The 72,089-nt window shown below is 37.8% G+C and overlaps 1 long non-coding RNA gene across 1 annotated transcript; it reads right to left on the bottom strand.

Annotated features, from left to right (window-relative positions):
* Positions 1-37,730: 37,730 nt before the first annotated feature.
* On the bottom strand, positions 37,731-47,625 carry LOC145504275 (uncharacterized). Its single transcript, XR_014052151.1, has 2 exons — positions 47,451-47,625; positions 37,731-37,979 (listed from the first exon to the last, which is right to left on the bottom strand). It is a non-coding gene; the product is annotated as an uncharacterized LOC145504275 (long non-coding RNA).
* Positions 47,626-72,089: the final 24,464 nt, after the last annotated feature.

Raw genomic sequence — 72,089 nt, 5'->3', positions numbered from 1 at the left:
TTCTAGGAAACAACAGGCGCCACTGCCTCTCAATCTGAACACACATATGCTGGGGTCTCCCCCCTTCAGGTTACAGAAGCAACAGTAAGCAAGTGTGGAATCAGATTGTAGTTCATGTTAGAAACCGTATGCCGTCACATCTCATTTTATCCTGTTAATTCTATCAATGACTGGATATAATAAGTGTTACACAAATGGATATTTCATTATTATGTTTATGTTTGAGACAGATGTGGATTTGAAGCCTAGCTATGCCACAACTGATGTTATCCAAACAAGTTATACAGCCATGCTAAGCCTTGGTTTCCACTTCTACATGAGTACAAGAATCTACCTCAAAGTAAGATGTGCCTGAGGTCCTTAGCAGCAGGTAAGTAATAAAGATGTCAGCTATTTATGCAGTAAAACATTTCCATTGAAAAGAACACAGAATAGTATCTGTGAAAAGTTCCCTAATATAAGAAAACATAAATACGGAAAACATATCTTGAAGATGTTATTACATCTAAATTTCATAGAAAACTGTGCCATGTTTATAAGACTTGGATCTCTTTTCAAACTCCAAACACTACAACTTCTCAGAGCTTTCAAGCTACTAAATAAAAATTGCTACATCTGTACAAGTCTAACAAGTTTACAGATGAGGACAATACAGATGAAGAGAATAAAGGATATGAGAGTTCTGAAACATTTAGAGAATTCAAGGTGTTGGAATTAATTACAGATTTGATAATCTAACTGGGAAAATTCAAGAATATGCGTGTACTTTTCCAAAGGTATTATTCAGATTAATCCTGATCAAAAGCAATGTTTTAGGAAAAAATAATTTAAAAGTACAAGCTAAAATCAATTTCAGCATTAAAATATTCCATGTAAAAGGGGTAGATCTGGACTTGACAAAGTACTCATACGATACACTGGGAAGTCTCTCTAATTCTCTCATTCCCTCCATCTCTTCTTTCCCTTCTTTTTACCTCGTTTGTTTTTAGAATGGCAGAGATCATATTCATTTTAAAAAACTTTTATTAAGATTTGTTATATTGAGCAAATCTCTTATTCTCTCAGTATCTTAATTACTTTGCTCAGAAAGTGAGAATGATAATAACTTTACCTACTCAAAAGGAAAGGAATTATACTGGTCAAAAGATTTTACAATGAGCTTCATTTTGCTATAAAATTGTATTGCAAAAAGATGCTGAAATGCTGATGACTGATTATTTTATACAAATATTTTATATTATATAAATATTTGTTATTCAGACAATATTTAAATGGCACTATTCAAGTGATATCAGATAATATGGATAGTTACAATGGCAAGAACTAGCAACAATAGATGCGAACAACTACGTAAAGTACTCTGACTACAAACTAATATTAGTTCTTTTACTGTTACATAGGTAACCTGGGCCTATGTAGTGCATCTTGTTCCAACCCTTTATTGACTTATTACACCAGAAAAGTATAGATCTGGAAGAAACCTTTGAGACTTCAATGAATATTCAGTCCAGTACATTTTTTCCCTAATATGTTTTCCTAGATGTATTCATTCGGAGAAGGCAATGGCACCCCACTCCAGTACTCTTGCCTGGAAAATCCCATGGACGGAGGAGCCTGGTTGCAGTCCATTGGGTCGCGAAGAGTCGGACACGACTGAGTGACTTCACTTTCACTTTTCACTTTCATGCATTGGAGAAGGAAATGGCAACCCACTCCAGTGTTCTTGCCTGGAGAATCCCAGGGACGGGGGAGCCTGGTAGGCTTCCATCAATGGGGTCTCACAGAGTCGGACACGACTGAAGCGACTTAGCAGCAGCAGCAGCAGCAGCAGCAGATGTATTCATTATCAGACCATATGGAATTTTAATGTAGATTTATAGTAAGTGAAACTGATGGACCCAAACCAAAACTCTACATATGTTATGAGGGAAAAAAGTTAAATGCTAATTAAATTATTTTCCCACTCACTAGCAATGGCTAGTGAGACAATGAATTTTGTCACTCTATCACATATAATCTTCTCTATCACATGACGTTTTTGTGACTCCCCAGTTTCATTACTTTCAGAGTAACATTTACAAATAGAAACAATTTTTTTTCAGTGCTACTCTCTTGACACCATCATAACTCTACACTTACTGTAAAGTTCTTAGCCTAATTATCTCAATAGAATTGCTATATTTTCTACCTGTCAGTGACCTTATTTAACAACAAAAAATTTAATCTTCTCTTCCTTATCCATGATTCTCTGAATAGTCATAAAATATTAAGAGGAAATAATAATAATAATCATAAGAGCAAAATAAGCAAATCTATTTACTTTTTTAATGGTCACACACTCAATAACAAAGTCAAGACTAGTAGTCTTTCCACAATGTTATTCCTCTTAAAATATATACATATTTCCTTAAATATATATATATATGTATATAGGTGTGTGTATATTTGAATATATATGTATTAATAAACACTCATTGAAAAAAGATCCAAACTATACAGAATCTATAAAAACTTCCATGTCCACTGACAGAGTCTTCTTTACCAAAGGCAGCCACCATTAACAGTTTGGTGTCCTTCAGATATTTACTGCGGCCAGGCACAGCAATAGATTCAAGCATAGCATTACAAACCTTTTTTTTCTCTTTCATTTTTCATCTTTTTTACCTTGGCCATCTTTTCACCTCAGAATACATAAATTTATTCATTTTATTTTAAAAACTCTTCATCCACCAGTCCATTCTTAAAAATGTATGTTCTCTTTTAATATGCCTATAATTTAACCACATTAAATATTTTGTAATATCCCAACCGTAACTAAAAATTCTATAAAATGTGAAAATCAAGGATTTACATTTCAAATAAGTCAGTCCTCTCTAGTGTTTTGTATGATTTAACTCTGTATTGTTAAAAAAAAAAACACTTAAAATATGTATATTGAATTTAAAACACTTGTATCAAATTACTTTAAATTGCTATAATAATTTGTTCTGAAAGACCATGTCATCACCCATCCCATATATTTTTACACAAACATATATACTATAAAGTATATTCTATATGTTAATATTTATATTTATATATATATATGTAACACATTTTCATTATGCCACCATTTTCTAGAAAATATTCTTTGGAGTAAACTCATTTCTATTCTTTTATAATGAGAATATTCATTGGAAGGCCTGATGCTGAAGCTTAAGCTCCAATACTTTGGCCACCTCATGCGAAGAACTGACTCATTGGAAAAGACCCTGATGCTGGGAAAGATTGAAGGCAGGAGGAGAAGGGGACGACAGAGGATGAGATGGTTGGATGACATCACCGATTCAATGGACATGAGTTTGAGCAAGCGCCAGGAGATGGTGAAGGACAGGGCAGTCTGACGAGCTGCAGTCCATGGGGTCACAAAGAGTCAGACATGACTGAGTGACTGAACAACAACAACTCTTTTATAACTTGTTTTTCTGTCATGTAAACAGGATTTGTTTCATACAGATACATACTTAGAGAAATGATGGCATTGGTTTCATAACAATGAAACTAAAGCAATAAACAGCAAGAAAAACAAATGATAATAAAATAGAATTTTTGGGTAAAACAGCAAACAGTAAATAATAAATGTCCTCAAATTAGAAACCATATGACTTGGGCTACTGCTAATTATGATAAACTATTTAAAGAGCACAAATGAGTATTAAAAATATTTTGAAAAAGGTTAAATATAGATTCTTCTTTCAACATTTTTCAAATGTTGCTTCTAAAATCTCTTGGCAGTTAATTGTCTTCCAAATATTACCCTCTTTCTAAGGTAAAAAAGACAAAAGATAATTAGTTCCTCTGGAAGTTTATGTTTGCCTGATTATTCTGAGTAGAAAAATGCACATTTGCAGATCTGCCAAGTTCAACCCATTTTGCTGGAGAATTCCCAGCGCATTGGATTTTTGCCAAAGAACTAAGCTAGGCTGTTGAAAGTTCTTTTATCTATCTGCAAAATTTCACTCTCCCTCTGCTGGCGGACACAGACACCCTTTACAGACACTAGGTTTAGACGAGCAATGAAACACATATTTGTTCCCTGTAAGCTTTTCAACAAAGCACACTTCAGTATCCCCTTCTTATAAGTATTTCACTTTAGAGCAGCTCTCACTAACTGGCATTCACCATCCCCTGTGGAGCTGAATAAAGCTTTTCTATGATAGGCTCTTCCTATAAGATTTGCAACTCTTACCATTATTTGAAGAGTTCAGAAGCACTTCTAAAAGCTGTAAGCATTTTACAATGTTTTCTTTGCACCACTGAACAGCTCCAGCTGATGAAAGCAAAATGAAAAGGGCCAGATGCATGCTGAGAAGGGCATGATCTTTTCTGTGAGATCAGTATTTCCACCTTTAGTCCACTGAAGGATAAGGTCCTGCTTTCCTCATACACTTTGCCCTTAAGCATGTGGACTCAGACACTGTAGATCGCTGCGATTCATATCAGTTTGTGATTTTAAAAAAAAGTTCTCCAACTTGTCCAAGACAAACATGCTTACTCTATTGTTCCTTTGTTTGCAAAATTTTAAACACTAGAGAATATGGTTGATAAAAAAAATAACACAAATTTTACTGTTGTGCCCCTGATTATGTGACCAATATAGTAACTGTAATAAAGAAGTATTAGCATAGCTAGAATAATTTATACAAGTTAAACGAAGGAATTGGGGGGGGAGGCAAATTTTTCTTGGAAAAAAGTAATCAATTAGCTCATTAGAGCTTTGTTCATTATACCAGATATCAATCCTTTCTCCATGGTCTGTGTTGCACATAAACTAACCACAGACTTAGGGACTGATTAGTTCCCAAAAACCTTTGTTGAATGGAGTGAACCCATTCTCACCCCCACCAAAGTCTCTTTTCTTTCAGAAAAATCAGTAGTACTTTGGTTTACTGAGTTTTCATATTCCCTTTCTTTTACAGTGAGAACAGAAAAAGGGATTTTATGCCAATTGTAAATAGATTTAACCAAAACCAAAATAAAATAGGAAATAGGATAAAACAAAAGGATATTCTTCAGTCGTAAGAACTGTATGTAAAATACAATTCCAGTAATACAAAGATTATATATCTATTAAATTTAGCCGGCGGGGGCGGGGGGAGCATCTAGGAAGCTGTCACTTTGATTTGATGTTTAGTAACACTTTAAGGGACTAATATAAACAAATCTAATTCTATCATTACTCCTAATTACATACATTCTCCAAGAAAAAGGTATTCCAGAAGATACAGAGCTTAAGAGTTTGAGTTTTCTAAATTAAAGCAAATTATATCATATTACTGATCAGAACAAAGGATCAATGTTTCAGCACTGTAGCAAAGTCTCAAATATTACATCTGATTTATACAAAAGATAAGAAATTGGAACTACTTAAGTATAAAATATTTGACATCACAGGCAAACAAAAACACACATTATCAATAATCGTATCAACGCACAGAATTCTATCCCCTAACATCTGAGAAGTTTATGAGTCTTTGCTACTTTCTCTCAGTAACCCTACACATTTTAAACAAGTCTTGAAAAGCCTTTTGAAAACTCAAGATTGTAAATTTTATATCTGGCTCACATGATATCATAGTTAACTTTTCAATTGCTATTTCCTTTTGCTACTTGCTTCTGTATAGCCAGAACAAGATTTCACATACTAGGAGATACAGATCTCAGTGTGTGATTAAGGATCAACACCTGAATAGAAGATGTCAGGGCACAACCCAGAGCTGAGCTCTTTTTCCTTCGCCAGGAAATGAATCCTGAAATAAAAAGACAAAGCTCTCACCATCAATAGGCAGACTCTCAAGTCAGGGACACCATGGGGAGTCCTGAGCCACTCAGAGTTCTTCCCATCTGACCTCACTATTGACAGTTGTTGGTGGCATAAAGCCCCAAGTGACCTGAGCCATGAAGAGACAGTCCTCTAATTACCATAGTATTTAGAGGAAGGATTGTCTGGAGGCAATGAGAAAGACAGTAGATTCTAAGGATAAAAATACTCATTGGACTGTCAGAGTCACTTCTTTCTTGGTGAGCTAGTGGAGATACCTAACTTCCTGAGAAGCACTCTATTGTGGAGGACGAGCCGTCTTCTTGCTATGTCTCAACTGTTTAGGACATTGTTTTCACTTCAGTTACTTCTAATCCCAGCTGGCTGTTGAGTCTCACTTCAATAGGCCATTTGGTGGTGAAAGAAAATGATCAATTTTGACTCCACTACACTTGCTGGTCATTTACTGTGTGAGTTGGACAAATTGCTTAACCTCTGGGAGACTCATCAAATACAAAATCAAGTTATAATATTTACCTCATTCAGGTGCTATAACTATCAAAAATAACTGAAGTACACAATTTGAAATTGTATGTGGCACAAATCATATGTTCAATACTGTCGCATATTAGTTTGACTTTATAACTCTGTTAGCAAGTTCTACATACTCTAATTTAGCTTTCTTTTGACCATTCCCTGTATCTACCTTATCCATGCTCTAGCTCCCAAAAGGTTATTATTGTTTTCTTTAAAACACCCATTCTATTTCTATGAATACTGTCAGCCCTAGACAAAGTCACATCCTAACAGAACAACATCTTTGTAACTTATACCACATACTTTCATGGCTGCTCAAGATCAAGGCAGTTAAATCCTCCCTGCCATAGTCCTATGTCCATCTTTTGATGACTACTCCTGAACTTAGTAAAAGGGTCCCCTTGTATGAACTTAAATTAATCTAAGTGCCTGGCTTTTCGAACTCCAGACTTGCACATATGTAGCAATGATTTTTATGGAGTTTCTTTGGCCAAAATCAGTATCTATTATCACTAAAATTACCAATATAAGATTATTATGCACTAACAAAGTAATAAAGTCAAAGTAAACACTAACCTGTCTATTGGAGAGAGAAAAATTATCTTAAAGTCACAGTTAGTTTATCTTAAGAACTTTATATTTTAGTGAAATTCAGTATGGCTGTGGACCACCTAGAATTGTAATTTTCAAACAATTCTCCACTTCAAACAATTGTAACTTTTCAAACAATGGTCAATGGTGATGTCTCAGGGGATTTACACAAAAGTGGATGAAGAAGGAGGGGAAAGAGGTGACCAGAGCAATTGGGTTCAGGTCCCCCATGCCTACTGGAACCAGAATATTTCTCTTTTTATCTTTATTTACACAGATTTTATTTTTCAATGTGGTTTTGCAGCTAAAACAACATTTGACAGCCCCTCAACTAGAGCTCTTTTCAGTTTTATAAAAAGCTCTACATTCTCAAGTAAACACTCAAAAGAACCAAAATGGGAAATAGAAATTTAGAGCTTTCTCATTAAATGGACATATTAACATTCTCACAATTCAAAGTCAACAAACTGAAGTCTTTCATCTTTGGGTCTGTTTAATACTTCCACAGTCTAACTCTACCATGCAGAGGACTCACGCCAGAGTAGGAAGAACATGCCTAAGTAGCTTCAGACAGCAGGCTCTCTCCAGTCATGGCAAACAAGACAAAAGTTTTGGATTGAAAAAAAAATCATCTGGTCAAACAGTGTTCTTAAATTTTGCCATAAAAACACCATCATCAGGAGACACACACCAAAAATGAGTATCTGAGAAAAGAATACTCAATAACTTCTTTTATCCCTTTTCTCCAAGCTGAATATCTCAGATTTCTGATTTTTAGAAAGAAATACTCAACATATAATTCACTTATAAACACACATATGTTCATACAAGTTAAGGGAAAACACCACACTTAGATCAATGTCTTCAAATATGACTCTATTTTAAGTCTTTGGGAGGAGGTCATTATATATTAGATTTAAATAAATCTTCCTACCACCTAAGGCTTGTCATGATCTACAGTGGTCAGCTGAGAATTGTAATCAGATTGGAAACTTTAGTCCACTGATAAAATTTAGGGAATTTGATTATACTACAAATTTCCAGTCATTGATACCAACCCAATACAATTTTCCCTCTCCCTTTCTCCACAAACACTACTTCAAAGTTTTCTTCTTTCCTCAAATCCCTATTAACTACTCTGGCCACACCCTCTTCATAGAGAAAACAGAAACCTTTGTTGACACTCCCCTAAACTTCCGCTACCAAGTCTATCAGCCTATCTGTGTCTGTACATATTCTACTGTCATTGCCTTAGTTATGTGAGGTGGATTCCTCCCATCAGTTATAGGTAACCCTCCTTCCTGCACTGCTACTCCATCCCTTCCTTCCTTCTCACACCTTAAATCTACTCTCCCCCTCTCTTCACTGTTCCCATTAACATTAAAGCATGTTTGAAACTCTATCATCCCACCATCCCATTTCAGCTACTGGATTCTCTTTACTTTTATTTATTCACAGACAAAATTTTCATAAGAACTATCTTCTTGCCAACTTTATCTCCTCACCTCACATTTATTCTTGAAACCGCTCCAATATGGCATATGCCCCCACCATTCCACAAAAATTTCCCTTGCCAAAGTCACTAAGGACGTTAATGTGGAAAAATCCAGTGGGTTTATTGAAGTCTTCATTTTCCTTGATCTGTCTCACCATTCTCTCCTTTTCTTCAAGTATTGGAACTGGTCCTCTGTTCTTCATCATACTATAATCTCTACTAAATTGGTCTCATTTATTCCCACAGTCTTAGTTACCAACTGTGAGACAATGGTTTCCAAAATCTACCAAAGATCTTCGCTCTGAGTTTCTAAGGCTCATCTATCTATCCAACTGCCAGCTTAGCATTTATGCTTGGAAATATCACTTGTATTTCAAGTGAAGCAAATTGTATCATAATATATTAATATAATAAGACAGGGTAATAGCTGCCTTGTCTAAAAATAGCCCAAACTAATTAGGGCTCTCTCATTATCAGTAGTAATAAAGTTGCCTAGTCCTCATTTGACATTCAAAAAATTGCCACAAAGTAGAGAAAATTCTTGCTAATTAAACAATCATCATTGGTAAAGAATAAACTTTTTGATGTAAAGCTATTTCCCTAACTTTTTTTAAACTTAGCTTCAAATTAAGCCTCTTCAGAGCACTTGCCCTGGGTTTTGTAAGGTCCTTCAGCAAAACTAAAAAGTTTTTAAAATTGTAGTTTTATACAGACATTAAGCTGATTTCTCCTCTTTTAGTATTCTCATATATCTTCTATTCACTGGAATGAATTTTTAATTTAGTATAAAGGGACAATACATGCTTCATTGCATCTAAATGTCACAGGTCTTTGCATAATTGCCAACACTGATGGAGTCACACAGCTCATCTAATAGTTCCTAATGCAATTGTTTCCCTTGTAACCAGACATCATGGTTTCTATAATATTTTAAAGATTCCTTCTTGAAAATAAAGAGATTCTTCTAAACAAGGTTCATAACTTCAAAAAGGAATTGGATTTCCCCAAATCATGCATGTGACAGATATTTAAAACTTTTATATTCTATTATTTAAGTGCATTATTTCCTTCTTCCTCTATTTTATTAAAATTTTTTTTCATGTAAACAGAATCTGGAAAATTCTCCACACTGACACAATCTATTTGAATTATCCACAATCAAATTGCCTTACAAACAAACTTAGAGCAATCAATTTTATGAGCAATTCTAATTTTTTGATCACAGAAAACAAACCATAAGCCTTTGGAGAAAAACAGACACTTTTGATGCACAAATCCCAATGTATTCACTTTGTCCATTGTATCTAATTTCTTTCCATCTCCCTCATTCTACCAATGAATATGAGATAAAGTGATCGATTTACTTATCTTTCCAATCCTAAATAATACTAACAATAATTTCCCAGACTCAGAAAGAAAAACCCTATCATACTGTATTTCTCATAATTAAAATGTTTAAATTATTAAAACTATAACATCTTTAAATCTGTTTTGCACTGGCACGCATGCTCAGTTGTGTCCTACTCTTTGCAACCCCATGGCTAGCTTCCTCTGTCCATGGCATTTTCCAGGCAAGAATAGTGGAGTGGGTTGCCATTTCCTACTCCAAGGGATCTTCCTGACTCAGGGATCAAACCTGGGTCTCCTGAGTTGGCAGGCGGATTCTTTACCACTGTGTCACCTGGGAAGCCCTTTAAATCTATTTACGCACACACAAAAAATGTTTACCAAAATAGAACACACATTTCAACCTATGTGTCTTTTTATAGTATGCCTTCTACAGTAATATTAAAAATACCAAAAGTACCTTTTGCAACATGGTTGTCATTTGAAATGTCAGTTCTTCATGTCCCTGTTCAGTTACTTACCTAAAAGAACAAAAAAGAAAACGTAAGTTTGAAATCATTTCAATTTATCTTCAGGAACAGCGTTCACATTTCTAATAAAATAAGTTTTGTAGTAGGCATTGATAAACTTGTTAATAAGAAAATTGTACTCTATTAGAAATATGGAAGAGCAGCCAAAAATATGTAAATCTTTCAAGAGCTCAGAAAAGTAAACAAAACAAATTTTAAAAATTATGAAAATGTTCATCTAATTATAAAGAACTTTAAGCAACATTAGTCGATTTGAGATGGTCAAGATAATTGAGAACAAAATTAAATTCTATGTTCATACTTCCAAATTATTTTTTATTGGTTCACATTTAGTATGACAAACATTATTTAGCCAATATGCTTCAGCTGATGCTTTAGTCATAGTCTATATGAAAGTTTACATAATCTACATTAAAACTTCTAAGTTATTAAAACATTATAAAAACAATAAGACAATTTTAGGAACAACAAAAATCATTCTTATTCCACTATCTGAAGTTAACAGGTTTACTTATTCATGTTCCTTCTCTTTTAAACCTACAAATATGAATAAGTACTCATTTATACAGGTATTCATTTAAACAGGCAGGAATATGTTCTTCTTTAAATTGAGAACATATAATACACTATAATTACAAAATATGGTATTCATTTTTTACCTATCATTTACACTTATAATTATCCTCCATGTTTATATCTACCGTTCATACGTGTCATTTTAACATTTGCAAGTGTGTGAGCTGCAGTGCTGTTTCAATGGTCATTATCTTCTTAATGAAAAATTATTGTCAAATTTCTATAAATTATCATTTAAGTATGCGTGTATACACATTTTTTAATCTCTTTTCACTTTGGTCCTAACTTTGCTGATTTACGTGTCCCTACATCAGGTAGGATACATCCTTCTCTGTTATTGTTTCAAAATATACTTTTATATTCATGCCTATGTCTTTTCCAACTGAAGCGCAGTACCAATTTGTTAAGAGTTTAAGTCCTTAAATTCCAACTAGGCTTATTAGGACTGCATTCAGTCTATAAATAGACTTGATAAGAATTGACATCCTAACAATTATTTGCCATCTGATCCATCCCTTATTCAAATCTCCCTTTTCATCTCCCAAAAGAGTTCCAGTATTCTTTGCATAGTCCAGGCACACCCTTTGCTAAGCTCGTTCTGAAGTACTTAATACTTTTTCTTGCAATTTTCAAAAGGAACTTTTCTCATTACATTTTCTCCTTGATATACATTACTACTATTAACTCATACACTTTTACTTTGTGTTTATTCTCTTTAGAAAGTTTATTGGCTCCTCAAAGTTTTTAATATTCCTCTAATTACATCACAGCTTTTAAAACCATAAGAAAAATTCACAAGCTCTTCCTGAGTATTCCCATTAGAGAAGTTAATATAATTAGACAAAGGTATTCAGAACAATCTGGAGTTCATGACGGTGAGGACGATTAACATGACTTACCAAGATGCATCTCCAAAGCAGGCTTTGATTTTAGTGTGTCCTTCCAGTTATAAACTACGTTGCCTCCCACATAATATTCAAATATTTTATACCTTATAAACTATACTGCCTCCCACATAATATTCAAGCATTTTACACCTTTTCATTAGGAGCCTAAGTACCAACCTAAATAGTTTTACTGATCAGATTTTCAGATAAAACTTACTACACAATTATGTGGTTTGGCTTTTCTTAGAAAGCTATTTTAAGTGTATGTGTGCCTTATGGGAGAAAAGGCCAAAGCATGGGAACTGTGATTTAATAGGTAGAGCCTGGCTTTGAGATCTTATTGGTCTGGTCTCAAGGTCTGACTTGGCCACTTGCTAACAATAGGCCCTTTGCAAATGGCTTAACTCTGCGCCTGAGTTCTCCTCCTGAAATGAGGTTAGTTGGGGGCTTAGACATAGGAGATAGTATGTGTCTGGCATAAATTTTACACTCAAAAACTGGTGGGTATCATCATCCAATAACAGAAGACCATATCTACACCTAATCCCAAGCATTTTATATATGTTTATTCATTTAATTTCACAATAGCCATGTGAAATACCTCTTTCCATGAGGAGTGAGGTCAGAGTCTATAATGAACAAGTTCACGGTAACAGTCAACACTGATCCATAGAATAAATCAACTAACATTGATCCTTAGTCAGTGTTCTCTCTACTCTGACATGTTCTCTGTCCTATCTTTTATTTTCATTACTTTTTCCTACTAATATCTGGGTTTCCATAATATTCTACAGATTTCTTTTTAATTGAAATGACCAAGAATGCACCTTTTCTAATTAATTTTAAAATCCACTGAATAATGTCCATAATGTTGAAACTGTCATTAAAAACCACTTATCATCTATCTGACTCAAAATACCTTTTCCAACATTATCATTAATTCCCTTTACTCATCCTACAAACAGACCAAATTCCTTGCTATTCCTCTTTACATACTTAGAAAAATTTATCTCCTTTTCCTGTCTCCATATTTTATCTCAAGATAATTCATTTTTTTAAAATTTATTACAAAAGAAATAACTGCTTGCCCTGGTTATTTTCTAGGCACCCCTGGGTTCCCATCTGTTCACTTTTCTTCTCTACCTTTCTCTCATTCTATGAGGTTGACCCCACACTGTGTCACACAAGCTCTCCTACCAGCTGACTTCCATTTGTGTTTGCTCAGTACAATGCTCCAGCAACGGATCCCAGAGTGGAATCAGCAAGATATTAGCATATGTACTCTTCATGTTTCCTCCCTGCTTTGACATGCAGGCAAGAGCTGCATTTTTCTAGCAAAAACAGATTCCATCAGAGAGTCCCTCTTCTACATTTGAGTAACACAGTTTCCACACTTTAGTCTTTCGGGTCTAACCTGAGGGTGATGGTGGTTGCCCCCACAATATCTCATCATCCACTGATGGTTCCCTTAACCTGACTCAATTCTTCTTAAACTATCTCTTCATTAAAATCTCTTCAAGATCCTGGCTGAGGAACTTCCATGGCAGTCCAGTGGTTAAGTCCCCTCCACACTTCCACTGCCAGGGGCACAGGTTCAATCTATGGTCAGGGAACTAAGATCCTGGGTGCCACAAGGTGCGATCTTAAAAAATAAAAATAAAAAAGAATCCTGGCTGAATGCTTCCTATTCCTTCTCATTAAAAAAAAAATAGAAGCATAAAAAGTACAAAGAAGAACATTCTGTGCACAAAGCATATGAAAGTAAAGAGAAAAATGTTCTTGGAATAACCAGGCTTAACAGGAGACACACTACTACCAGAATCCCTTTATATACATACATATAGCTACTTTCATAAATATTATATTATATTATTATATAACATTTCTTTTTGCCTCATGGTCCTTAGCCATGCCAATATTAATATCTACAAACTCACTTCATTTGTTTAAATATTTTCTTAGCATTCCAGAAAATATGCATCTACCATATATCTACTTAATCAAAGAAAGACATGCTTTCTATTATTACATAATATCCAAAATCAGTTTAAAATTTTCTTAGTTTTGTATCTTCAAGTTTTTACATTTATAATTCTTACATGAAAGAAACTTAAGGGATGATGTTTACTTGCAGAGTCAGTCTAAAATTCACACAAAAGCATTGACTGAAATTGTTGTCCAAGGAATGTTAAGCTGAACAGGCATCTCCTGTCTCACAGCTAAACTGCAGTGAGAAAAAATGAAATGAGAGATGCCTATGTCCTGTCACTTCCTCTTCCCTTATAACTACCATTTATTAAATACCTACAATATGTCTCTCTATATATCATCTATTTATTCTTTGTAACATGTAAAATTGTTGTTTAGTCGTTCAGTCGTGTCCAACTCTTTGGCGACCCCATGGACTGTAACTTGCCAGGCTTCTCTTCCATGAGATTTCCCAGGCAAGAATACTAGAGTGGGTTGCCATTTCCTTCTCCAGAGGATCTCCCTTATGCAAAGATTGAACCTGCATCTCCTGCATTGGCAGGAGGATTTTTTACCGTTGAACCACCAGGGAAGCCCAACATGTAAGACAGGAATTACTAAATATCTTTCACAGATGAGAGAAGGTTAAATAATACGCCTAAGCTCTGAATGCTTAAGTCAGAAGCTGTCCATCTGCAAAGTCTTTTGTTACATTTTGCTGCCTCCTTTAAAAAATTTATTTATATTTTACTTGATATCAGGAGATTAGGTAACTTTTTCATGCCAAAGTCTTGTTATATCAGGTTTTGCTAAATGCTCATCACATTATATCACAATATATCATATTTTTATCAAATGTGATTTGGCCTATTGTATCATTAAACCATTAAAATATGATGAAAAATATTGTTATGTTCTCATTTCATTATCTCTTACTCTTCAAGGCATATTAAAACTCTAACAGTCTTTAACTGAGAGTTGAGCTATAAACATTCAGGAACATATGAAGGACCCAAGTACTAAGGGGTTAGTGATGTTCCAATGGCATGGAGCCCATAGACTGGTGTCCCTGGACCAATTACAGAATCACTGAACAGAATCACTAAAGGCTTTTTTTAAAATCAGAGAGCCTTGAGTCTCACTCCAGTATAATTTTTTAAGACTTAACAACTTTTTACAACGTTTGCCTACGATCTTTCTGCATATTAAAGCTTGAGAGAATAAGGCAAGAATCATTACCTTACTTCAGTAAGCTGTGACCAGCAGTATGTCAGCATCACCTAGGAACTGAAATGCACAATCTTGGGCCCCACCCTAGGTCTTCTGAATTAGAAATTTGGGAAATGGGCCCAATAATATGTTTTAGCAAGCCTTCCTACTTACAGGCTATTCTAGAACCATTATGGAGCCAAGGCAGTGTCACTCTTCACTTTCCCAGGAGGCTCTTTAAAATTCCCAATAAGAGCCTTCTCTGATACATACAGTATCAAACGCCCACCATTTCTCTTCCCTGCCCTATTTATTTCATCTACCCTAAGTCTAGACTAGGGCTTCCCTTGTGGCTCAGCTGGTAAAGAATCTACCTTCACTGAGGGAGACCTGAGTTCAATCCCTGGGTTGGGAAGATCCCTTGGAGAAGGGAAAGACTATCCACTCCAGTATTCTGGCCTGGAGAATTCCATGGACTGTATAGTCCCTGGGTCACAAAGAGTCAGATATGACTGAGTGACATCATAATTTATAATAATGTAGATTAAGAGATTAAAGTTTCAACAGATGCAGTGTCTGCATTCACACAATCATTTTAGGAGCTGACAAAATCATACAGAGTTATTCAGACACTTAAATCAGAACCATCACTTCAAATTGCTTTAGAGTCATGTACGTAACCATAGCGATCACACAGTTTGCATAATGCTGTTTAGAAAAAGTCTTCCCTAGTCCACTTTGTCTGTGGTGAACAATCCTCTCTGTGCCTTAGCACCAATTTAGAGAGTACAACACTTAAGCATTCATAAGATGTTTCCATGGAAAAGGCCAATCAAATTGAAAGAAGAAAAAACATCGTCTCCAGGTGCCAAAAGAAGAAAACAAGTTCACAGAAACCTTGTCCAATTAAAGTTCAAGACAAATAGCCAATAACATCACAGAATAATAATTGTGGGTTGGGTTGCTTTCCAGCTCTTAATACTCATGAATGTACTCACAAGGACCTGATTCAACATCTCACACAACAGAAAAACCAACTGTGGTACACCACACACTGAGCAAAGTGTTCCATCTGACACTTAGAAGTGGTTGCACTCAACTACTTTTCATTTTCATCCCAATTTCAAGAGACTGCCACCAACACAGAGCTTGAAGTCCTTGCATCTAGCTCCCGTCGGGCTGTTCTGTAGAGTCTTTGAATAGTTTGAGTTCCACTGACAAGAACACGCCTTATTTCCTTTTGAAACCGAAAACCAGTGCCTGGGCCTTTGCATACGTGTTTATTCTTCTCCAAGAAAATCAAAAGCAATTTACGTGCTTTCCCCTTCACTGTAGGCCTGTAACTCTCCTCGCTTAATGAGGCAGTGTCTTGTGCTTAGCTGAGTTTAAAATGCACTTTCTCGGCCTCTTCCAGATATACAGTTTAACTGGATTCTCTTGGCCTCTGACTGTGAGTGAAAAGCTTCCTGCAGTGAAATATATCACGCTCTGATTTCTCTTCTTTCAAGGCAGAGTATTTTGCTTTGAGGTTGGCAAGGAAACAACTCGGAAAACCATTTGCAACAAATAAAATATTAACAAGACAGAATCTCTCAGCATCAGTTTCTCAACATCTCTTTCCTCCCTAAACTTAATAGAAAAACCCATGTAAAGACAAAGACTCACTAATTTCATCTTTTTGACCTCATTTTAATAACTCCTTAAATAGGAAAAATAGCTACAGTTGCTTTCCTTCATGTTCTAATCATTTTTCACAATGTATGTTTCTGTTCATACTTTATAGTTGGCCATTCACAGTTCAGTTCAGTTCAGTTCAGTCACTCAGCCGTGTCTGACTCTTTGCGACCCCACGAATCGCAGCACGCCAGGCCTCCCTGTCCATCACCAACTCCCAGAGTTTACCCAAACCCATGTCCATCGAGTCGGTGATGCCATCCAACCATCTCATCCTCTGTCGTCCCCTTCTCCTCCTGCCCCCAATCCTTCCCAGCACTAGGGTCTTTTCCAATGAGTCAACTCTTCTGGCTACTAAAAAAAACATCTAGACAGGTGGATCAATATTTAGATGACTATGTAAGAACCCCAGGGTTAAAAGTGGTAGGTCAAAAACCTGAAAAAATGACTGCCCATAAAATGATATGCAGTATCAACAGTACACTAGGCATTATTTAAGGGCTATTCAGTCTAGCTAGAGATGATGTGATTAAGCAAAAATTAATAATAACAATAACTTATAGAATTATTTCTAAAATTATTTCGATAATAATAGAGCCTATAAAATTTTCCAAGTACCAAAAACTACATTGACTACTTTACACACATTATCTAAGCTACTATTCAAAACAACTCCATGAAATCATCTTATATTTATACTCTAAGACAAGGAAAGAGAAATATGAGAAATAAAAGGACTTGCCCAAGACTGTACTGTTAATAAGTGATTAGACTGAAAATCAAATCCAGGTCTCTGATTTATAAAGCCTAGGTCTTAGCCACAGTTGCTTATAAATGAAGGCAAGGTAAATTAGTGACATATTTGTGGGCTTCCCTGGTGGCTCAGCAGTGAAGAATTTACCTGCCAATGCAGGAGACCCTGGTTTGATACTGGGTCAGGAAGATCCCCTGGAGAAGGAAATGGCAACCCACTCCAGTATTCTTGCCTGGGAAATCCCATGGACAGAGGAGCTTGGCAGGCTATAGTCCACGGGGTCACAAAGAGTCGAACACAACTTAGTGACTAAACCACCATCACCATTGATGGAGCAGGCATTAAATGGCTTGGTGGTGTGTAATCTTTACTGAGGTGATGAAGCTGAACTTTGAAGTAATTAAGAGGAGAGAACAGAAAAAAGAACTGGAGGGAAGGAGATGGGAGGGAAGAGAAAGACCCAAAGAAAAATGTAACATGTGATGTGTTACTCTTGGCCTAAAGTTCCCTGCTGGCTAAGATGGTAAAGAATCCGCCTGCAATGAAGGAGATCCAGGTTCAATCTCTGGGTCAGGAAGACCCCCTGAAGGAGGAAACGGCAACCCACTCCAGTATTCTTTTTTTTTTTCACTCCAGTATTCTTGCCTGGAGAATTCCATGGACAGAGAAGCCTTCGAGCTACAGTCGATGGGATTGCAAGAGTTGGACACGACTGAGCAACTAACACACAAAGATGCACAGAGGCTTCTCAAGTGGCTCAGTCGTAAAGAATCAGCCTGCCAACGCAGGAGACACAGGTTCAATCCCTGGGTCAGGAAGGTTCCGTGGAGAAGGAAATGGCAACCCACTCCAGTATTCTTGCCTGGAAAATCCCATGGACAGGGGAGCCTGGCAGGCTACAGTCCATGGGATTGCAAAAGAGTCAGACACGACTGAGCAACCAACAACAAGAAAGATATACAGCATATATCCAAGGCAAGTAGAAGAGACTAGTAGAGTTATTACTAGCTGCAGTAGAGCTAACAAAATAAAAAGATAAAACTGAAAACCTAAGTTAAGGTTAGACTTCAGGGTCTTAGGTGTCCAGCTATGCAGTTTGACCTTTATTGATAGAATATGATGCATCATTCTTCAGGTTTTTCAGTGAGGAAATGACATGATCAAAATCGAGTCTTAAGGAGATTCATCTAGTAAGTAGGCAGGCAGCTTGGATGAGGGTTAGAGATAAGGAACTGCAATAAAAATAATGCTCTAAGGAGCTTTCAACTGCAAAACACTTCAAAGCTTAATTACATCTTAGTTCCTAAACGCCAAATCTACATCAATGAAATATTCTGGACTTATTGGTAAACTTGCCTTTCTTCCCTCCAGGTCAAGTCTAGGGCTATCACATACAGAGGTTCTGGTCACCAGAATGCAAGTTCCATGAGGTAGGGATTGCTGTTGCTACTTTCATTGATGAACATCTGGGCTTAACACTGAGTAGGCATTGAGTAAACACTTATTGAACCAATGCATGCCTGAGTCAGAATGCTCAATCATGTAAAGGGCTAATTCTAGGCCTATTGTTATTAAATGTTTAAGTACAACGGAGAAAGATCGAAGCAGAAATACACTTTTTATGCAAACCATCATTTACCTATCTTTGACATAAATCAATATGCCAGCAAATTTGGAAAACTCAGCAGTGGCCACAGGACTAGAAAAGGTCAGTTTTCATTCCAATCCCAAAGAAAGGCAATGCCAAAGAATGCTCAAACTACAGCACAATTGCACTCATCTCACACGCTAGCAAAGTAAGGCTCAAAAATCTCCAAGCCAGGCTTCAACAGTATGTGAACTGTGAACTTCCAGATGTTCAAGCTGGATTTAGAAAAGGCAGAGGAAACAGAGATCAAATTGCCAATATCCGCTGGACCAACGAAAAAGCAAGAGAGGTCCAGAAGAACATCTGCTTCTGCTTTATTGACTATGTCAAAGCCTTTGACTGTGTGGATCACAACAAACTGTGGAAAATTCTGAAAGAGATGGGAATGCCAGACCACCTGACCTGCCTCTGTATGCAGGACAGGAAGCAACAGTTAGAACTGGACTTGGAACAACAGACTGATTCCAAATCAGGAAAGGAGTACGTCAAGGCTGTATGTTGTCACCTTGCTTATTTAACTTACATGCAGAGTACATTCATCATGAGAAATGCTAGACTGGATGAAGCACAAGCTGGAGTCAAGATTGCTAGGAGAAATATCAATAACCTCAGATATGCAGATGACACCACACTTGTGGCAGAAAGTGAAGAAGAACTAAAGAGCCTCTTGATGAAAGTGAAAGAGGAGAATGAAAAAGTTGGCTTAAAACTCAACATTCAGAAAACTAAGATCATGGCATCTGGTCCCATCACTTCATGGCAAATAGATGGGAAAACAATGGAAACAGTGACAGACTTTATTTTGGGGGGGCTCCAAAATCACTGCAGATGGTGATTGCAGCCATGAAATTAAAAGACACTTGCTCCTTGAAAGAAAAGTTATGACCAACCTAGACAGCATAGTAAAAAGCAGAGACATTACTTTGCCAACAAAGGTCCGTCTAGTCAAACCTTTGGTTTGTCCAGTAGTCATACATGGATGTGAGAGTTGGACCATAAAGAAAGCTGAGCGTGGAAGAATTGATGCTTGAACTGTGTTGGAGAAGTGTTGGAGAAGACTCTTGAGAGTCCCTTGGACTGCAAGGAGATCCAACCAGTCCATTATCAGTCCTGAATACTCATTGGAAGGACTGATGCTGAAGCTGCAACTCTAATACTCTGGCTGCCTGATGTGAAGTACTGACTCATCTGAAAAGATCCTGATGCTAGGAAAGATAGAAGGCAGGAGGAGAAGGGGCCGACAGAGGGTGAGATAGTTAGATGGCATCACCGACTCAATGGACAGGAGTTTGAGTAAACTCTGGGAGTTGGTGATGGACAGGGAGGCCTGAAGTGCTGCGGTTCATGGGGTCACAAAGAGTCATACATGACTGAGCAACTGAACTGAACTTAACTGATATAAATCACACTCCTCTCTAAGTGAAGATTAAACAAGACCTCATAAAAATCGAACGTAACATACAAGTCTTGTCTGGGTTCTGATTTGAACACTTCAACCATATAAAAGGCAGATTTGGGGTCATGAGGGAAATACGAATATTAGATATTTGGTATTAAGTTATATTAAAGAGCTGTGATAATGGCATGGCGGGAAAAAAAAGAACTTACCAGGAAGAGGCATACTGAAATATCTACAAGTGAAATGACCTGATGTCTGGGGTTCTTTATTTTTCTTTTTTAATATTTTTGATGTGGGCCATTTTTAAAGTCTTTATTCAATTTGTTACAACATTGTTTCTGTTCTATGTTTTGGCTTTTCGGTCATGAGGCACGTGGGATCCCAGCCCCCTGACCAGGGATCAAACACGCACCTCCAGCATTGGAAGGCGAAGTCTCAACCACTGGACCTCCAGGGAAGCCCCTGGTGTTCTCTTTAAATACTCCAGCAAAATCAAATGCAAAATATGTAGGATGGGAGATAGATGAAACAAAATTAGCAAAATGATGTTGATTTTTAAGCTGACTGGATACATGAGGATTCATTACAGTATTCTCCTTACTTTGATCCATATTTGAAAATGTCCATCAAAGATGTTTTAGAAGCTTATGAAAGGTGGGCAATAAAACAAAAACAAATGCTAATATTTTAGTCAATGCATGAAGATGTCCACTAGATATCCTCCAAATACAGTTAAACTCATTCATTCATTCATTTAACACATGGTTTTTGAGTCTACAGTGTGCTGGGGCTTCATTCAAAGTGAATGAGACACTGTCCCTGCCTCAGAGATCTCATCATCGTGTAGGGAGGCAGGACGAAAAATAGTGATAGCAAATCTACAGTCATCATGACACACAGATAAGAACAAATTACAGTGCAGGCACAAAGGATGTAAGTAAATTTAATATTGAGAAAGCTCACTCTAGCTGCAGGGTTCTTAACAGAAGAAAAGCAGAGAAAATAATGGCAGGAACTGAAGTAGTAGCACTAAACAAGGGGTGGATCCAAGAAATTTTAAGGAAGTAATAGATTTCTCACGTTGCTTATACTTTCTTTTAATAATAATAAAATAGCTACTTATTTATAATAATAATAATAAAATAGGTGCCTACTCTGTACCCAATTCTGTAAAGAAAATCATGTTTCTGAACCTGTCATCTGTGCTAATGGCTAAGAAAATGGTATTGGTAAACGTGGGCCAGAGAAGGAAGAAGGAAATTGTACATGACATGCACAAAGCAGTAGTAATGTGAATACTCATTGACAAAATGAGAAAAAACGTTTATGGAGCAATATATAAATAAATAGCACAAAAATAATTTTGCATGACACTAAAAATATGTAAATATACATTAATCTGTGCAATGGGTTTTATTTAAGAGAACTCCTTTTGCTAAACTCAAATATGTGGTACATATTCAAATGCTACAAGGTATATCTAATCATAAGGTCACATCTGTATTCTATTAAGGAAGTTATTTTCGTAAATTTCACTAACAGTAAAATACGTGACAGGATATTTAACTAACTACACAGCTGAATTCTTCATAATACTTCTTTCACTCAATTTTAAATAAAAATAACAAGCCTATGCCCACAGGAAAAGCTTCACAATTCCATCAACCAGGATAGAATCAGGCTAGAAAGATACAGACAATGGTCCAGTTCAGTTCAGTCGCTCAGTCATGTCCGACTCTTTGTGACCCCATGGACTGCAGCACGCCAGGCTTCCCTGTCCATCACCAACTCCTGGAGCTTACTCAAACTCCTGTCCATTGAGTCGGTGATGACATCCAACCATCTCATCCTCTGTTGTCCCCTTCTCCTGCCTTCAATCTTTCCCAGCATCATGGTCTTTTCAAATGAGTCAGTTCTTCGCATCAGGTGGCCAAAGTATTGGAGTTTCAGCTTTAGCATCAGTCCTTCCAATGAGTATTCAGGACTGATTTCCTTTAGGATGGACTGGTTGGATCTCCTTGCTGTGGGTTGCCATTCCCTTCTTCAGGGGCTCTTCCTAACACAGTGATTGAACCCAGGTCTCCTGCATTGGAGGCAGATTCTTTACCATCTGAGCCAAGGTTGGGGACCCAGTAAACTATGGACTATCGCTAATAATTGGGCTTCCCTGGTGGGTAGATCCCCTGGAAAAAGGAATGGCTACCCAGTCCGCTATTAATAATACAACCAAAAACTATAATTCATAGTCATTTCTTATTAATTGTAACAAATGTACCATAGTACTGTATGATAAGAACAGGTGAAATGGGTGAGAGAGGAATACAGAAATTCTCTGTACTATCTGCTCAGATTTTTTGCAGACATAAAACTACTCTAAAAAACAAAGTCTGTTAATTTTTAAAATGGTTCACTTCTTCCTTGATGAAATAAATCAAAATATATTCTTACCTTTTAAATTTATATTTCATTTTATATATTAATACTATACTAGATATTAAATCTCTGTTCTTTTGAGCTACTTGAGAGGAATATATATCTTTTTTCTCCATTACCCAAAATAGATTTCCCAGTCTTAGAAAGGAAATATGGTGGAAACTATCTCTTATATCAGGCTTCCCAGGTGGCGCTACTGGTAAAGAATGGGCCTGCAAATGCAGGAGACATAAGAGACACAGGTTTGATCCCTGGGTCAGGAAGATCCGCTGGAGGAGGGCATGGCAACCCACTCCAGTATTCTTGACTGGAGAATCCCCCTAGACAGAGGAGTCTGGCGGACTACAGTCTATAGGATCACACAGAGTCGGACGTGACTGAAGTGACTTAGCCTGTATGTACACATCTCTTATATTATTCTTGGAAATAATAAGAATAAAAAACTCTTCCAGAGACAAAAGGCATGACACCTTCTGGAGAGGCATTCTGTTGCTGCCAGCTGAAAGGGAGAGCAGTGGGAATTGCAGTGCAGTGGTGTCAGAAATCCCAAACAGATGTTCAATCCATTGATCAAAGAGATGAGCAGTATGGAAGCTGAGGAACCATCTGTCTTCTCCCACAAGGAGACAGAGCATCATCAGTGCATGGAAACTTTTGGCACAAGAAAGACCTTAAGAGATTCTTTGCTCTCATCCCTTCATTTTCACAGATGAGGGAATTTTAATGGCCAACTAATTTCTGATAAGCAGTTCTCTCCAAACTTTTCTGAAACATGAAAAATAAAGAGCCTGATTCTAAGAGGTTAGAGAAAATCAGCCTCTTTTCTTTATCATGTACGCAAATAATTTTTGCTTGAGACAGAAGATTTTTTTCCATTTGAAATTCTATTATGGAGAAGGGGCAAACAGAAACAGTAGCGAAAACAAAGACACAATAAGAGGCACTGGGCAAAGAAAGAGAGGATTGGAGAAGGCAATGGCACCCCACTCCAGTACTCTTGCCTGGAAAATCCCATGGACGGAGGAGCCTGGTGGGCGGCAGTCCATGGGGTTGCTAAGAGTCGGACACGACTGAGCAACTTCACTTTCACTTTTCACTTTCATGCAATGGAGAAGGAAATAGCAACCCACTCCAGTGTTCTTGTCTAGAGAATCCCAGGGACGGAGGAGCCTGGTGGGCTGCCGTCTAGGGGGTCACACAGAGTCGGACACGACTGAAGTGACTTAGCAGCAGCAGCAGCAGGTTAAATCAACAAACTTGAGCCTCAAGGAAAAAGCCAGGAGTGGGGATTAGCTTCTGTGATGAACTCCAGGAGCCAGAGTCATACAGTGTTTTTGGAGGCAGATACAGTTTTTGTTTTGCTTGAGTGAAACCCTGAATACTCACTGACAAATCCCTAAAGAACTGGCCCCTTCTTCAATGACCAGTAATCAGAGAAACTCAAGGAGAGGAGACTCTAGCTTTGGCTGTAAAAGAAGACTCATCATATCACCATTTGGAAAAGAACCAGTGGGATAGCACACTGGAGAAGGGAAATTGAAAAAAGGAATTCATGACTGAGGAACGATCTTCACCTAGGATACAAAAGGCTGCACTTTCACTGACAAATCTGTATATAGTTCACGTGTGCTCGGTCGGCATCCTCACACTTGGAGTTAAGTGGTTTGCTTTCCCCTAAAGGACACTACAAAGTCAGCGATGACCCAGTCAGACGGAGCTGTCCTTAGAGCAGGAAAGTGGCCATGGCCAACATTTCAAGGTTGAATACAGAGGGAAGCCCCTAATAGGTCTCAGGTTGATGACAACAGAAGTGACAACTGACAAAGCCCAGCATGCATAGTTTTCGTCCAAACCAGCCCCATAGCAGCAATCAAAACTCAGGCTGAAAGCTCTTTAACCCCTTTCTCAGCATCTGAGATACCCTGAGAACTCTACCGCTGTCTTATCCCACCCCAAGAAAAGCACCCAGATACTCATTTATCCTTTCTACAAGATAGAGAGGTCTCAACAAGCTGAGAAGCTTCATGCTGAGTTCCTCAATCTTTTTTCTCCCTGCTCTTTATTTTATTCTGGTGAAAACAGTTTGAACTTTCTTTCCAATGCACATATTTATCTCTCAGAATGTTACTTGCTTAGACAAAGCAAAGGACTTGGCAACACATGGAATGTAGGAGAAATTCCAGCTTGCACTTGAGACTACAACCTTGGTGAATAAATGGCTTTGCTCTAAACAGAACTTTTTCAAACCATAGTCTATATCACCCATGGCAAAAGAAATAATTTTTGAAAGTATATTGTAGTTCCTTCCGCTATGGCTGGGAAACAACATACAAACAGGTAAGCTCTCAAAATAACCAGTTGGCATAAATTAAGTCAGCGCTTTACTCCAAGTCCAGCAATTCTGCTGACCCTTCGAAGCATTCTAAAGTAAGTTCCTTTCTCTCCATTAGAGTGTGGACACAGTGGCTTGGAACTGAAGCAGTGCAGTGACAAGAGACTGAAAACAAATGCTTCCATTGTGCAGCTTGCTGAGACAAAAATGAGAGTTTGACTCACAAATACAACACAGTTAGAGGCAGTGTAGAGGCCACAATGGGCCAACATGGAAACAGAGACAATGTGAACACTTTCACTTTGACACATACTCTCAGAGTCCAACAGTCCCCCTGAAATTACTGCCAACCAAGAAAATGATTTTTAAATCACTTTTACTTATATTTTGATTCTGGAATTCATGAATACTCAGGAAGATAGATTTGACTGGATGATGTTTTGCCTGGTTTGTTGTCTTTGTCAGAACTTTTTAAACATTAGGATCTTGCATTTCTCATTAGTTTGGGGACACATGATTGCGGGAGGGCGCGGTTAGGCAGAATTTCAAAGTAACGGAACTATGCTATGCAGTTGCTTACAAATTAAAAAGTGTTCCTTTGGGTTCTTATCATTTGTCTGAAAACTACAGAAGTGCCAGCATCTACAAGCTCTGGCACTCTATGAGCATAAAATTGTGACCTTGCTTGAGCATTTTAAAAATCTATTTAATTCCCCTGAAGAATGGACAATGATAACTTTCTGTTACTCTGGGGAGAAGCAGATGGCCTTCTTCACCTTAAAGGTCATAAAATTGGTGGGGAGAGTAATGCTGATCTTCACTAATGAAGGAAAATTCCTTTTGCAAATCCTGCTTTGAATGATTATTTTTTCTGTTAAATTGAAAAGAGGCTTACCTCCTCAAGTCTGTGAAAGAGAAGATTCACAGGCTTTACGGTGAGTGTATCAAATTCTCCCTAAGTACTGTATTGATGTCATGCACTGTGGCATTAGACTAATTAGGCATTATGCCTGTTTTCAGTGCCATCTGTATTTTCACTTAGACAAATGGAATATGATAGCAATGAAACTAAGTGGTTCAATGCTTATCACAATAAAAATTTCCATTAGGAAAATATGTTTAAGAGTACTCAGGATAACTGAATTACCCTTAGGTCACTTACCAGAACATTGATGCTTCATTTCTAAGAGGCTCCATCGGAAGTGGCCTCATAAAACTACTGCACAAAATGTGTCTAATGCCAGCATCCTGATGTCACCAGTGGCATGACTGGTACATTAATCCTGCCAAGCATTTAGTGAATTCTTGAAATTTTATCACTTGTTAGTCATGAAAATTGAGGGGGGAAAAATATTATATACCCAACTTGGCCTCCATCCCATGCAGCCTCATCACATCTTTGAGCTTGGCTGTTCTAAAGCATGTTTCATTAATGTGACTCAAAGAAACCACAGCTAAATCATGAGTATAACAGACTCCCCCCTTGTTTCCATCCCTGTGAATTCATACTGGAATGACCAAGGGATGATGGAAAAATTGGGGCAGCTGCTGAATCCAAGAGAACATCATGCTTCCAAGGAGAAATGACAGGGAGCTGTGAGTAACTGCATTTTCCTGTGTTTTCTACATCTAACTCTTAGGCACACCCAAAGAAAATAAGTAGCCCCCCAAATTTTATGTCAGTCAATAACAGTTATCTCCTTGAACAGAAAAGACTAGCAGAAGCTATTAATACAAATGCATGGATTCCTCCTTCCTCACAGAATTTCCCAAAGATAGAGCCAGTGTTGTATTCACTTCTGTATTACTGGGGCCCTACATGCCTGGTATATAGTAGGTGCTCAAGACATGAAAGAATTAGGCTAAAAAATATATGCTTATAAGTAGTCAACTAGGACATCTTGAAATGGGACATCACTGAGCTTAGAGACTAGGAATCAACAGGACATGGTGGAAAATGCACAGTATTGTGTTTGTATCCTGATTTTACCATTTCCTGTCTGTATGGTATTGAATAAATATCTCAACCACTGTAGTGATTTCCTCCAAGACCATTAAAAAGAATATATGCAAAATGTTGAATTTGGTAAATGGTAATTATTATGATACTATCACTTCCTGAGGTTATTTATAGCATGCTAAGATTTAAGATGCATCGTTACTCATATTCATAATAATAATATCTCACACTTGTAGGTATAAGGCACTTTTCTAAGCATCTCGTAACTTTTATCACGTTAACTCAATCAACAACCAAATAAAGTAGTAGTATCTCCATTTTATATCAGAAAAAATTGATGTCCATATTCCTAAGTATATTTACAAAATTAATTAGCATCTCAGAAGGGCCTCTAAAGGAAACAAAAAAAAAACAGCTAAAAACCTTAAACATTTATCCAAAATGCAGTTGAAATGCCTATTTTTTTGGCTCTATTATCTGTTTTAATGAATAATTTGTAAGAAAAAATACAAATAAGACAACTGAAGCTCAAGTAAATGCATGAAGATTGCATCTTTTCTCATCTTAAAGGCCACTGATGTGGCAACATTTGATAGTTGAATATGTGTAGTCAAACTGGTTTTTCAAAGATGTAATTAAGCTCAAAACCACTTAAGCCCCATATCCTATGATCTCAGGGCACTAAGGGATTTTTTTGAGGGAATTTAAAAAGTAAGTATGTTTTAAAGTTTAACCTCAATACACTCTTAGCAAACACATCAGTCACAGCCTCAACTCTGACCACATGAATACGGAGCACTGCTGTTTCCGAAGACCAGCACATCCAAGAACCAGGGCTCATAACTAGGACAACGTCAGCATTCATAGCAAGGCCACATCTTTGTAAAGCACTCTACGGTCACAAAGAGCTTTCAAGTACTTAACTTCAAAATTCTATGAATCAGGTAGTTGTTATGATCCTTAAAAATTATATATAGCATGTTCGATGCATGAGACAAATGCTCAGGGCTGGGGCAATGGGATGATCCAGAGGGATGGGATGGGGAGGGAGGTGGGAGGGGGGTTCAGGATGGGGAACACATGTAAACCCATGGCTGATTCATGTCAATGTATGGCAAAAACTACTACAATATTGTAAAGTAATTAGCCCCCAACTAAAATAAATAAATTTATTAAAAAAAATTATATAGCTGTCATTTGTTTAACTTCTTCTATGAGCAAACATTATATTCATGTATACGCACATGCACGTACACACATACTTCATTCTAATCCTACAACAACCTTATAAAGGAAATATTATTATCCCTAGCTTTCCAGTGAAGCAGCTGAGTCTGCCTGCCCAAGGGACTTGCTCAAGGTTAACAAAGACAATCTGATTTCAAGAGCCAAATTTTCCTACTATGCCACAGCCATTTCTCTTTTCCCAGCATATAATGCCAATAAAATGTTTGTGCAAATGACATTTATCTAAGAGCCTCTTCCATTTCCACCCCTTCATGACACCTGAAATCTAGAAGTTTTACTGGCCCAGAGAACATGTCTAGAACTCCCAAATCCCATCGGAGTTTGCCCCCCAGAAGTTGCACACAACATTCCTCCCACCCAAACTCCCATCTTCCACTGCTACCATGAAAAACTATCTGCTCATCTCCATCCCTTTCAGTTTCTTTAAAATACAAATTATCCTTGTAACACAAATGGATGCTAGCACATTTTATTTCTCTGGAATAGTATATTCATTCATTCATTTAATTAACATTTATTGAGAACTCACTATGTAATACTTTCCAAAAACTAATGTTTAAATTTTAAGAACCAATGAAGCTATATTTATCATCTGACGAGTGTTTGGATGGCACTCAAAGTTCTCTATGTATAAAAATAGATAATGCTCACCAAATGTTTTATTCTGTTTTAGTGCTATACAAGTATTACTTCATTTAAAACAACAGCCTTACAAAATAGGTACTAATAATATTATTCCTGTTTTATATATGAGAAAATTGAGGCATACTGGTGAGATATTGTCACAAAAATTATTTGGCTAATAAATAGCAGAATCATGGTTCTGCTTGACTAAGTTCTATCACGAGAGCTGCTCCTCTTAATGAGCCATACCAGCTTTAGAGGTTTTTGTTTGTTTTTATAATTAAAGTATGTATACATTCTAATTTGCCTGTGATAATTCTGGGATTAGTCTATTTTCCCAGAATAAGTAATAGCACCGCCTTTCACTCTCAAAAGAGTCCTTCTTAGAAGAATAAATTATAGTGTCATCCTGTTTCTAATAAAAGAATAATAGTTAACTTGACATGGCTGGAAGAGAAAACAGCACAAGAATATTCTATAACAGTCATTAAGATACAAAGGGAATATGTAGAGGAAGGAAAAACAAAAAAATGGTGTCAACACATCTTGACTCAAGACCAGGTTCTGCTACTAGTTAGTTATGTGGCATTGGCCAAGTTGTGTAACCTCTCTGAGTCTCAGCTAATATCCTCTGTAAAATAGAGTTTAAAACACCAGCTCCCATGGCTATGGTGGAAAGAACTTAAGATTATGTAGGAAAAGTACCTGGAACATGATAAGGTCTGAAAAAAAAAGTACATATTTAGTTATTCTTTGGAACAGTTTCTCTTATATTCCATGTGATTTTTCTACTGCAAATGAAAATGAATTCTTAGAAGAATTCAACAGGATTTGGATAGGAATCTAACATTAAGAGCCAAGAGAAATTTATGCCATTAATTCCTGCAATAATTTTTATTCTTCAGAGTTACAGTACTGGGAATTATTTATGAAAATGAATCCATTACATAATGCACTCTTTGAAGGCCACACAATATTCTAAAGCCGGAATGTCCACTCATTGTAGGTGGTCTTTCCATGTAGGCTGAAGTAGCAAAACCACACCACACTCTTGGATACATATTTTAATTCTAGAATCTGGGACTTCAAAGATTGAGGAGCCAAATTTCAAGACATCTTGAGGGAACAGGAAAGAAAATCCCAGAGCAGCAAGGTAAAATGCAGTTCTTTCCCCTTCTCCCACTAGGAAAGCACAAAACTATTCTGCAAGGAATACTATGTTTGTACCTCCTTGTACTATGTTTAAAAGAAGAAAAAGAAGTAAGAAAGAATGGAGGGGACCTGAATGTATTAAAAACCACTAAATATGAGTTTAACATTTCCTAAGCCTATTATTTAGGAAAAAATATTTATTTCATCTTTGAAGTAGTCTCTCTTCATAGCATGGCTTAGATAGATAGTCGTGAGGCAAGATGCTAAAGAATTACGTCTTTTCACCTAACAAACTATAAAAGAAGAAATAAATTTAGAACAGCACTAAACTAAGAAAACATCACAGTCCCAGCGACCTCTGGAACCCTGAATCCTTGAAGAATGTGGATTTATCCAGCATTGGCTATCATTATATTGGAGAGTGATTGTGTTTCTTTAAACTCAAGTAATTCATGTCAATTACATAATTCACGTAACTCCCTATGGATTTAGTAATTCCCTAACAGCTGGGATGTGAAATAAAGACCATAAACTTAGTTCTTTCCAAGGATAAATTAAAACATAAACTGACTGCATCATGATATTACTAATAAATAAAGTATCATGCTATACTTTCACTTCTCACATTAATTTTGTAAAGTAGAAATAACTGGTTATTTTTTAAAAGGAAAAAGAGAAAAAAATCATGAACCCAGCAAAAAATTGAAAAAAGAAAGAAATATAAATAAATAACACATCCCCGAAATCCAAAGTGTGATATCTAAAATACAGTTGAGGTAAGTGTTTACACTCTTCTATCCAGTGTAGCACTACAGAATTATGGGCCCCACTGTACTTAGAAGGAGCAGGATAGAGCATGGATAGACTAGGATAGATACATCTATAAATGTGTGCAATAGTCTATATAGTACTCTATAGTACTCTATAGTACTCTATTATAAAGCAACATCATGCATCACTCACTCCAAAAAGAAACATCATGCATCACTCACTCCAAAGAGAAAAGCTAATATATCCCATAAAAGAGAAGACTGACAGTAGCCACAGTGTACAAGTGAATTTATAGCTTATCTTCTTAAATGAGAACTTCAAGAGAAATAGCACTCAAAGAATTCAGGAACTAATTGAAGTCGTTTCTACTTAACAAGCTTAAAAAACTGAGAAATTGTTATTTTAAGGAAACCTTCATAAATTGAGATTTTACAGAGAAACGTGTCATTTATAGGAGAGTTAAGAATTGCAATTCACATTTTTGTAACACCACTCAATATAAGTTAGTAAATAAATTTGTATCAGTCAAAGGGACCAAATAGAATGTGGAGCTTATGCCCTGATTGGTTTTTTTTTTTTTTTGCATTACTACTAACAAGTTTTCCAAAAACCCCACCAGAGTCAATAAGGTTTAGTGCACTGGGGTCAGCATTCTGAATCATCCTCTTCTTTGTTTGGCTATCCTGACATGATACATGTTGGTACCACAACAACGACAGCTGACAACTGCTCTTCCTATTTGAAAAGACTTTGCCATTCAACTTGGACCAAAAACATTTGTCATGTTGTAGGCAGTGGATTAACTATAATCAGACCAGGCCAGTGGTAGTGCCAGTTCTAGGTTGAAAGAATCTGGTGGAACAAAGGCTGGATTTATCTCTTTGAGCATTGTTAGTTTCTTTTTGAGGGGGTGGAAGGGTGAGAGGTTAGAGAACAGACAGGACCCTTTTTCTGTAAAGTTGAAAGAAAATTTCAAAATTAAAATTATTTAGAGTTATTTATTTTGCTAAAATTTTCCCCAAAAGAATGTTTTCATATTGAGAATTCATCTTGGTTACACTGTAAAATACAAACATTTGTTTAATCTCAGAATGCAAAAAAAAAAAAAACACTTCCTCATACATTTTTGTTTAAAAAAAAGTTTTATTAGTTATCCAAAATATCAACTTTTCCTGACTGTGAACCACTCTCTTTAACTTTCTGGAATTAATTTTTTCTATCACCTCTGATGATTAGATTAGTCTATAGGGTCCATTTTAATTTTAAAATATAAGGACATTAAACATTCTATTAACCACTGCCACTGTTTATATAACTAGCAATTCTCCATCCACTGATTTTTTTTTTAATTTGTGAGTTGTTATTAAAGAGAGAATAAAATTACTATTAGTATGATATATATATATAAAGCAAATAAAATCTACAGCTAAAATCTTGTAAAGGAAGTAAAGGAAATGAATACTTAATTTTTATTAAAATGTGATGTCGGTTAATAGGCCTTATATTGCAATTGTCATTTCAGACAAAAATTATTTGAAAACTCTGAAGATTTTTCTTGACACACTAAAATGGTTTAAAATAAATTATCATGAAATGCTAACATTTGTACCATACTTGTGTATGTGTGTTAGTCACTGTTTGACACCCCATGGACAATAGTCCACCAGGCTCCTCTGTCCATGGGATTTTCTAGGCAAGAATACTGTGGTGGATAGCCATTCCTACCCCCAAGGGATCTTCCTGACTCAGAGATCAAACTTGGGTCTCTCCCATTGCAGGCAGATTCTTTACCACCTGAGCCACCAGGAAAGCCCATATATTTATCAAAGTTTGGCCAAATACTAGTAAATATAAGAAATTTAATAAATATTTATCAAGCATTTACTATCTGCCACAAATTGTTGAAAATACTGGTGATAAAAACAAAGTCTCTGTCTTCAAGGAGCTTACATTCTAGAGGAGAAGACAGAAGTAAATAAATTTATATTCAATATTTAGGATAAAAATAATTAGCAATTACCTTTTTGGAAATACAATCCCTGACCTCAACCAAGAAAATAAAACATGCATGTGATGGTTGCTGCTCAGTAAGTAAGTTGTATCCAACTCTGGAACCCCATGGACTGCAGCATGCCAGTCTCCTCTGTCCTCCACTATCTCCCTGAGCTTGCACAAATTCATGTCCATTGAGTCAGTGATGCTATCTAACCATCTCACCCTCTGCCACCCACTTCTCCTTTTGCCTTCAATCTTTCTCAGCACCAGGGTCTCTTCCAATGAGTTGGTTTTTCACATCAAGTAGGCAAAGTATTAGAGCTTCTATAACAATCCTTCCAATGAATATTCAGGGTTAATATCCTTTAGGATTGACTAGTTTGATCTCCCTGTTGTCCAAGGGACTCTCAAGAGTCTTCTCCAGCACTACAATTCAAAAGCATCAATTCTTCAGCACTCAGCTTTCTTTATGGTCCAACTCTCACATCAGTATATGACAAGGTAACCATAATATAATATAATCAGGTAGCATGGAAGAGACATAAAGCAGTGAGAAGTCAAAAGAGAAATTATTTCAAGTTGAAGGAATTTAGGGAAGCCTCTTGAAATTTTCCTATCATTTAAATAGAATCTTGAAGGATGTATTAAATATCAACTTTAAAAATGGGAAAAGGCACTACAGATTTTTTGTGGGTTGGCAATAGCTGGGTTGTTTTAGGTTCTCTTTCTCTTGACTGCATTTTTTTCTTAATCATGGATCTTGTTCGTCTTTTCCACGTAACTAGTAATATTTTTAATGTATGGTGAATACTGTGGATGATATATTGTAGGAAGTCTGGATTATGTCATCTTCATGTAAAGTATGTTGAGCTTTTTTTCTGGAAGGCAGTTAAATTATTCACAGACCCTTTTAGTCCCATAAGGATCCATTTTGTATTCTTTGTCAGGGCAAGTCTATTTTGAACTTAAAATTGAGTAGAGATAAGCCATAGCTCTTATCCCTACTTCACATACTCACTGAAGCATGGTCTTTAGGGAATCTCAACTAAACACAAAGTGTCCAATGTGGTATCTTCATTGTCACTGGACCAGAACTTGAACACATCTCAGCATAGTACAAGCTCTGTATCACATTCACCTCTCTGCCCTGCAGCAGGCGATTTCTGCTGGGCCCCCTAGAGTCTTGCCTTATACAGATGTAGGCTTGTCTTTGGTCAAGGATGCACAGAAGGTCCCCAAGAAGACTTCTATGACACCTCCAGAGTCCTGCCCTACAAAGACCAGCTGCTTCAGCAGTTTCAAGCTCTCATCTCTGCCTTCTCAGCCCAATGAGACTGTGCTCAAAGTGGCTCCACCTCTTTATGTCATGGCAGGAAAGTGTTCCCAGAAAGAAATCAGGACCACCTCATCCTCATCCCTTTAGATATCCAAAATATATTATCTCAGGAAAAAATTAATTCCTTAACTCAATACAGAATAGACATATACCAAAATAAGCAGAACATTTTGTTGTTATTGTTAGTTTTTTTTATAAAGAGCAGACTTGAGCATGACTATGGACAAGAAAGTCAGTCAGTGGAAAAGATTAAGAAAGAGGGGGGAAAAGGATATTTGAGACCAAAGACTCAAAAGCGCTTTAAAATTTAGTGAAAGAATAATAAATATTGTATTTTGACAGGAAACATGCCAATCTAAATAAGTATTTATCCTTTGTGTGCTTCCTATTTTTTGTGTGTGTGGTTTTTTTGTGTGTGTGTGTGTTTTTTTTTTTTGTGCTTCCTATTATGCTGAGGAAAATTCAGTTCAGTTCAGTTCAGTCATTCAGTCATGTCTGACTCTGCGACCTCATGAATCGGAGCATGCCAGGCTTCCCTGTCCAACACCAACTCCCAGAGTTTACCCAAACTCATGTCCACCAAGTCGGTGATGCCATCCAGCCATCTCATCCTCTGTCATCCCCTTCTCCTCCTGCCCCCAATCCTTCCCAGCATCACGGTCTTTTCCAATGAGTCAACTCTTCGCATGAGGTGGCCTAAGTATTGGAGTTTCAGCTTTAGCATCAGTCCTTCCAATGAACACCCAGGACTGATCTGCTTTAGGATGGACTGGTTGGATCTCCTTGCAGTCCAAGGGACTCTCAAGAGTCTTCTCCAACACCACAGTTCAAAAGCATCAATTCTGCGGCACTCAGCTTTCTTCACCGTCCAACTCTCACATCCATACGTGACCACTGGAAAAACCATAGCCTTGACTAGACGGACTTTTGTTGGCAAAGTAATGTCTCTGCTTTTGAATATTCTGTCTAGGTTGGTCATAACCTTCCTTCCAAGGAGTAAGCGTCTTTTAATTTCATGGCTGCAATCACCATCAGCAGTGATTTTGGAGCCCCCAAAAATAAAGTCTGACACTGTTTCCACTGTTTCCCATCTATTTCCCATGAAGTGATGGGACCAGATGCCATGATCTTAGTTTTCTGAACGTTGAGCTTTAAGCCAACTTTTTCAATCTCCTCTCTCACTTTCATCAAGAGGCTTTTTAGTTCCTCTTCACTTTCTGCCATAAGGGTGGTGTCATCTGCATATGTGAGGTTATTGATATTTCTCCCGGCAATCTTGATTCCAGCTCGTGCTTCATCCAGCCCAGCGTTTCTCATGATTTACTCTGCATATAAGTTAAATAAGCAGGGTGACAGTATACAGCCTTGATGTACTCCTTTTCCTATTTGGAACCAGTCTGTTGTTCCATGTCCAGTTCTAACTGTTTCTTCCTGACCTGCATACAGGTTTCTCAAGAGATGGGTCATGTGGTCTGGTATTCCCATCTCTTTTAGAAGTTTCCACAGTTTATTGTGATCCACACAGTCAATTAGAGGGAGTATAATATGTGATCTCTGGTCCAAAAAGTTATAATTGAAAGAATCAAAGCTCACAAATCTGAAATAATAAAGGATTGACTCACACTAATCATAGGAAAGAGAACAAAGATACTTAAGAGAATGTGAAGGCAATGGAGACACCTGAGGGAAGCTGGGAACATTATGAGGAAGAACAGAAGAATTAAGCTAATTCTGGATTAGAAGACACAAAGAGATTATTCCAGGCAAGAAAAAATATGAGCAAAAAAAGTGTAAGCAAATATAAACACAATGTGTTTCTGTGATGCTGCAAGATCCTGATTAGGTCATGAAAAAGCAGTGTTGAGTAATTAGAATGAGGGCTAGATCAGGAGTTGGCAAATGAGCCCAAGGGCTAAATCCAGCCTCCCACATGTTTTTTAACAGACTGAGCACCAAAAATAGTTTTTATATTTTTAAATGGTTGGGAAAAAATATGAAGAAGAAGAATATATCATGACATGTTAACATTATATGAAATTCAAATTTCAGTGCAACCATACTGACTAGATCACATGTTGTCTGGGGCTGCTTTGGGTACGAATAGAATTGGGTAGTAACCGTATAATACACAAAGTCAAAACAATTTATTATCTGGCTCTTCACCAAAAGAGTTGCAACCCACAGTCAAAAAATAATGAAACTCCTAATCTATTCTATTAACCACAGAACAACAGTTTTAACTATTTAAGTCAAAAGAGACCAGTTTGTTTCATTTTTGTGATAAGACTACTAGAGAGAATTTTAAAGACTACATATTTGGGACTTCCCTGGCAGTACAGTGATTACGACTTTGTGCTTCCAATACAAGGGATATGGATTCAATTCCTAGTCAGGGAACAAAGATCCCACATGCTGTGTGACATGGCCAAGAAAATAATAAAAAAATTTTTAAAGGCTACAAATTTATATTCTGTCTATCACTGCTTTGGAAACCTTTTATCAGAATTCCAAGTTTTTCTATAATTACCAAAAGTATTGATGAGTCTAAGTCACATTTTTATAGTTACTCAGGGGAATTTATGAAATGAGACCAAATTTGATTGAACCGTTACAGAATCTTCTCGTTTTTTAAATCCCTATCGAAAATCACTCACAGTTTAAATTCACTCTCTTATCTCCTTATGTAGAACAAATCAGGTTCAAGTATTGATTGATAAATTGAAAAAGTTAGAATGGAGAAGTAGTTTAAAAGATATACATATATATATATGATAAATACTTTAACTTAATTAAAAGTCATTTATTCACCATTGTGTAGGGCCAAGAGCCCTTGTTTAATTTCATGACTGCAATATCAAATTTTGAGTCTTCTTTCTTGCATATACACCACAGCCTCAAAGGATAGTCTACTACTTCAAATTTCAGTTTAAGTGGAGGGAAAGTATCAAGCCAAATGTGAGACAATCTGAATACAGATCCTTCATGATCAAAGAGGAAATTCTCTCTAATCTTTTTGTTTTCTGGCCCACCTTGACTCACCTTTATTATCTTTCCAAAGCATTCCATTTTTCATAAAAATAACTTTCAAATATGTTTCATCTGCTTTTATAACACATATGTTTGCGTAACTACAATAACAAATACAAATAGAAACACAAGTGACTGTGAGTACACATACAACTACCAGGTAAACCAGAAAGTGGTCTCTCACCACATGCATTCAGCACATCATGGCCCCCTTCAACATATTCTCCAGGGGAAAGGAGTATATAAATTAATCCAGCCTGAGGCTCCATGAGCACTTACTGTACTCTGCTACAAGCTAATAAACGTTTGTATTCTTTGTACAAGACACTGTTATTTTCATAGAATTTTTCTAAAAATATTTCATATTCTCAGATTTCCTAAAAAACTTAAAATATTTTCTGTTTATATTAAGCAATGAAATCAACAGAACCTAGGAGTTTTTTGCTTTGTTTTGTTTTTTAATCTTTCAATCATTGATGCTTTAGACCTAGTATTCTTCCTTAATTCTAATTTGGATAATTCCACGTTGCCTATATAAATTTTCCCAAAGTTTCAATTAGATATGGTATCCTTTGATTCTGATCCTAAATCAACATTCTTATTATTTTGAACCATGGTCCAGCTGCCAAATTCCAATTCCCAGATCAGGTTTCCAGTCATTCCAATTAGTAAACATCATTCAGAATCTGAAATGAAAAACACATTTTAAGCTACAAATGAATATTTCAGCAACTAAAAATAAATATTTTCTTCTTTTCTAACTAGGCTGGCAACCTTGACCCTAACATTGCTTGAAATTACTTTTGTACTTTTCCCCTGTATGTGGGACTATAAAAACAATTCAAGGGTAAAAAGCTTAGAGGAAAAGTTGTCTTTATTCACAACAGCTGATATTCAAATTTCATTAAACAAAAATATATATATATATTTGCTAACTTTGTTATACATTTTCCAAGTCTCCTATAAATATTATCATACTTTCATGATTTAAAAAATAAGGAAAAAAAGGGAAAAAGTATACATTAGCTATCTTAAATTGTGCTATAGAATATATTTGATAACATAATAACTTATGATACAGTAGGTAAATAACACTGAAAATGTATATTTTCATTCTTACAAAGAAGAATGAGGTTTCAGTTTATACTAAAATATACTAAAATAGTTAATAAAACCGTAATTGTAAAAAAAATAAAAACTATTTCTGTATGTTAGGCATAGCCATAATTTTTTTCTTTCTTTTTTAGCTTATCTGTACATCTGATTCGGAGCTATTCCCCAAGAAACAAACCACTGGAGCTATTCTCCAGGAAAACACTACATTATGCCATATTCCTCTCAGTCTAGGGCTTCAGGTAAAGGTGAAAGGGACTAAGATCCTTCTTAATTCATCAATCCTAATCTAATCTTAATTTATCAATCTGTTTGAGGAATTTATAGGGAAGTTACCAACCTCTAGTCTAATCAAATAGAGAAAAAGGAAAGAGGACCAGAAGATACAGATAGGGAATGCTCAGATCATATCTGTATGTGATAACTAAATGGAAGCAGCAAGTTTTATTTTCCTACTTCAATCAAAAACTACAAATCTCTCTTCAACCTATAAAGCTAACTTTTCTAATTACAGTCAGGAGCTAGTTTCCTGGAAGAAGATGATGATTTGCTGTTAGCATTTCACACTTTGCATAATGGGGTAAACTTACTATATCTCAGTCAATCTGGCAAACACATCCCTTAAACTCAAGAGCTATCTCATCACAACTGTCAATAGATAGAATTGTTTCCCTACACTATTAGGTTGCAATGCTCACTGACTTTGTAAACAAACAGTATATTAACTACACCAAAATAAAATGGGGTATTCTTTACCAGACCTGCACAAGCACTTTCTAGTAGAACTTTCTATAATGATGGAAATGTTTTAGAATTTCCCCAAAGAAGTATAATTTGTTCAAAATAATTAGAAGAGAGACATGATGTGAAAAGAAGGGGTTTGGAAGAAACTTTTAAGCATAATGGCTATATTCACTATCTTGACTATGGTGATGGTTTCAGATTTATCTTAAATCTATCAAAGTGTATACTTTAAATATGTACAGTTTATTATATTTTAATTATACCTCTATAAAGTCATGTGTGTGTGTATCCCACTGTGCTAGAAACATATAGGATATATCCCTTCTATTAAAAAATTTATGTATCTAACTCTTCCCCTAATTTTCAACACACATACACACAGAATTTTATATTTGCTGCCTCTGAGGAATCTTCACCTGGCTGATCAATTGATACTTCAAACTCAGCATTTCCCAAACTCATTCCTGTCTTAAGGTTTCTCTTTCTTTCAGCAGTTAAAGAGCTGCTTTAGCGTGTACAACTTGGGTTTCAATTCAAGAAGCTGATCTTTGTTGATCCAAGAATTCTAAAATGTCAGAACATAGATGAAAGTCCAGGGGAACCAGCACTAAGTATCTCCTAGCTGGAGACACTGAAGAGGGAAGTGGAACAAGATCACACAGACTGGGTAAGTGCAAGGAATTCGAAACGTAATGGGAAACCGCTGGGGGATTTAGGCAGAGATTTAATTTTCAGAGCTCCCTTTGTAGTTGCTATGTTTGTTTATACAGATAATACACTCCCATGGTTCAAACAGTGCAATACCTATAAAAATGTATACAGCAAAAAGCCTTCTGCAGTAGTTTTTTATTGCTATGTAACAAATTACTCTAAAACTTAACGGCTTAGAATAATAAACCATCATTATTTCACAGTTTCTGTGGGTCAGGGATTGGACAGTGACTTGGCTGGATGGTTCTGTCTCAGGGTCCCTCAGGAAGTTGCATCAAAACACAGGCTAGGACTCCAAGCATCTGAAAGTTTGCTAGGACAGAGGATCTGTATCCAGGAAAGGACACACACATGGCTGCTGTCTGGAGGCCTCAGTTCTTCAACAGATGGACCTCTCTACAGGTGTGGGGCTGTTTGGGGGGGTCCACAACAAGGCAGGTGGCTTCCTCTAGAGCTACTGACCCAACAGAACAAGACAGAAGCCACACATCTTTTATAACTCAGCCTTACAAGTTTTGGCAATGCCCTGTATGTTCCAGGAGCCAGCCCCATTCATTGTGGGAGAGTATAATACAGGATGTAAATGTTGGGAGGTGGGAATCTTTAGAGAGCATTTTAGAAACTGGCCACCACAATCCTATCCATTCTATCTTTTATGCAACTTCCACCTTACTTTTCTTTTTCCAAATTTACCTTTCCAGTCCTATTTCAGATCAAACATCTTTCCTGAATTTCTCATATTGGTCAGAAAATATAATCTCTCCTTCAATGAGTCCTCCCTAGTATTTTATGCCCAGAATGCCATTAAAAATAAGAGTCAGTGAAAAAGGAGAAATCATGGAGATAAGAACCAGTTTGGTTTGGAAAATGCTGAATTTGAAGTATCAATTGATCAACCAGGTGAAGCTATCTCAGAGGCAGCAAATATATATTTCTGTGTGTATATGTGTGTGTGTGTCTATGTGTATCTAACGTTAGGGGAAGAGTTAGACATATAGGTTTTGAAGTTACCAGTTTACATACAGATTTTGAAGACACACACGTAAATAAAAATCTGGAATAACTAGGGTGAAGGTATGGAATAAGTGAGAGGACAGTTGGTATCATGAAAATCCACTGAGTAAAATCCAAGGATGTTCATTTACTCATTCAAGAAATAATTTGCTATCAACCATAATGCATGAAAGGGAGATGGGACTATATAAAGAAGATAAGGTTAATGCAAAAATTTCAAAGTAAGAACTGAAAAACATGCACTGATATTAGCTGGGTGGTAATCTTACATGGCATTAAGAAGGAGATAAAAGATAGTTTGCAGTGGGGCAAGAGATGAACAGGAATTCAGCGAGTAGAAATAAGGAAAAGAGACCAGATTATAGGGTAGATTTCATGATGTGCACCCCACTCAGTTATAGAGGCCCAAGAGCCTAAGCTTGATTTAATCCTCTGCTTTTGCCATCTAGAAATTCTCAATAATTTTGGGCAAGAGGCCTCGTATTTTCACTTTGTACTGGATTCTACAAATTCTGTAGCTGGTCCTGTTTAGGCCATACTTTGAAGAAATTTGACCAAGCAAGGAAAGAGAGATGAGGCAGTAGGGGTGAAGTACAGACATCAGACCATTCTCTATCTAATTACTGTGGCTATTCTGGTTGTTGTTGATATTTTTATTTTAGGATGAGAAAGACTTAGTGGCTTAGGGAAATGAGCCAATGGTGAAAGGAGGTTGAAGGTAAAAAACCAAGAAAAATTGGGCAACAGAGTGAAAGAGAGATGAGAAAGAAAGGAACAATGCAATAGAGCCCAGGTGGACACTTCATACCCGAGACTAGAGGAAAAAAGATGAAAAGGAGGAGAAAGTAATGTAGGTTGATCTGAGACTCATTTATCTAGTGAAGAAAACAGAAGTCATGTACTCCTAGGAAGGCAGAGGAAACTGCTGGGTAAAAAACTTGACAAGAGGGGGATTCCCTGGTGGTCCAGTGGTTAAGACTCTGAGCTCCCAATGGAGGGAGCATGGGTTCGATCCCTGGTTGGGGAACTAAGATCCCACATGCTGTGTGTCCAATAAATAAAATAAAACAATTAAAAAAAAAAAAACTTGACAAGAAAAAGAATGTTTAACACCAGAAGGAAATGGAACAAAATGTTCACCAAAAGTAGGTAAAAGGGCTGAATATTAAACTGAGAGTCTAATATTTTAATATTTTACATGGATGAATCAGAAAACAATTATGCTAAGTAGAAGTCAGGTGAAAAAAAAGGAGTAGATATTGTATAATTCAATTTATATAACATTATAAATGCAAATCAATCCATAGTGACAACCTGTCTGGGGGTAAGGGAGGGGCAGGAAGGGGGGAATCCCACAAAGGGGCATGAGGAAACTCTTGGGGTGATGGATATGACCACCATCTTGATTGTGGTAATGGTTTCATGGTTGCGTACATATGTCAAAACTTACCAAATTCTATATATTAAATATAATGCATATAACTCAATAAAGCTATTTAAAAATTATGGGTTGAATAAACAGTTCTGTGTCATTTTTGGTACAACTAGACTGCACCTCTCATCTCTCTGGTGCAACAAATGATCTCGGCTAATGAGGATGAGGTACATCCGTGATCCCAGACACTTCAGTGTGTGGTATCTGTTGCCTGTGTTCCTTTCTTTCTTTTTTTTTTTGGCTGTTCTATACCACACGGCTTGCAGGATCTCAAGTTCCCCAATAAGGGATTGAACCTGAACCCTGGCAGTGAAAGCCTGGAATCCTAACCACTAGCTAACAGGGAATCCCTCAGTATATCCATTTCTACACCTGTTTGTTTCTTCCATTCCTGCAGGGAAGTGGTACATCTCATCTCAAAGTTAAAGCCTCCACCTATGTCCTCCATCCCCCACACACTTTTTTTCTTGCTTTTGAAATAACTTCTATTCTCCCTGGTTTCCTCTTCATTTGCCTCTGTAGATAGTTTCAACACAAATAAAACTTCCCTAATTTATCTTAGTTTGAGAGTGCCAGCTGTTTTTCTCCTGATTGATAGGCTGCATAATCTCAAAATAACCACCACAATGTAATGCAAAATTACATCAGTTTAAATTGACATGTTTCAAAGCACATAGAAACTCCAAGCAGGATTCTGTATTTTAAAGAAGAGATACTGTGATTATCATTATGGTGAATCCCTTTCATCTGTTTTGTGCTCAGTTTATATATATATTGGCTTTCTATCTACTTAAACAACAAACATCTGAATAGTAGCATTGGCAAAGGACTGACTATACACATCCATGAGTGCGTACTGAGTCACTTCAGTCATGTCCGACTCTTTGTGACCCTATGGATCGTAGCCCACCACGCTTCTCTGTCCATGGGATTCTCCAGGCGAGAATACTGGAGTGGGTTGCCTGGGACGTCCGTGCCCTCCTCCACAGGATCTTACCGATCCAGGGATGGAAACCATGTCCCAATGTCTCCTGTATTGGCAGGCAAGTTCTTTACCACTAGCGCAACCTAGGAAGCCCATACACATTCGTGAAACCACTTTAAACTGTTGGAAAGACACTGAACACTCTACAGAAAAAAAAATTTCCAAATATTCAGGTAGCATTTCACATTTGCTTTACTGATAAATACAGGGGAAAAAAGTAATTAGAGAGTTGAAACAATTTCTCAAAAAGGGTTTCATTCGTCTAAGCATCTCTTGCCTAAAATTTTAAAAACAAACTAGTTATCCTGCCTGTCTCTCAGTTTTTCAATCCACACTTCAAACAATCTTCCAACAAATATTTGTTGAGGTGCTAAGTAGAAGGCACTATTCCATGCCCCATAAATGCAGGAGATACTGTAATTATTCATTCCTGCTAAAAACTCCCCTGACTTCCTATTGATTACAAAGAAAGTCTATACTTACTGGCAAGGCAATCATCATCTTTCATAATCAGAGTCAAATTTGAGTCTAGGGTCATTGGTCACCATTACTTTAAGTCAGTAGTTATCAGCCATTTTAATCTTAAGGCCTGCTCACAATTATGAAAAGCTATGAAGAACCTCAAAGAACTTTAGTTTATGAGTTATATCTATCAATATTTATCATACTCAAAATTAAAAACATGAACTTTAAAAATGTTTTTCAAATCATTTTGCACATGGGCTATTCTCTAAGATATATCATATATTATACCATAAAACAAGTCATTAAATTTAAAAGAATTGAAAGTATATGAAGAATATTCTCCAACCACAAGAGAATGAAATTAGAAACCTATAACAGTGGAAAATATTAAAAATTTTAAAATATGTAGAAAATAAATATTAGTAACCAATGAAGAAGAAATCACAAGGGTTATTAGATAATACTTTGAGATGAATTAACATGAAAACACAACATAACAAAACTTATGGATTGGAATTATAGCAGGGGGAAAATTATAGCTGTAAACATGCATGTTAAAAATATCTCAAGTCAAAAATCTAATGTTTCACTTAAGAAACTAGAAAAAGAAGAACAGAGTAAACCAAAAGCAAACAGAAAGAAGGAAAAAATAAAGATTGGAGCATAAATAAGCAAAAGAGAGAATAGAAAAAATATCAACAAAACCAAAAGCTGGTTCTTTGAAAAGATCAACTGATAAATTTTAATTGGATTCACCAAGAAAAAAAAAAAAGGAGCATTCTCAAATTACTAAAATCAGGAATAAAAAAGGAGGATCAAAAAAAAAAAAAAAGGAGGATCCAAAACAGTATTGAAAAAGAACATGGGTGAGGGGACTGCAAGGAGATCCAATCTGTCAGTCCTAAAGGAAATCAGTCCTGAATATTCATTGGAAAGACTGATGCTGAAGCTAAAACTTCAATACTTTGACCACCTGATGCAAAGAACCGACTCATTGGAAAAGACCCTGATGCTGGGAAAGATTGAAGGCGGGAGGAGAAGGGGACGACAGAGGATGAGATGGTTGGATGGCATCACCAACGCGATGGACATGAGTTTGAGTACGCTCCAGGAGTTGGTGATGGACAGGGAAGCTTTGTGTGCTGCGGTTCATGGGGTCGCAAAGAGTTGGACACGACTGAGTGACTGAACTGAACTGAGGAGAGTGGGAAAGGCGAGCGACTGCTAACAGGTACAGAGTTTTCAGATATAGAGCTTCTTTTGGGGGTGATGAAAATATTATGATGGAATTAAACAGTGTTATTTGCACAACTCTGTGAATATGCTTTAAAAAATACACTGCTTTAAAATGGTGGATTTTATGCTATACATCGGAGAAGGCAATGACACCCCACTCCAGTACTCTTGCCTGGAAAATCCCATGGACGGAGGAGCCTGGTAGGCTGTAGTCCATGGGGTCACTAAGAGTCGGACACGACTGAGTGACTTCACTTTCACTTTTCACTTTCATGCATTGGAGAAGGAAATAGCAATCCACTCCAGTTCTTTCCTGGAGAATCCCAGGGACGGGGGAGCCTGGTGGCTGCCTGCGACTCTGTCGCACAGGGTCGGACACAACTGAAGCATCTTAGCAGCAGCAGCATGATATACATATTATAACTCAATTTTTAAAAAGACAGAATTTATACAAAAAGTAATGCAAAAAAAATGAAGAAAAACAGCAGAAATAAATAACAAAAGCATTCACCAGAAAAATGGTCCCAAAGACAAGATTTAATCAAAAATATTAATGTTTTTAAACTTTTAAAAGTAATTGCATTTATAAAATAAGAGCACAAACTAAAAATACAAGTACTTATGGAAGATAAGGAGATATCAGTACTTTCAAAGGAGATAAAACATGAGCTGGTAGAAATCAAGAAAAAATTAAAAGCCCTCTGGGGTTCCCTAGTGGCCTAGCAGTTAGGATTCCAGACTTTCACTGCCAGGGCCCAGGGTTCAATCCCTGGTCAGTGAACTGAGATCCCACAAGCTGTTGTAAAAGACCTCAAAAAAGGAAATCATTATAAAAGCAGAAAAAAGGGACATTACAGAGAAAACATCAGATTTTTTTTAGAGTATATTAAAGGAAAACTTACAAATCCAGTGTAGCATAAATCTAGAAAATAGCTAGACCTATAGAAATATCAATAATTCTTTATTGTATGGAAAAGTAAATTTGAAGTAATTGCACAAACTTAAGATTTATTTACAATTTATGGCAAGCTTTGATACAAGGAAGTAACTATTCTGACACAGACCAAGACTGATAAACTATCACAAAAGTTTATCAGCAGACAATGTAGAATTGTGAGGGGAAAGAAAAGACCACAGTTTTCCGCTAGATATAATTGACTTCTGTTGTTTGTTTATAGTAGCTTTATTCATTATCACCACAAAATAGAAGCAACCAAGATGTCTTTTAGTAGGTAGATGGATAATAGATATAATTTACTTATGAAAAAGTTAAGAATTTAACATTGGGACCACAGGATAAAGCTTCCATCTCTTTAAAAAATAATAATAAACATGAAGAAAAACACGTAAAAAGTTTACACCAGTGGTAACATCAAAAATTAACTTAATTTCTGGGTGGTTGGATAATAAATGAACTTTACTATCTTCATTTTGCTTGTGTTTAATTAATATTTTATTAATATCAATTTTCTATAATAACTAAATATAAAAAGTATAAAAAAGAACAATGATATATATTGTTTGCTATATAAATATAATTATGTACCTGAAGAGTATTCTGCTTCTTATCATTCTTATTCTGTGGTTTGGGTTTAGTAACTCTGTCTTTTTATTGTCATTATATAATCTCATATAAATGGTTCCCTTAGGTATGTGGACTAAGACTTTAACTAGACCTCTGCCACAATAAAGATTTTGATGTTCTTACCAGCAGCTGGATAAGCAGCACTCATTGCAGCATGCTGCTTAAGGATTTTTCCTCTCTAAGATTTACAGGAGGTAAGAGGACATAAATTATAGTCACAAAGTATGCCCAATAACAAGTAATTAAGAATATTTAGTTCTCCAAAAGGTAATTTTTCCTTGCTTCCTAATTTTACCATACACCAATTTAAAAACAATTATGGGTAGTATTTCTTTAAGAAAAAAAGTAGTGCTGACTTTTTAAAACAGAATGCTTTATAAATGTAGCAAAATAATTCACCAAACAATCAAGCAAAGTCAAAGTGTGTGTGTGTACATATGTGTAGTTAATCCTAATTTCCCACAAAACACTACTCAACAACTGAAATGCACATTGCTATGGAAAAATAACAGAGTAATTAATTTCTTTAAAACTTGGAGCAATGACTTTTTTGGAATGAATACATAAGAAATCTAGTGGACCATCCTCTGCCAATAACAGATGTTTTTAAAACTGCAGGGAAATTTGTGAAACATCCATCTTCAATGTTTCAAGTATATATGTCAGAAAATAAATCTTAGGTAAATGAAAATATCTATATTTTTAAGGTTATGGTATAAAATTAAATTAGATACCTTGTAGTGTTTACTATCATTACACCTTTTATTAATTCTAACTGCAGGAAAACTTCATTCAAGTGACTCATTATGTTCCCCAACTCCACACCACATTATGTTTTGCCCTTATCATTCTGTAAGTAGTTTACTCACCTATTTTTCATGGGTAAACCTAGCAGTACATACAGTGAGATTACTGCCACAAAATACATCCTTTTTATGTAACGTAGTAATGTTATACTTGGGCTTCTCTAATGGCTCAGACAGTAAAGAACCTGCCTGCAATGCAGGAGAAATGGGTTCAATTCCTGGATCAGTAAGATCCCCTGGAGAAGGAAATGGCTACCCACTCCAGTATTCTTGCCCAGAGAATTCCATGGACAGAGGAGCTTGGACAGCTACAGTTTATGAGGTCACAAAGTGTTGGACATGACTGAGCAACTAACACACATGCATGTACAAACACACACAATGTTATACTTATACCCCAGTACCTTTCAAAAAGAGATTTTTAACCATTTTTTAAATTGGGCTTCCCTTATGGCTCAGCTGGTAAAGAATCTGCCTGCAATGTGGGAGACCTGGGTTTGATCCCTGGGCTGGGAAGATTGAAAGATAGTTAATTTACAATGTTGTGTTATTTCAGATGTACAGCAAAGTGATTCAGTTATATACATACATATATATTCTCTCACAGATTCTAAAAAGAGATTAAAAAAAACCTTGAGTTAAAAACAGTACACAAACATTCTCATTGAGACCTTCTATAGTTGTGAGTTTGGTATAAACCAAAATTCATTGTAATTGCAAGTAATAGAGGTTTCAAAATTTTTGAGAAAACGAAAGATGGGAAGGTTAATTTCTTTACTGTAATTTTTAAACTCGCTACATTAAGTTTCAGGATTGTTTACAAAGCTTTTGGGAGATTATGACGCAAAATGCTGAGCCAGAGTTCTCCCCATTACTTTGGCAGCAAGTGAAGTAACCTGTAACTGGGTGGATCAGAGACATCATCACACACAGGTCTTAGCAAATGCCATTTCTAAGGCTAACAAATCCCCAAGTTACTCCTAACAGTCACTCAAATTAAAGGGTCATCAGCATAGAACCTAGTTGCTTTTATATAATTTCAAAATACAGCATGAGCTAATGAATCACTTTTGACCATGTACACAAGAAAAAAGTCTTGGAGGTGCGGGCTCAAAACCCAAATAAAAGATACTGCTTTTTTTTTTGTATTACAGGCAGTAAATAATGCCAATAGTCACAAATAAGAAATCTGATTTCCTCAGAGAATTAACCTATAAAATCATCCCATAGTACAAACTCTTCCTAGCGGCAGAGTAGCAGATGTTCAAGACAGGGAATGTCGTATCTCCTGTTCCTCTGCCCTGATCAGTGCCTGCTACATAATAAGTGGCAGTCTCTGAGATCATTAACACTCGGACATCTCATTTATGATATGAACATACCTGAAGTAAGAATGTGCTATGTGCTATTCAAATTAGAATTCATCAGTAGTGGAAAAACAAAAGGAAAGTCATCAATGCAGATGTTGGCAATGCCCATCTTAAAACAAAAATCTTTAAAAATCCTTATCAATATGTTAATTAACTAGAAAGCAGTTCCCTTTCACAATGTATATGTATATCCTATCACCAAGATATACACATTAAATATTTTACAATTTTGTATGTTGATTATACCTCAATAAAGCCTAAGTTTTAAAAAATCCTTACCATTTAATGAAAATGTTATTGGTCTTTCCCAAAATGTAATAATATCACAATAACGGGACAGCACTGAGAATCAGTGATATATCTGATTAAAGGATATTTTGATCCCACGTGGAACAAAATCTTTCTTGAATGCTAAATGGATGCTAATATTCATTTCTTAACCAGAATCCTTATTTTAGGCCTTCCCTAATCATCTTGAATCTGTTGTCTTCCTTCTACAAATAATTTTTGGCTCCCTTCCATTATACTCAATCTCTGTTTCTTCTTATTGTGACTGCCTCATTTAGATAGTTTTTCTGATTGTCTGTATTCTTACATAAATGTAAGCCTCTTGAGGACCCCTGGCTGTAGTGTCAATTTATCTTTTACTAATTCCTTTAAAATTCCAGACGTCACATTCCAGACATACTGGAATGTGAAGTCAAGTGGGCCTTAGGAAGCATCACTACAAATAAAGCTAGTGGCGGTGATGGAATTCCAGTTGAGCTATTTCAAATCCTAAGAGATGATGCTGTGAAAGTGCTGCACTCAATATGCCAGCAAATTTGGAAAACCCAGCAGTGGCCACAGGACTAGAAAAGGTCAATTTTCATTCCAATCCCAAAGAAAGGCAATGCCAAATAATGATCAAACTACCGCACAATTACACTCATCTCACACGCTAGTAAAATAAGGCTCAAAATTCTCCAAGCCAGGCTTCAGCAATACATGAACCGTCAACTTCCAGATGTTCAAGCTGGTTTTAGAAAAGGCAGAGGAACCAGAGACCAAATTACCAACATCCATCCACTGACATCGAAAAAGCAAGAGAGTTCCAGAAAAACATCTATTTCTGCTTTATTGACTATGTCAAAGCCTTTGACTGTGTGGATCACAATAAACTGAGGAAAATTCTGAAAGAGATGGGAATACCAGACCACCTGACCTGCCTCTTGAGAAACCTGTATGCAGGTCAGGAAGCAACAGTTAGAACTGGACATGGAACAACAGACTGGTTCCAAATAGGAAAAGGAGTACGTCAAGGCCATATATTGTCACCCTGCTTATTTAACTTATATGCAGAGTACATGATGAGAAATCCTGGGCTGGAAGAAGTATCAGCTGGAATCAAGATTGCTGGGAGAAATATCAATAACCTCAGATATGCAGATGACACCACCGTTATGGCAGAAAGTGAAGAAGAACTGAAGAGTCTCTTGATGAAAGTGAAAGAGGAGATTGAAAAAGTTGGCTTAAAGCTCAACATTCAGAAAACTAAGATCATGGCATCCGGTCCCATTACTTCATGGCAGATAGATGGGGAAACAGTGGAAACAGTGGCTGACTTTATTTTTGGGGGCTCCAAAATCACTGCAAATGGTGATTTAACCTCTAAGATGATGCTGAAATCTTGGGCTACTGAATTTATTACATAAAATTACAAATTACTTTGCTAACCTTTTGTTCCAGGAAAAAAATATAATTAGAAGAAATTATAAAATGGCAAAGCATTTAATAGATTCCAAAATCTTTGCTTTATTACTAAAGGTACACATGATAATTTATGTATAAAAACTGTATTTATAGGAAAATTCAAGTTGTGGAATTGCCCGAATCCTCTAAAATAAATGGTTTTCATTTAATTTTTTTATTCATAGGAAAAACATTTATCTCATGCCTTATGAATGTTTTCCAAATCAAATATATAAAATAATTGCAAAGAAAAAAACTAGTTAATCTAACACTATGATTAGGTCATAAGACTTCACATTTGAGTATTTGATTGACTAATTTCATTGCCATCTACTTTGAGGAGAAATAACCCTTCTCAAAGGAATCAGACTCAAACCAGAGTCCATAAACATTTTCCGCACTAGTTTTGTTTCTGAATTTTTTTAAAAATTCCATAAAAACAACTGGGACTCTGGAATACAGCTGCCCTTGTTAGCATTCCAAAAATTAAAGCTCTGATCTGCTTTGGCCAGGAACACTCTAGAAATAATGAAGTCCAGCTTTCACATGGAAGATTAGCATGTTTAAAAACGTAGCTTAGAACTACTCTCATTGGACAAACTATCTCTATTTCTATGAAATCAAAAAGTAATAATTAGATGTTAAAAAATAATGAAATAAATTTACTCCAAGTGGAGGCATCCTCCCTTATATTTGTCAAGCATCATTGTATTAAGCCTCTTTGTTCCTCCTATTTTTTATATTGAGAGCTCAGCAGTTTAATGACAGTGGTAGAGAGGACAATTCTCCCTAACTTTTACTGGGCGCTGAGCAAATGCCAGATATTCTCTTTCCATCCTTTCTTTCATCTTCACAACCGCTCCCAGTGAAACTAGACCCCCTAAAACTCAGCTCCTCTGTCAAATTAATAATTAACCGCTCTACCCAAATCTTTATTTCCTTTCTTGTCCCGCACCTGTTCCCCTTCAAAATTGAGGAGTATCAAAGAAAAGGCGGGATTGAAACTGAGCAGGATCTCACGAGGCCTTTCCAGGTACAAAATCCCTTTTGTGCCCCCCTATTCTTTTTCTAGAAAAAAAAGGGGGAGGGGGGTGGCTTTAGACTCTTAGGCCTTCCCTGAGTTCCAAAGAGCAGGATTAAGCAGTTAATGATTAGGACAACAGTCACAAAACTCCTAACTCCTGAAGGGAGACAGATCTGATGAATATCTTTCAGTTGTTCTGCAGAAACTGAGACCCCCACCCAGGTGGAGGATGGTGACTATATTCTGACGACAAACACCTCAGACTGGCTGGAACCAGAAGGCTGAGATTCCAGATACATCCCCCCATTACCTCACCACCTACCAATCAGAAGAATGTCCACGAGTTGCTCATGCATCCTATGAACCTCTCCTCTAACACTATCTTTAAAAACCCTTTCCTAAAAGCCAGAGTTTGGATCTTTTGACCACAAGCTGCCTGTTCTCCTGGCTTGGTCCTGTGATAAATCTTTCTCTGCTCCCAACTCAGACATAGTTTGTGGGACCTCACTGTGTATCAGGAACACAAGCCTGGGTTTGACAACACTAGGAGTATTATTACCTTCACCATTTTAGATGAGGAAAATGAAGCAGATAAGCTAAATAACTTGCTCCAGTCGCTTAGTAACTTGCCCCAGTCACTCCAGACTTGACTCTGGATTTGAACTCAGCGCCGAGTTCTCACTGCTCTTACAGAAAAAGGAAAATTTTCTTTATGTTCTCCATGTAGCTTTGACTACTACTTCCCTATTCTTTCCTGTTTTTCTCTCAGCATCTTTTTGTTTGCTTGTTTTTAACAAAGAATTATCTCAATGCACATTTATGATAAAATGTTGCCACCATGAAAGAGCTCCATTTTAAAACATCATACTAAGTTAAAAGATTAGAAGCCTCATCATGTCCCTTGGGACACAGACCATGTCAGCTGTATTTTATTTAATCCTCTCATTAACTCTTTACTTACCCCACTTTATACATAAACTCCAGTAATTCAAGTAACTCCCCTCAAAGCAAACAGCTATTTAATAGCTATTTATGAAGTTGAGATTTTGTACAGCTGAATTTTAAACCCACATATTGTTTACTTCAGAGTCCATGCGCTTTAAGAGGCTAAAATATGTATGCTACCATGCCTGCAGTCAAGAGGATATTTAAGACAACCCTCAGTAAACCAGAGTAACCACATGTTTAGTTTGGGTCTCAATCTAAATCCTCATTAGTCAAATATGATCAGCCTTTGGGAGAGTCCTAAATTCCTCAGAAATAGATTTTAAATTTCCAAATTTCAAGGAATTCTAACCTAATTAGCAGTCCATATGCAATTTCAACCTTTCCTTTTCCCAAGAAGACGTAAATCCAAGAGCTTGAGTGTAGCCCAGCTAATTAGGTCTTTGTCAAACAATAGCCCTTTTCTTTAAATCTGTGGCTTCTCACCCAGATGATAAAAAGCTATTTCAGCTCAAGACTTTTACTTAATTGGTTTGCACCCTCCCAGGGACCTCCTGGGCTCCTCTAGCATATCCCCACATCAGAGTGTAGGGAGAGTTCCCTGCCTGCCAGCAAAGCACAGTTCTAAGATTTACGCCTGGCTTTCATGTTCAGCCACTGAATTAAATCGAAAGGCTTTGCTCCTATTGCTGCAACGACCTTCCCTAAGGAAAGCACCGCTTTGGAAACTTGGGCATGTCAAAGGAAGTTTGTTTACCATCAGAAAAGTCCAGCAGAATTAACAGTGAAGCAATTCTTTTGTAGCTTTTGGCAGCCCCTATGGCTAAGGACCCCAGATCACAATAGCCCCAGTCACCCAAACTTGGAAGGCAAAACTCACATTGAAAAACTAGCTGTTGTAAAATTGTTTCACTCAAAAATATTAACTTTTTTAAGATTCTACTGATACTTATTAAACCCACAAAACTAAAGAAGCTCCTAACTTGGCAACTATTGCCTTATGTTGTAACTATATAGTATATGTAAACTACACAATTTTAGACCTAAAGCTACAGTAATTATTTTGTCAAATTGCTTCATTTTTCCAGAAACTTAAGGCCCAGAGGGTTCAAGTGTCTTTTCCATGAGTAGCAGGGTGGGTCCAAAACCCAGATCTTCTCAATTATTTCTTAGTGTTTAAATTAAAACTTAAAAAAAAAAAAAAAGGAAGAAAAAAGCCTCTGTTAAAAACTTGAGTCACAATTAAATGGTAAATCTGACTCCAAGAGACTATGGGAGGAGAGAGTGACTGGGAAAAGAAGCATAGTCAATGGCACTAAATCAAATAAATGTTTTATTCTCCGAGTGCTAGGACACCGTAAGAAAGAAACACTGACACAAATCTTCCTTTCACTACGGCTCTTTTCCCCCATAGAATGGATCAGATTTGCTGGGATGTACCACCCAGTGGATATATGTGCTCAGTCATGTCCAACTCTTTTGTGACCCCACCAGGCTCCTCTGTCCGTGGGAATTCTCCAGGCAAGAACACTGGAGTGGGTAGCCATTCCCCTCTCCAGGGGATCTTCTTGCCCCAAGGATCGAACCCGCAGCTCCAGTGACTCCTGTAACGGCAGGCAGACTCTTCACCACCAGGCCACCTGGAAAGCCCACACCACCCAATGGATGTAGAGAATAGCATTCTGTATCCTGCAGAGAGTGGTCACTCCATGATTTACAGATCAGCCTGTGTATTCACAGCTGTTAGGGAACAAACATCATGGAAACCAGGGCAAATTTAGCACTAAAATTTCATCTGTTTAGGTCTTTTTTTTTCTTTCAAGCAGTCAAGATCATCGGTTCAGGAGAGTGCTAGCTCTTAGGCATCAAGTGGAAGTCAGCCAGGTGAGAGGAAACTCCACAAAGGGCTTGTGGCCAGGCCGGGCAGTCACAGATTGAGGAGCGATGCAACTGCCACCACACTGACCGCGAACACACACACTGGATCCTCAGCAGAGACTTTTTGAACAAGACTTCAGGCAGCAGAACAAAAATCCCTGGCTTCCTGCCATATAAGCTGGCAGTAAATGAGAGCCAATAGAAGGGACAAACTTAGGCCAAGACAGCTCCCTTGAGGGCTGAAACCTTCCTAGATGTGAGGAGGAGGAGCCTGCTGAGGCCAGATAAAACCCAGAGACACCAACATCTGTCTGGACCCAGCTGCCCTTGTTCTTTACCATATCCAGAAAGCATAACAGAAGAGTACCAGGAGTGTAAAAGACATGGTGTTTTAATGTAGATATTGAAACAAATGCTTGTAATTATCTTATATAAAAATATAATGCTTTGAGAAAATGCTTTACGCTAAGAAAACCCCTAAGTTCTCTCTTTAGCTTTGCCCAAGAACTATTTAGCCCAGAGATTATACAGCCCTCGGCCCCGACATATTCGTTTGTCATTTTACTTCAAAGACTTCAGGGTAGGCAGTGGGATAATGCAGTTGTACACTGAAGCGACTTAGCACGCAAGAATGCAAACTGACTTTAATCCACACTCTGAGGGCAGCTAAATCACATTTCCTAGGGGTGATTTTCTGCACTGGACAAACCCTCACCAAGAGTCAAAATTCCCAAGGTTGCTGGGCAAACACTTCAAGCATCTCCATCTGAATGTATGCAAGAGGCATCATAAATGAACACAAAGGCCTTCGATATAATCTATTATTGGTGAACTGAGTGGTGCTCAGGCAACGGGGACGGGCTGGAAATGTGGGATGGACAGTTTACCCTACAGAGCCAAGCACCTGTCTAGCCTAGCAGCATAAAAATTTTGAGGTGGCTCTTATGACTAGAACTTCATGTGTTCCTGCATCTGTCACATAACAGAGAATTCTGTCACCTGTTCCAACTACAAGGTTAGGAACCCTGCTGGCAGACCGTCATATAACATTGCCTCAGACAGAATTCGTATGTTGGTGATTGCAGGAAAGCACGGAAGAGTGGAGAACAGCAGCTGCATTTCTGGTTGTGTGACTGCTTTTGTACTTGCCGGCTGTTGAATGTATGTTCACAGAACACAATTTGGTCTGACACATGCTTTCATTGTATTGCATCACGTGGTGGTAGTGATATTGTAGATGGGAGAAAAGACAACTTTCGCTTGCTTCCTCTGCTCACAGCAACTACTACATGCACAGAAAGAGCCTGAGAACTGTGACTGGCCACACTGCAAAGCAGATGTACCACTGAAACCACCATCGCCCACCTCTGCTTGTATTTGCTAAAAGTTAAACGGGAAATTTCCCACACTTATGTCCCCCTCTAAAACAAAATCCTATAAAAGCTATGAAGGTAACATTTACCTCTATAACTCCCAAGTGTGTTAGCAACATGATAAAACAGTACAGACAAGAATGCCATATACGAGTGACGTGTGATGTTGGTGGTTGTACTTGGATTGACCCCACTAACCGCTGACAAGATGAGCATCGTGGGATTTTAGGATGACTGGAGGCACGGCCTCTGAAGGTTGAGAAAACTCTGAAAACTTACAGTAGATAGCATCCATTAGGCCCTTTGCTTTGTGTTTTGGGTTTAGGCCTTGTCAGCTGATATATCAAATTTTGTTGCTGTTTTTCACCAGGAAAAAAAAAAAGTTATGCAGAGTATTTTGCTGCCAGTGTGGCAATTTACTGAAAATATTTGTGTATGTGTATTAATATACTTTAGAAGTGACTGATTAGCATTTGCAGTACATAATCATGAAGCAATATTCCAGGTCAAAAAAAGAGAAACTTTCAAGGGAGACAATAAGATGGTAGATATTCTCTAAATCATCTTTGCCTTCAAAGATATTACTCACAATCATGGTCCCAAACAAAATCCTTAAGTCAGCTGGTCTTCTTTTCTAATTTTCCCTTTGTTTCAATCAATACAAGGAGTGTGAAGAATAATCCTCCTGAGAAAATAAGGGACCTTGACATCATTCCCATTACCACCCCCAAATTTGCTGTTATGATTAGAAACAACTTTAGAGTCAAGCACATCTGAGTTCAAATTTCCCTTCTTTCATTATAGGTAGCTAACTTCTCTGAACTATGATTCCTCATCTATCAATCAAAATATATTTAATAATACTAACCCACAATGTTGTTATAAGGACTTAGAAAGATAATATATAAAGAGCATCTGAAAGAATGCCTAGCACATAATCTGTGCTCAATATATGACAGTTTTATTATTTTTCTTATTGACCTTATTTTTGTGAGCAATAATATTATCACTCATTAGGAGCTTGTGTCCACAAAAATGCTTCCTCTTAACAAGAGAACTTACAATGAAGGAAGCAGTGATACTTATAAATTATTCATGAAATTTCCATGAAATAATAGTCATCTTCACTGCCTGGAAGTGACAAATAAATTAAAATTCTGATTTTCTTCACCATGTGATAAGAACATAAAGGCGATCAAACTATCCTGTCATATATGCCACTTTTGCATAAAAATTGTCTTGAGCTGAAAGCGATTAAACAACAGCAAATATAGAATGTAGAAAGAGATCTCTGCCCTCACTTTATCTGCCTAAAAGTGGAACATAAGTTTCACTTTTGGAAGGTGTTCTCCCTTCCCTCACCCATACCAGGAAACGGAAAACAACCACTATTATTGAAGACAGAAAGATCTTAACACCAAGATTGATGTGCACAAACAAGCCTTACTAAAATAGCATTTATCTTTCATTGTTGTTGCTCTTTAGTCGCTAAGTTATATCTTACTTTCTTGTGATCGCGTGGACTACAGCCCACCAGGCTCCTCTGTCCATGGAATTTCCCAGGGAAGAACACTGGAGTAGGTTGCCATTTCCTTCTCCAGGGGATCTTCCCAACCCAGGGATTGAACCCAGATCTCCTGTGTCTCCTGTATTGACAGGCAGGTTCTTTACCACTGAGCCACCAGGGAAGCCCAATTATATTCCATTATTTCCCCCTCACTATATATTTACTCTCCCACAAAATACTGCCCATAGAAACCCAAACCCTTTTTCCTTCACTTAATCAATTCTCCATAATTTATTGATCTTTGTGAAAATGGTATATAAGGCTAACTGCTACTTTAAATCTTTGTTTTCTTTCTATAAGGGGCTCTGTGTTCTAAAATTAAAACATTAACACCAAATGAAATGTATATGTTTTTTCCCCTGTTAATCATTTTGTCAGTTCAGTTCAGTTCAGTTCAGTCGCTCAGTCATGTCCGACTCTTTGCGACCCCATGAATTGCAGCACGCCAGGCCTCTCTGTCCATCACCAACTCCCAGATTCTTCTCAAACCCATGTCCATCGAGTCAGTGATGCCATCCAACCATCTCATCCTCTGTCGTCGCCTTCTCCTCCTGCCCCCAATCCTACCCAGCATTAGGGTCTTTTCCAATGAGTCAACCCTTCGCATGAGGTGCCCAAAGTATTGGAGTTTCAGCTTCAACATCAGACCTTCCAATGAACACCCAGGATTGATCTCCTTTAGGATGGATTGATTGGATCTCCTTGCAGTCCAAGGGACTCTCAAGAGTCTTCTCCAACACCACAGTTCAAAAGCATCAATTCTGCGGCGCTCAGCTTTCTTCACCGTTCAACTCTCACATCCATACATGACTATTGGAAAAACCATAGCCTTGACTAGACAGACTTTTGTTGGCAAAGTAATATCTCTGCTTTTAAATATGCTGTCTAGGTTGGTCATAACCTTCCTTCCAAGGAGTAAGCGTCTTTTAATTTCATGGCTGCAATCACCATCAGCAGTGATTTTGGAGCCCAAGAAAATAAAGTCTGACACTGTTTCCACTGTTTCCCCATCTATTTCCCATGAAGTGATGGGACCAGATGCCATGATCTTAGTTTTCTGAACGTTCAGTTTTAAGCCAACTTTTTCACTCTCCTCTTTCACTTTCATCAAGAGGCTCTTTAGTTATTCTTCACTTTCTGCCATAAGGGTGGTGTCATCTGCATATCTGAGGTTATTGATATTTCTCCCGGCAATCTTGATTCCAGCTTGTGTTTCTTCCAGCCCAGCGTTTCTCATGATGTACTCTGCATAGAAGTTAAATAAGCAGGGTGACAATATACAGCCTTGACGTACTCCTTTTCCTATTTGGAACCAGTCTGTTGTTCCATGTCCAGTTCTAACTGTTGCTTCCTGACCTGCATACAGGTTTCTGAAGAGACAGGTCAGATGGTCTGGTATTCCCATCTCTTTCAGAATTTTCCACAGTTTATTGTGATCCACACAGTCAAAGGCTTTGACATAGTCAATAAAGCAGAAATAGATGTTTTTCTGGAACTCTCTTGCTTTTTTGATGATCCAGCGGATATTGGCAATTTGATCTCTGGTTCCTCTGCCTTTTCTAAAACCAGCTTAAAGTTCACGGTTCACATATTGCTGAAGCCTGGCTTGGAGAATTTTTAGCATTACTGTACTTGCATGTGAGATGAGTGCAATGGTTTTGTCAGTTTTAGTCTAATTTGAACATCCCAATAACAGAAGCAAGAGGGTTTTCTTTCTCTACAAATTTATATACAGTTTGAAACTAGGAAGTACGCATCTTAATTTTAGGGGCGACAAGTAAATATTAATAAATAACTTGAAAGAGCACTTAGTGCTATTCCTTTTGAGTTAGATCTTTGCTACAAATCCAAGAACCAACAGAATCAGCATCACTTGGGAGCTTGACAGAAATGCAACCTTTGAGACCCTATCCGAGACCTATGGAATCAGAACCTGCATCTTAGCAACATCCAGGTGATGTGTATGAACACTAAAGTTTGGGAAAACTGGACCCCTAACTATCCTCATTGCTGTTATTGTTTAGTTGCTAAGTTGTGTCCAACTCTTTGTGACCCGATGGACTGGTTACCCACCAGGCTCCTCTGTCCATGGGATTTCCAAGGCAATAATACTGTAGTGGGTTGCCTTTTCCTTCAGGGGATCTTCCCGACTCTGGGATCAAATCTGTGTCTTCTGCATTGGCAGGTGGATTCTTTACTGCTGAGTCACTAGGGAAGTGGTCATATTCCTCTACTTGCATATTTAATGATACTTTAAGCCTAGTCAACTTGGAGTGGTGGGCATTCTGTTATTCTGTTTCTAATCAGTAGGAGGTGGCTAAGTAAGTCACTGGAGCATAGTAACATGTTATTTCTTTTTTTATACGCAGTTCAAGTCTTGTACAATGCGTACACGGCTCAGAATATCCATGGTGCCAAATTATAAACAAATATATTCTTTTCAATGGATTTTTCAAGCTGCCTTGGCCTAACCATGAGCATCTGCCCCCTGTGCTATGGTCTCTGTAGCAGAGAATACAGTTTACGTAATATGGTAATGGTGAGCTCAGAAGGTAGACACTGTTGATTTGACATTTCCTGACTTCTTGAAATACAAAAGCTCAGTAAGTCTAAGGAATACCTTCCTTCATTTCTTAGAAAAGTAATTTCATCCACATGTCTATTGCTCACATCCACATGTCTATTGCTCAGAAAACTAAGATCATGGCATCTGGTCCCATCACTTCATGGGAAATAGATGGGGAAACAGTGGAAACAGTGTCAGACTTTATTTTTTTGGGCTCCAAAATCACTGCTGATGGTGATTGCAGCCATGAAATTAAAAGACACTTACTCCTTGGAAGGAAGGTTATGGCCAACCTAGATAGCATATTTAAAAGCAGAGACATTACTTTGCCAACAAAAGTCTGTCTAGTCAAGGCTATGGTTTTTCCAGTGGTCATGTATGGATGTGAGAGTTGGATGGTGAAGAAAGCTGAGCGTCGAAGAATTGATGCTTTTGAACTGTGGTGTTGGAGAAGACTCTTGAGAGTCCCTTGGGCTGCAAGGAGATCCAATCAATCCATCCTAAAAGAGATCAATCCTGGGTGTTCATTGGAAGGTCTGATGTTGAAGCTGAAACTCCAATACTTTGGGCACCTCATGCGAAGGGTTGACTCATTGGAAAAGACCCTAATGCTGGGTAGGATTGCGGGCGGGAGGAGAAGGGGATGACAGAGGATGAGATGGTTGGATGGCATCACCGACTCGATGGACATGGGTTTGGGTAGACTCCGGGAGTTGGTGATGGACAGAGAGGCCTGGCGTGCTGCAATTCATGGGGTCGCAAAGAGTTGGACACGACTGAGCGACTGAACTGAACTGAACTATTGCTCACAGTCCTCTTAAAATTTTCATCTTTTTTTTTTTTTTTCTGCAGTGATTGACAAAAGACTCATTACCAAGGGCTTCTCTGGTGTCTCAGTGGTAAAGAATCCACCTGCCAAAGCAGGAGACGGGGGTTTGATCCCTGGGTTAGGAATATTCCCTGGAGAAGGAAATGGCAACCCACTCTAGTATTTTTGCCTGGGAAATCTACTCTAGTATTTTTGCCTGGGAAATCCGATGGACAGAGAAGCTTGGTGAGCCACACAGTCCATGCAGGTCACAAAAGGGTCAGACACGACTTAGCAGTGAAACACCAACAACTCATTACCAAATTTTTGTTAGGTTCCTTTGAGCCCTCAACTAAGCCTCAGTCTTGGCCCTATCCTTGTTAGGACTGGATAGATCAGCTTCAGCAAGAATTCTGCTAAGTTAGTTTAGAGAATCTCCCACCCTAGATATCTGATCAAATTCTTCATCCCCCACTCTTGATATCTAGTCACCTCAGCTTGTCCTATTAAATCAGTTCAGCAAGAATTCTCCTACCCTTGACGTCTCCTCTTCATTACTTTCCATCCAGTGACTCCCTCACTCTGCTCATTGGCTTCAAATCCCCAGCTCTCTTTGCTATACTGGAAGTCGAGCCTGATCTCACACTTCTGTTACAATAGTCGTGACATTTTTCATAATAGTCCTAAGTAGTCTTGCTTACCATTTTAACACCTGTCAAAATAATTTTGTCCTTAACAATAAACTTTTTAAAAATTCTTAATGAGATGCAGCCAGAGCACAGAAACATTGGTAAGAATTCATGCTCATAGAGAACTATGGCACACTCATAGAGAACTGTAAAACACTGGGAACAGTTTAAACAGAATTTACAGAAATTGAACAGAAATTTGAACAGAATTTATTAAAAGTATATCTGAGACTATTTAACTCAAAACAAACAACTTAAGTTATGCAAGGTTGTGATTTTTACCCAGAATGCTAAATATAGTCTAAGTAAAATCAAACATCTAAACAAAAAATGTGAGGTCCCAAAATACTAATGATCTATTTCTGTTTGTATCAATAGCATAAATAGAAATGAGCAAGCTGAACAGAGGTCCAATAATCCTGCATTAACTCATCTCTTGGGCAGGTACCCACATCTAGTTTCACTCACACTGCTCAAGTTAAGCCCAGAAATGAGACAACAGGAGACTCTTCTCACATCCCTCTAAAGGCCATGAAAATGACAACAGGGTGGTTCATTTACAAAGGTCCGGACACTCTACATAACAATGCCCCCATCACATCAAGCATCTCACTAGGGATAATCTTTAAAAGACCTCTAAATACTCTCAAGTCTAAAAATGAGCAAAATAGGTCAAAGTAGATGAAGCTGTAGGCATCTGCTTGTTGGGTGTTTCCCTATCAACAAGTGTCTTTCCCAAGGCTACATTCTATATAACACAAGCCAATGATATGTTCTCAAAAATAAATAAATAAATAAAACAAAAACCAAACAATGGTATCTTGATCAAATAAACTTGCAAAAAAATGAATGTTCTATCTCCCTTGAAAGGATTCATGTGTTCATTAGCATACCCTGGCCAGTGAACTAGATCCCACATGTTGCAACTAAAGACCCAGTGTAATCAAATAAATAAATAAATTTTTAAGATTCTAAACCATATTAGCATTTAGGGTTCTGAAAAGTTCTGAAGGGAAGGAGCTTGTATAACTTTCTTTAATCCATGGTTTTCCCAAATGACAACTGCCACGGAACCATTTTTTTAAATCTTATATTGTGCATTACTCATTGAAAATTGCTGAACTTACAGTGAGGACTTCAAAATCCTTGGGAAAGAAAAGAAGGAGGAGATGAGAAAGAAAGTTATGTTATATAGTCAGTGAACTTTATAAAGGAAAGGATTAAGGTATGGCATTCATAACACTCACACATACACACTCTCACACACCACCATCATTACTTTCTCATCTCTCAAAAAAATACTAGGGAAATTTTGCTTTTCCTTTGAAGGTGGAGACCTTAGAGGTTGAGTGCTGTCCAGCAGACGAGGCCCTACTAGTGACAGGAGGTGAGGACAGGCATGGAGGACAAGAGGCTTTCCATGTGGGGCTGGTGTGAGACACCAGCACTTAACAGGGGCAAGAGGGCCCAGCCTAGCGGCAGCAGCTCACAAAAAAACCTCATTTATTCAGAAAGACAAAAGGCAATCACTGAGGGCACTAGAAAAATAGGAGGAGGACTGGAGAAAGCAAAGAACGGGGAGGGTAATGGAAGTGACCTTTCAACCGTTGTTATTCACCATTTGCTATTATCCAGATAATCACCATGGTGTGATCACTCACCTAGAGCCAGACATCCTGGAATGTGAAGTCAAGTGGGCCTTAGGAAACATCACTGTGAACTAAGCTAGTGGAGGTGATGTAATTCCAGTTGAGCTATTTCAAATCCTCAAAGGTGACGCTGTGAAAGTGCTGCACTCGATATGCCACCAAATTTGGAAAACTCAGCAGTGGCCACAGGACTGGAAAAGGTCAGTTTTCGTTCCAATTGCAAAGAAAGGCAATGCCAAAGAATGCTCAAACTACCGCACAGTTGCACTCATCTCACATGCTAATAAAGTAATGCTCAAAATTCTCCAAGCTAGGCTTCAGCAATACGTGAACCGTGAACTTCCAGATGTTCAAGCTGGTTTTAGAAAAGGCAGAGGAACCAGAGATCAAATTGCCAACATCCGCTGGATCATCAAAAAAGCAAGAGAGTTCCAGAAAAGCATCTATTTCTGCTTTATTGACTATGCCAAAGCCTTTGACTGTGTGGATCACAATAAACTGTGGACAATTCTGAAAGAGATGGGAATACCAGACCATCTGACCTGTCTCTTCAGAAACCTGTATGCAGGTCAGGAAGCAACAGTTAGAACTGGACATGGAACAACAGACTGGTTCCAAACAGGAAAAGGAGTACGTCAAGGCTGTATATTGTCACCCTGCTTATTTAACTTCTATGCAGAGTACATCATGAGAAACGCTGGGCTGGAAGAAACACAAGCTGGAATCAAGATTGCCGGGAGAAATATCAATAACCTCAGACATGCAGGTGACACCACCCTTATGGCAGAAAGTGAAGAATAACTAAAGAGCCTCTTGATGAAAGTGAAAGAGGAGAGTGAAAAAGTTGGCTTACAGCTCAACATTCAGAAAACTAAGATCATGGCATCTGGTCCCATCACCTCATGGGAAATAGATGGGGAAACAGTGTCAGACTTTATTTTTTTGGGCTCCAAAATCACTGCTGATTGCAGCCATGAAATTAAAAGACGCTTACTCCTTGGAAGGAAGGTTATGGCCAACCTAGATAGCATATTTAAAAGCAGAGACATTACTTTGCCAACAAAAGTCTGTCTAGACAAGGCTATGGTTTTTCCAGTGGTCATGTATGGATGCGAGAGTTGAACGGTGAAGAAAGCTGAGCGCCGCAGAATTGATGCTTTTGAACTGTGGTGTTGGAGAAGACTCTTGAGAGTCCCTTGGACTGCAAGGAGATCCAATCAATCCATCCTAAAAGAGATCAATCCTGGGTGTTCATTGGAAGGACTGATGTTGAAGCTGAAACGCCAATACTTTGGGCACCTCATGCGAAGGGTTGACTCATTGGAAAAGACCCTAATGCTGGGTAGGATTGGGGGCGGGAGGAGAAGGGGACGACAGAGGATGAGATGGTTGGATGGCATCACCGACTCGATGGACATGGGTTTGGGTAGACTCTGGGAGTTGGTGATGGACAGAGAGGCCTGGCGTGCTGCAATTCATGGGGTCGCAAAGAGTCGGACACGACTGAGCGACTGAACTGAACTGAAGATGTGGGGAACTTAGTGGTTAAGCTCAGGGACTCTGGAAACAGATTGCCAGAGTCTGAATCCTGGCTCTATCACTCACCAGATGTGGGATCTTAGATAAGTCTTTAACCTTCCTGTGCCTCTAGTTTTCTCACATATATATGACATACTTACATGATGCACTTATGTCACAGAGTTGTTGTGAAGCTAGTATGTATAATTCAATATGGCAATGCCTTGCACACAGAAAGTACTAAGAAATATTAGTTATCATCATTACAGATATTTTTGCTGTAGCTTGATAAACATTCTGGAGAAAAAAATCTGTATTCTACCCAACTGTGCTCTTAAAATACAGTTTATGATAGGAAAACAAAGAGGAATAGAGGTATGTGTCAAAACGTAAGCAACCTGTCATCAGGGCACTACAAAATCTGTAACTAGTATTGCTCAGACTTCCCAGCTAGGAAACAACAGAGCTGAAAGTTGCCCCAGCAGGTGCTTAAACTGCACAAAGACAACTGAGTGAAAATGTGGGCAATCCTTCAGTCTGAGCAGACTGACTGATGGGTGCTGAGAGAATGTAGATGGACGCAGGGCTCTGGACCAGAGGTGCTGCCATTGAGGTGATCCCAGGAAGCAATGTGACCCACCAGGAGTCATCAACTGCATGAGGCCAGGGGTGTGTCCATCGGGGAGTGCAACCTTCAGTCCAGACAAATGATTTTAATTTTCACAAAATACAGCAGAAAGTATCCCTGCCAACAATGCAATTGACCTATTCCAGGGTCTCCACTGAGAGAAAGAAACTTAGGAAGCTCACTGTTTCCACATATCTAAGCCACATCCTTTCACCCAGTTTTTTCAGCACTGAAGTTAGCAGTTTGCTATCTCTTTGCCTGAATCCTTTGTCACTGAGTTAATGTATAACTAATGCAGGAAAGAGAAGTATTATACATTAGACTCCTGCTTATTAAAGTTTCCCATTTTATTTTTTTGGTCGTGCTGTGCAGCTTGCAGGATCTTGGTTCCCAGACCAGGGATTGAACTCTGACCCTCAGCAGTCAGACTGTGGAGTCCCCACCACTGGACTGCCAGGAAATTCCCTAAATTTTCCCATTTCAAGATGAGGTAACTGAGAAAAGAATTCATTAACTTGCCCAACATCAGACAGCCATACAGAAGCCAAGTCTGTGGTCCATACTCAGAGAGTGAACAGCCTGTATTCTTCAGTGTCTTTGTGAGATTAAGAGATTAAACTGCAAAATCAACACTTGTCTCAATTGGAGCTTAAAATTCAAAAACAAACTGAAAAAATTTCTTAGGTTTGGCTATATGCCTTCAAACTAACTCTTCAACACTCAATCAGAAACACAAGTAATACAAAAATGTAAGGAATTAAAATTAAGTCAGAGCACCTCGCCTGCATGCTACCCCACTCCTCCCACGCCAAGCCCCTCCCTTCAGCACACAGTCATCCCCTTCTTTTCCTCACACCATCCCCAACCTCTGCACAATCAGTCCTAACTGAACCCTCCAGACACAAGTTCGTTATGAACCCATCATCTTGTTTTGCTCCTGAATCCAACTGACTTGTCTCCAAGATTGACTCCAATCTTGGTCAACCATTTCTCACTCTGTTAAGCAAGAACCCTTTGGTACTTTCCTGAAAAGTGGAACCTCTTCCAGACAGGTAAATTGCTGAACCATGTGGATTTAATCTCAAATTCTTATAGCAATGGCCCTTATCATCTCTCTGGAGTCTATAACACTCTCCCAACTTATCTCCTGCCTCCCTGCCACCACCTACAGTACTTCTACAAAAGCAACCAAGCTGCAACACAAGATGATCCCGTCCCCACAGCACAGCAGTTTGTCTGTCGTCTGCCCTGCACTACTACCCTCTCCTCTCCTACCGCCTGCCTTAATCACACTAAATGGCTTAAAGTTCCTTGAACATGACAGATTGGTTCTTAAAATTTTGGTCCTTCAAGCATGTATCTTACTCTGCCTGAAAGATTCCCTCCTCTGCTCCGAGACCCCACCTCCTCCAGTTCTACAATCTACATAATCTCTTCCTAGTAAACCCTCACCCCAAGTTTATATGATTCTATTTAAGAATCATGTTCATTGTTGTGTCTTTACAAACCTGCAATCCCTCCTTCATCCCACAACTTCTGTAGAAGTGCACATTCCTTCTTTCGGTTCCCTATTCTTGGTCATGGAGACTTCTAGCTTCAGGAATTCCCTGGCAGTCTGGTGGTTAGAATTCAGTATTCTCACTGCTGAGGGACAGGGTTCAATCCCTGGCTGGGGAACTAAGATCCTGCAAGCCACACCAAGTGGACAAAAATAATAAATAAATAAATAGTCCTAGCTTAATCCCTATAACACTCTTATCGCCCTGTGTTCCTTATAAGCACATCTCCCTCTACTAAACTCTGAGCTCCTTGAGGACAGGAACTGTATCTAAACTATTTCAGTATCTCTGGTGCCTAACATTATTCCTGGTATGTAGTTGGGGACTCTTAAGTGCTTGTTTACTGAGTGAATGAATGACATTTATGTATGTTTAAGGTATTTATTTCTATACCATCTTGTGGTCATTCCTCGACATGGCACCTTCTCCAAGATCCTGAAATCCTGTGGATTAAGAAACATTCCAAATTTCTCCAAGATTTCTTATTCTTAGCTGTCCAAGGCACTCATAAAGATGGGAGACTCAACTGATTAGATAACTTGCAATAGTTGTTCTTCTACTATTAAAAGGAAGACTTTTGTAACAACTAAAAGTCAAGAACAATAAAAACTTAGGGAGTCAATCTCTCAAGTTGTTCTGCATATATCAGAAAAAACAATTGTGTGGATGTAAGTAAGACAAAAGCAGAGACATTACTTTGCCAACAAAGGTCCGTCTAGTCAAGGCTATGGTTTTTCCAGTAGCTATCTATGGATGTGAGAGTTGGACTATAAAGAAAGCTGAGCACCGAAGAATTGATGCTTTTGAACTGTGGTGTTGGAGAAGACTCTTGAGAGTGCCTTGGATTGCAAGGAGATCCAACCCGTCCATCCTAAAGGGAATCAGTCCTGAATATTCATTGGAAGGACTGATGTTGAAGCTGAAACTCCAATACTTTGGCCACCTGATGTGAAGAACTGACTCACTTGAAAAGACCCTGACTATGGGAAAGATTGAAGGTGGGAGGAGAAGGGGACGACAGAGGATGAGATGGTTGGATGGCATCACCGAATCAATGGACATGAATTTGAGTAAACTCTGGGAGTTGGTGATGGAAAGGGAGGCCTGGCATGCTGCGGTCCATGAGGTTGCAAAGAGTCGGATATGACTGAATGACTGAACTGAACTGAACCGAAGTAAGATAAAATCTCCTTCTTTTAATATTTTCCTTTAGTAAACTAAATTCTAGTAGGTATTTCTAGAGTACTTGTTGGCCTTTCCATCAGATATTTTACGCTATTGTACAAAGTCAATTCAAACTTACCACTGCATACAGCAGAGAGAAACTGGAGTTATTACAAATAAATAACTTACTTTATTTTCCAAGATGAATGGTCCAGAAAGTGGCTTTAAATATTAAATGTACCCAAATGTTTTCTTTTAAAATCAATGAGCCCAGATGACAATATGTCTTTTGTCCAAATTCCTGCTTAATTCCTTCTGATGCTTTCTTGATTGAGGCCATGTGTTATCTTGAGAGCTTTTTTTTTCCTGTCAGTATTCCATTCCAATACTCTCTCTCAGGATCCAACAAAGAAAAGGGTCTAGGGTCTTGTAATCCAGCAAGGAATGCATCAGAACTTTAAATAGGATACTTATAAATGCCTATTCGTTTACAGAAATTCATAACTAGAAAACAGTGTTTTTTTTTTACTTTTTAAAATGTGGAAGACTCACAATTTAGCCTGGAAATTTAACCTCAAATATATCAAATAACTCATGTTATCCTAACTTTCTCTACTAATCAGTTGCACTGATTTTGTTGTTGTTGTTGCTGTTTTCAGTCCATACCAGATATATAGGGTAAGGTTGAGCAGACATAAGCAAAGGAAATCCTCCTGATGTCAAGAAAATTAGTTGAAAAACTAAAACCAAAAATAATAATAATAATTTGAGAATTATAAAATATAAATTTTAAGTACCACGGCAGAGATGCCAACTAGAGTACACAGAAAGCTATCTAGAAGAGATGGAAGCTGAATTGGAAATTAGAACATAAAGGGTCAAGGGGCTTTTTTCCAAGCATAAATGTCCACTTGGGCAAAGATGCAATAGGAATGAGCATGAAATGTTCCAAAAGCATTTCCTTTCTAAAGTGCTGTTGGTAAGCTGCAGTCTGTCACAAAAGAATGTCATGCAATGAAGAACCATTTAAATACCAATGTGCATTTAATCCAAAATACCCCAGATTTATAAGGTCTTCTATAAGAAGCAAATGAGAATGCTTACAGATAGGGTAAATTCATTCAAGGGTAAATTCATTCAAGGGCGCTAAGGGCCTGTCATAAGTTACTGATAGCAATACTGAAGAACGGACAAAGAAAGGAAGCATTTTAAAGAAAAGTAATGATAGAAATCTGTATCCAGGAAAGGAAGCAACAGTTAGAACTGGACATGAACAACAGACTGGTTCCAAATAGGAACAGGAGTACGTCAAGGCTGTATATTGTCACCTTGCTTATTTAACTTATATGCAGAGTACATCATGAGAAACACTGGGCTGGATGAAGAACAAGCTAGAATCAAGATGGCTGGGAGAAATATCAATAACCTCAGATACGCAGATGACACCACCCTTACAGCAGAAAGTGAAGAAGAACTAAAGGGCTTCTTGATGAAGGTGAAAGAGGAGAGTTGGCTTAAAACTCAACATTCAGAAAAGTAACATCAGGGCATCCGGTCCCATTACTTCATGGCAAATAGATGGAGAAACAATGGAAACAGTGACAGACTTTATTTGTGGGGGCTCCAAAATCACTGCAGATGGTGATTGCAGCCATGAAATTAAAAGATGCTTGCTCCTTGGAAGAAAAGTTATGACCAACCTAGATAGCATATTAAAAAGCAGAGACATTACTTTGCCAACAAAGGTCCGTCTAGTCAAAGCTACAGTTTTGCCAGTAGTCATGTATGGATGTGAGAGCTGGACCATAAAGAAAGCTGAGCATCGAAGAATTGATGCTTTTGAACTGTGGTGTTGGAAAAGACTCTTGAGAGTCCCTTGGACTGCAAGGAGATCCAACCAGTCCATCCTAAAGGAAATCAGTTCTGAATATTCACTGGAAGGACTCATGCTAAAGCTGAAACTCCAATACTTTGGCCGCCTGATGTGAAGAACTGACTCAGTGGAAAAGACCCTGACTCTGGGAAAGATTGAAGGCGGGAGGAGAAGGGGACAACAGAGGATGAGATGGTTGGATGGCATCACCAACTCAATGGACATAAGTTTGAGTAAAATGTGGGAGTTGGTAATGGACAGGGAGGCCTGGTGTGCTGCAGTCCATGGGGTCGCAAAGAGTCAGACATGACTGAGCGACTGAACTGAACTGAATGATACTATAATGCATGTGGCAAATGAGCAAGGTCAAGTTACTTGAGAAGTTCTAGTGTAATAAGAGCAGTCAGGAAGGAAAGCTGTCTTTGAGGAGGATGTGATGAACATGGATCTGGGATGAGCCTGGACTATCAGGAAGGAGACAGGTATGTGGAGGGGAGAAGGAGAAATGTTCCCCCCACTCCCGATGTTTCCTCCACTTGGATGAATGTCCAGTAGTGCAATCCCCTGCCTCACTCCACCTCCTCATTCACTGCTCCCCACATGAGGCTGATTGAGGAATTTGAGAGTAAAAGTTGGAGAAGTGCCACATCTCTCCTTTTTATCCTTATCCTGGGCAGCAATTGCCAGGAGGAGGTACATCCTGCTCATTCTCCACCTGTTCAAGTTTTAAAGTGGACTGTCTAGTTTTAGGCCCAGTATTAGGAACTCGATTTCTCCTAAGTACAAGCCACTTTTTCCAGTTGCAACTTTATTAATAGCAAAGATGTTGTTTTGGTTTCATTTGACTTACTCCCAGTCTATCTCTTACCTAGCTCATATCCAGGTGTGGAGGTTGAGTGCTAGTCATTAGTCCCCTAAAACCTCAGTAATGTCCTTCAGGCAATGAGACCGTACACAGTGATACTGATTTAAGAAACATCAACATATAGGTTATAGTTAAAGCTGAATTCCCTAGGAGTGAGTATAAAGAAATAAGAGCGGAAGATGGCATACAGAGAGATGAATAACCAAACACAGGTCACTAATGCATGCTAAAGCATTCCAAGCAAAAAGACCAGCACAGGCAAAATCAGGAAACTATGGGGCATCATAAGAAAAGGTGATTAATCCTGATTGACTAAACTACAAAGTTTGTGTAGGAAATGAGAGAAAGGAACAAATGATAGGCTAGAAAGGTAAGTCAGAGCCAGATTTTAGAAAAATTTAGACATTTCTGGATAGCAATGGGCAAACATTAAGTATTCTAAACAGATCTATGATGAGACACGTGCTTCTTTAAGAAGCATAAGCTAGAGGCAGTGAATCAACTAGCCTGGAAAAGTGAGAGAAAACATATGAAGAGACAGAGAAATACTGAGAGGACTGATGAGCCAGATGTGCAGTGGACTGGAGAGAGAACGGGTATAAGAACTACTACAGAATTGAGGGGTATTAGAGAACTATTAATTATAGGGTACAAGAAAGAATAGAGAAGGGTAACTTCAAGACTTCAGACCCATATAATACAAAGACTGATAATGTCATTGAAAGAAATTAAAAAGTCGGATAGAACACCAAAACTGCAGGCAAAAACAGATAAGTGGGACTACATCAAATTTAAAATCTCCTGAAGATGAAAATAAACAACCAATAGGGTGAAAAAAGCAGCCTACAGAATAGAAGAAAATAACTGTAAATCATGTATCTGATAAGGGGTTAATATCCAAAGTATACAAGGAAAAACTCAACAACAATGACATCCAATTAAAAAATGGGCAAAGGACTTGAATAGACATTTCTCCAAAGAAGATACTTGACATCACTAATCATTAGGGAAATGCAAATCAAAATCACATGAGATATTACCTCACTCCCATCAGGATGGCCATTACCAAAAAAAAAAAAATGGAAATAACACAGTTGGTGAAAATGAAGAGAAATTGAAAACACTTGTGCACATGGGTGGGTGTGTAAAATGGTACAGCTATTATTGAAAAGAACAAGGAGGTACAGTCATTACTGAAACGAACATGAAAAACAGAATTACCATATTATCTACCTATCCTATTTCTGGGTATTTATCCAAAAGAATTCAAAGCAAAATCTTCAAGATATGTACACACCCATGTTCATCACAGCATTAACACAATAGCCAAGAGATGGAAATAATCCAGATGTTCATCAACAGGTGAATGGATCAAGAAAATGTGGCATATACAAATAATAGAATATTATGCAGCCTTAAAAAGGACGAAATCTTGTCACATGCTACCACATGGATGAACCTCAAGAATAAGGTGAAATAAGCCAGTCATGAAAGG

This window comes from Giraffa tippelskirchi, chromosome 1, assembly GCF_054371585.1.
Source record: "Giraffa tippelskirchi isolate mGirTip1 chromosome 1, T2T-mGirTip1v1.2.pri, whole genome shotgun sequence".
NCBI lineage: Eukaryota > Metazoa > Chordata > Mammalia > Artiodactyla > Giraffidae > Giraffa > Giraffa tippelskirchi.
This window is presented reverse-complemented; position numbering and strand designations above follow the sequence as displayed.